Source organism: Aptenodytes patagonicus, chromosome 18 (genome assembly GCF_965638725.1).
Source record: "Aptenodytes patagonicus chromosome 18, bAptPat1.pri.cur, whole genome shotgun sequence".
Taxonomy (NCBI): domain Eukaryota; kingdom Metazoa; phylum Chordata; class Aves; order Sphenisciformes; family Spheniscidae; genus Aptenodytes; species Aptenodytes patagonicus.
In genome coordinates, this window is record NC_134966.1 from 9,826,695 (window position 1) to 9,893,015 (window position 66,321).

Sequence of the window (66,321 nt, forward strand, 5' to 3'; positions counted from 1 at the left end):
GTCTAGAACAGTTTTGAGCCTCCTGAAGCTTGGTGGAGCCACATGATATACGGACCTCAAATACTGAGTTCAAGGTTCAGACTGGTCTCCATCCACCTCCTTTCCCTGCTGCTTCTTCCACCAAAAACTCAATGGTCACAGCGGGATTTCACTTTTGTGGATTGGTTTTGCCCCAAAACCCAAAGACGTGCTCAGGGAATGCAAAACTGCCACCAGCAGAGGAGGAGGTTTGCAGAACCTGAGGCTATCAACTTCCCTCGTGTCCTAGACATGGCTGTGCCCTTGGATGGCATCGGGTATGACTCACATTCCCAACAAAACAGCCGCACGGCAGAAATGCCTGGTGTTTTAATACGGCTCCATGTGAGAACTGTAATTGGCCACGAAGCCACGGGTTACCTGACAACAGGAAGATCTGCGAGGTGAGTCCTTTTATTCTTCCTATTTTGTTTTTAATCTTGTCCTTTTTCTTGCTGGGGAAAAAAAAAAAAGCCGTCACCTGAGCTCCGGTTTCAGCCTGTGATAACCCACAGCAGCTTTTGCCTCTAATATGAGCCACCTATAATGAGCGCCTGTTCCTAGCCCTGCAATAAGCTGCAAATGGGATGAGCAGATCCTGAGGTCGAGGAAGATGTTTCATTTTGAAAACATGAATGTTTCCCTGCCATTCCGGCCATCCCAACAAGGGGTCCAATTAGTGCTCGTGACTTTGTCATCCGTCCAGCGGGGACACAGGGACAGGGACCACTGCTCTCATTTCCGCGAAGATCACGGATCAGGAAGACAAATCATCCCTAATGGGACCCCGGGGGGAGGCCCTGCTCTTCTTTCAAGTCAAAGGCTGCACATGGAGGCAACTTGCTCTGCAGAGCCATAAAATGCCACCTCCGCTGGTAACAGCAGAGCTCTCCAGCAGCAGCCAGCCTCCCCGTTCCAAGCAACTGCATGTGCACAAGAACATTTATCAGGCTTCTGGCCATAGCTTTGACTTTCATTTTATTTTTAAAGTGCATTCACATGTAAATTGACTTGGCCCGAGAGGATGCATGAATACAAGAGCCCTTTCTTTCCTCTGGAGTGGCATTAGGAGGAATATGGTGAAAGCAGCAAAGTTTCCTCACCTCCGGGCTGCAATCCTGCAGCTAAGGAAAAGCAAGTTCATTGTTTCCTTCTGCACACAGATGCTGGCTGTGCTGTTTTCAGCAGTCTTGTTCAAGCGAGCCATTTCAGAATATAAAAGCATATTACATATCCCAGGGACAAGAACACACAGGCAAATGTCTTATCGGCTCTGTTTTATCTATTGTAAGAGCAGGAGATAAATTAATATGAGTCTATAACTGTGTCTGACGGTTTGAGTCCTGTCCCACACCCCCAGGGTCAGACCTGGTTTGGTAGGTAGCACACTCCTGTGAAAAGAAAAAATTAGAACGTGAGGCTGGAGTCCAGGAAAGGGCACAATTCCTCAGGGCATGAAAATACACATGCTCTCCAAAACAAGCGTCTCTGGGGTGAAAGATGGAAATCCGTTCCACAGCACTCAGCATATGTCAGCCCCACATCTTGCAATGCATTGCCACAGAGCAAGCACAAAAACGTCTGAAGAGCCTTGCAGCTCAGAGCCGCAGCATCCAGCACCTACCCTGCGCCAAAGCCAGGGACGGGGCAGGTTCAGCCTAGCCGCATCGCCAGCCCCAGCAGCGCCTTCTCTTTCTGCAAAGAGAGAACGGATTCACCTTGGAGCCTGGCTATGGTGTTCAACGCTGCATCGGGAAACTGCCCTCTAACTCTGAGTTAAACTTCTTCCGAGCTGTGCTGCAGCGCTGAGACGTGCTGTCAAAGCTGCGACAGAAACGGCAGCATCAGTCAAGCAAAGTGTCTGGAGCTTTGAAAGAAGAGTGACACAGAAAATAATTAATCGTATGTGCTATACTTGTTAAGGGTAACGGGCCTGATTCTGACATCCACCACATTCTTGTGCACTGGGAATAATTCCCCCCATGGCAGAGGAGCCCAGTGGGGTGTAAGCACAGCGCCTCGCCTGCACTGCCACGAGCTGTCACCCCATTTTCAGCCTGGGACCCTTTGTACCTGCTCTTCCCCGCTGCTGTTCACTTGATGTTTCCTAGCCTGAGCATTTTCCCTGTGATTTTCGCAACACCCAGCCAAAAGACGCTGTTTTCCTCTGTAGCATCACAGGTGTTCAAGCACCATGGGAAAAAAAAATGCACTGGCAAAGTGAAAATAGGCAGCACTTTGGGTTAAGGCACCAGGTTTTCCTTTGCCAGAAACTAGGAAATGGAAATGCTTGTGAAGATTTACAAACCGAGTTATGACTCACTCTGTGTTTTTTAGTGAATGAGCAGGTTGAAGCGGGTGTCCCGAAAGGAAGGATTTTGCAGGTTGGATCTGCTCGGGGAGCACGGGGCCGGCAGGACACGGCTGGCAGCGCATCCTCTGGGAAAGCCTGCTTGCCATCGAAAGAGAGCACTAAAACTTTGCCGTTTCTTTACATGAAAGCAACAACGCCCTGGTAATTCCAGGAGCCAAAGCACCAACCGCTTCAGCTTCTGAAAAAAACAGTCCTCAGCTCTCTTAACCCCAGTCCCAGCTTTGCATCCCTGAACTTAGGGTTTGGGAGAGCCACTGGTGTGTTTTGCGGATCTTTTGAGTTTTCCTCACCTTTGGCAGCCCCCATCGCACCCCAAAGGCAGCGCGACGAATTACTCTCCTCCAGTGCGTTGTACTCGACTCTCATCTCAAAAGTAAATGGTGCAAACGCCCCGTACGTGTGTTTTCAAAGTCCCTGCCGGGACAGAGCTGGTCAGCATTTGCAGGATCGGGATTTGGGGCCCAAATCTTGCCCTGGATCTGCAAAAGGCCCCAGCTCCACAGGGCCGGCGGGGTGCTCGCCTTCCTGCCCGGCGGACCTTCCACTATCAATCGTTAAACGGGCTCCAGCCTCCCTCAGCTCCGCGCCGGGCCCCGGGGCGGCCGCGCCCGCCTTTGTGCCCCGGCGGCGGGGCCGCCCGGCCCGGCCCGGCCCCTCCCCGCCCCGCCGCTCCCGCGGGCAGAGCCGGCGGCCGCGGACGGCCGGGCGGTCGCCCCCGCCTCCCCGGCGGAGTCCTGCGGCGCATGCCTCCCGCTCCCCGGGGGCAGGGAAGGAAGCGCCGCCCGCCCCTGCACCAGCGCGGCGGGCAGCGGCGGAGCGGAGCCCGGCGGAACGGCGCGGAGCGGCGAGCCCGGGCCGGGCGCCGCCACCACCACCCCCTCTCGGCCTCCCCCCGCGGCGGCGGCGGCAGGTGAGCGCCGGGGGGCGGGCGGGGCGGCGCGGCGGGGCCCCGCCGAGGCCGAGGCCCAGGTCCGGGCCCGGGCCCGGCGCGGCCGGCCGAAGGCGGCGGAAGGCGGGAAGGGGGAGCCATGGCGGCGCGGGCAGGGTCCGGCTGGCTGCGGGCAGCGGGCGGGACGCCCCGTGGCGGTGGCCCCGCGTACGCCCCTTCCAGGCGTACCCCCCCCGGGTGGGTGTCCCCTCACACACGCTCTGTGGGTGCCCTCCGGCTGGGTGTTCCTTCGTGTCCCCTTACAGAGCTCCGGTTGGTGCTCCCCTGGGTGTGTGTCCTCTCGTTTCCCCTCACAGAGCTCCGGAGGGTACCCCCACCCCGGGGAGGGTGTCTCCTCATGTCCCCTCACACCCTCTGTGGGTGCTCTCCCCGGGAGAGTGTCCCCTCACGCAGCCCCTGTGCGTGCCCCCCGGTGAGTGTCCCTTCGCGTCCCCTCACACAGCCCCTGTGGGTCCCCCCTCACACTCTCTGTGGGTGCCCCCTCATATCCCCCCTCATGCAGCCTCCAGCTGCCCCTGGGTGTCCCCTCACACCCTCCGTGGGTGCCCTCAGGTGGGTGTCCCCTCAGAGCCCGCGCCCCTGGGTGGGTGCCCTGGCCCGAAGCATCGCGGGGGCGGGAAAGTTCATCCCAGTCCCGTGTAATTCTTGTAGCGCGACTGCAATCCCAGCGCAGGGTAACGAAGGCACCTGCCCCTTCCTGGAAACTGGAAAAATGTTAATAGGAAATAAGTTTGGTTTTGTTTGTTTTTTTTTTAATGAAGCTGGGAGCTTAAGTGTGTTAATTGCATTTCTTCAGGATAATTAGGTATTCTAATTTCTGTCTTCTTGTCCCTTAGCTGCTTATTACAAGGAAAAATGTTTTTAATTTATGTTTGCCCTAGTGAATGTGTTGGAGGCTACTTTAGAAGTTGCGTGCTCATTCACGTGTTTCTGAAAGTTGGCGTTCTGACCCGTGTCGCGTCGGACTGTTTCTGAGACACCTCCCCGGTTAGTTCATGGCCGAATACAGGAACGGTCGGGAGCACTGTGCTTTATTGGCACGCGCAGAGCAGAATTCAGTCTAAACTATCTTCATTTGACTAAAAGGTGGAAGTTAAAACAGCGTGTGTGGGGTTGCTCCAGGTTCCATCCCAGGAGGGACGTTCTTGATCGCTACGCTTAAAACTTGAGTTCTGTAGGAACGATGTTTTGAAAGTAATTACCACTGAGGAAAAGAAAATCGGATGTCCAGAGCTTGGGTTAAAATGTATTCTGCTAAGACGTTCTGTGGCAGAGAACTAGCAAAAGAAGTGGCAAAAGCATTATTAGTGGTGTGTTTGGAGCTAACCACTCTGCCGACGTCATGTAAGGCATGTTCAGGGTGATTCTGCCTTGGTCAATAAGATTTCAAGAATATTCTAGTCTACTAACAAGATGGCAATAAAACTGCTCCCTGAGCACAGGTCCCGGAATAATTTTGACAAAAGCATTTGTCATGTTAAATATAACGTTCTTCGTTGGAGCACTGTGCTCTTTTTAAAAGTGATAAAGAATTGTCTTCCCTGGTTGTCTGTCATCTTATTCTCAGTAGCAAATAAATATAAGTTTTAAAGAGTTTAGTATCATTAATTCTTTAGAATATTTATCGCCACTGACTAATTTGAAACCAGAACTAGAGAATAATTGACGAGGGCAAGGTCGGAGAGGATTCAGAGGCAGAAGTTCGTCTCTGTAGGTCGGTAGAGTCCAGTGCCATGCTGCAGTCGGGGCTCGCTGGGTTTGTGTGGGAGACTGAATTGGGCTTGAGGAACAGCTCTACGGCTGCAGCTTTTTGTTGGGGTTGCTATATGCCTTGTGGCAGCCAGATACTGTTTTGATCCCACGAAATGATGCTGCAGGTGAAACCTTCAGCTCTCATGGGACCACGTGAAAGTTGTGAACTCTTTGGGGTGTTATCTGGCATTTTCTGGATGGCTTTTTTCCCTTTTCAGTGAAATGGGGCTTCATTCTGTTTGGGGCTTCTACTATAATACAAAGAATAGTTCATAATATTCATCCTGCTTTTGCAAACTCCTAAAGGTTTGTGTTTACCAAGAGCTTTTACCCTGCGGTGAAGCCAGAATGATTGATGTCTCAGGGTTATTGCTGCATAGTATGTTTCAGGAAGAAATAAGCTCCTTTTCCTTCTCTTTGAGCTGCTGCCCCACGTCCCTCAGTTGTGTGTGCTTGATGCCAAGCCAGAATTAGTAAAAGCTGTCTCGGGCTAGTGTGTGAGTTCAGGCATCACGCTAAGGCAGTTACTCTGCTCTTTGAATAAGAGTTGGTTTGTGGTCCACCATCTCAGATCATGGGCAAGCTTGCTTCACGTCCACCCATTATATACCATGTGGACATAGCCAACATTGTTTTCATTGTAAAACTGAAAAGCTGAGCTATGCATGGCAGGAGTTCTTTAAAAAGGGCAATTATGCCAAAGGAAACACAGGGAGCAGAATATTTTGCAGGGTTCTCCACTCCCACCGATTCCACTTTTTTATGGAAGATTCCCTTAGAATTGTTCTTTCTCTCTGGCCACAAAGTTCATCGCAAAAATATTAAGCCAATGTTAGTGCAGGAGGGGATCACACACGCCTGTGCACTGAAGTATCTTCAGAGTGTTTCTTTGTGAGTCTTGACAATACATGGTTATTTAGGAGCGTGCTCAAAAGAGAGTGCGACCTTCAATGGAAAGTGCGGGAAGAGTTTTGGAAGTGAAGATAATTACCTGAATTGGATTACGGTTGTCCCAGAAAATACTGAAAACCGCAGATGATGAGTGCTCTGTCTTATCCTTAATGGCAGTAGTGACTGATTTACTTGTTAAAGTGATGTTGAGAAGTAACTCTTGTGATTATCTGGCACAGTAAGTCCGAGCGTTAATAATTTACAAGTTATGTTGCCAGTATTATTACATGGAACTTCTAGAGGGTAGATGCATAATAAATTTTTTTTTCTCTTTCTTTATTGTAGGATGGAAGAGAGACCAGTCTGAAAAACTGTTCCATTGTGGACTTTGCTGTTGTCTGCTAGAATGTTCCTTATGAATGCTTCTCCTTTGGTAGCTCTTCAGACAAAATGGGAGTCCTTTGGACCGGCAAGGAATTGTAGATATCCCGTTTGCTTCTCTGAATCTGAAGGGGACGTCACTAGAACCTCTGTAAGTGCAAAAGTTCAGATGATCATAAACAACCTGCAAAGTCAAGAGTCTCCCCTGGGTATGAACAATGAGTATGGTTGTATTATGCAGAAGAAACAAAAGGGAGAAAAGGGCACTAGTAACAGAGTCACATCTAGCACCGCATTGCTACGGAAGCATCCTCAATATACCAAGTGTGGTTGCCCTGCTGATTCAGATGACGCTGAAGTGGAAGAGAATGTGGGGTTTGGGACTCTCTTGCTCGATTCTGATAGTGATGATTCTGTTGACCGAGGTATAGAGGAAGCCATTCAAGAGTACTTGAAAGCAAAAAGCAAAAGCGACCAGTCATTGCAAAGGAATGCAGAGTGTTCTGAGAATATAAGCAGAGACAAAAGGTTTAAGAGAGAATTCTCCCAGAACAAAATGGCTAGTAACCTTCTTCCTATGAAATTTAAAGCTGAGATGCTCTCTGAAGAGTACCTGTCTGACCACCTGGGAATCGGTAAAAGGCTACAGCCTGCTTCCCCTCAGAGCATCAGTAGCGATGACTCTTTTGAACAGAGCATACAAGCTGAAATAGTACAGTTCTTGAATGAGAAGAAGCAGCAAGAAATTAGTAAGTGCGTGATCGGGGAGGGTAAAAAAGATTCCCATGTGAGATCTGTCCTAAAATGCAACAAAGAAACAGCTAACAAAAACTGTGGTGCTATAAAGCGAGGTTGTAATGCGCTCCTCTTGAGACACCATCCCAAGCTACAGAAAACCAGCACGCAGTCCAAGTGTTTGCAGTCTAAAATCCAAGAAGAGCCTAGTGATTTCAGCCAAGTGAACCAAGCATATCTAGAAATGGCCACTGCCAGCCAGCCCTGGTTAGTGGAGCAAAATGAAGAAAGTGGAGCTAATTACTGGGAGACGAGGGGAGCACTTATCAATGACAGCATGCACGCATCTGACTCAAGTAGCGATGATGGCATTGAAGAAGCCATTCAGCTTTATCAGCTGGAGAAAATCAGGAAGGAGGCAGGTCATGCAACAGACTGTGTCCCTTTGCAGAGGGAACAATTTGATACAAAGGGTATGGCGGACATTTCTGCAAGCCTAACGATTAGCTCAACAAAAAGTGCCTCACCAGAAATCCATAAAAGCCCTATAAGCAACAAGAGAAAAGAAATTAATTCAAAGTCAACAGAATTAGAAAGCACCAGCAATGAATTTAACAAGCTGTTTAAACCACTGAAAAAAGCCAGGCATTTTGCACCTCCGGAAAACAAGATTGCTGCTTGTGAGCTCACATTGCAGGCCTCTTGCAGAGCAGACACATCTGCAGAGCTCATGTGCGCGGAAGCTATCCTTGATATTTCCAAAACAATCATGCCATCCCAAATGGGAAGTGACAACAAATCACTCGCTGCAGACTCCTTCTTTTCTCCCCAGCTTCTCTCATCCTCCCGCTGTGAAAGTGACAGCAGCCTTGTGGACAGCGATGATAGTATAGAGCAAGAAATCAGGGCTTTTCTAGCTCTGAAAGCACAGTCAGAAAGCCTTGGAACAAAGCCTCCCAGCCTGTCACACTCCATCCAGATGCCTTTGCCTTCTGATCAAAACAGCCTCACCGGTACCCTTGAGCCTTCTCTTCCCAAAACGCTGAAGCTATCACTGAGTCGTAAAAGGAGACTTAAAAGGGAAGGCAGAATAGCGAAACAAAGTGCATCAAAAACACCTGAACAGCTGGAGACAGGACTTTTCCAGCCAGGTAACTATTCAAAATTTCCTGTGCTCCAAGAGGGGTGTGCCCTGAGCAGCCCTGCAGAACTCTGTGATGCTCAAAGGCTCAGTAGCAAAGAGACTGGGCAGCAGCAGCTGATGTCTTCCGAATTATCCGGATCTGTTGGCAGATGTGTGGCCTTGGACTCCGTAAACCCTTTTGTGCAGGTTCAGAGTAGCGCAAGAAAGTTTATGAAAAATACCATCCAAACTCAAGAGAGGGATGGTTCGGATGATGAGAGCAGTTCTCTTGATAGTGATGAGGACCTTGATAGTGCTATCAAGGACCTCTTACGGTCTAAAAGGAAATTAAAGAAGAAGTCCAAGGACCAGAAATCTCAGTGCAAGAAGAGAGTCAGATTTAGCGAGACAGAAACTCAGCTGCTGGATGAATTTAGTAGCCTCCAACAAAATGAGTGGAAATGTAAAAGTCCCGTGCTGCTGAAAAGCTGCCTCTCAAAACCTAGAAAGGCTGTGAAAGAGAATGCAATCAGAAATCCTCCGGACAATGCAAATGTCAAACTTAGCAATGAAAAACCAGAAACCGTGAAGAACTTAGAGTTTAACTTACAGCTTAAAAAAGGATATAAACCTAAACCAATTTCAAACCAGAATAACCTGCAGGTAGCTAAAAATAAAAAATGTACTTTCACAGCTGCGTCAGACGCTGATGACAGCAGTTCAGTGGACAGCGATGACAGCATCGAACAAGAAATAAGGAAGTTTTTGGCAGAAAAGGCTAAAGACTCCGCAAGCAATTCAGAGATACAAAAAGATGATGCAACTCTGGACCTATTGAGAGTCACCAAACAAACTGCTAATAAAGGAAAGGCAAAGCAACAGCTGGTTGAAAATGAGATTGACCTCATGCTGGGTCAGAGTAAAAAGACCGAGGTATCTCAGCAGACTGATGAGTTGAAGAACTCTCAGAGAACGGAAGGGAAAAGTGCAATGTTACATGGCAGTGGGAAATCTGCTTCCTCTGCAGAGAATGTTAATCTTCATACTACTGGTCAGTCAAAAGCTAAGCAAGGAGTGGTGGGGGTTAAAGGTGTTGCTGGTGGTGAGTCATCTGGAAACACAACAGCTAAAAGGGATGTCCCTAATACGGAGCCCGTGCAGAAAGTGCTTCCACCTAAAACCAGCAAAAATGAAGGTTGTAAAGTACAAAAAGTAATTAATGCAAAGTCTAGATCTAAAAGAAAGAATACCTTTCACCTAAAAATTTCGAGTAAATTTATTGCAGGTCTAAAATATGCTCGGGACAGGAAGAAATCCATGCTTTTGAACAAAAGGCAGAAAGCAGAGCGTTTGCTCGCCCAGAGCAGTGCGTTAGGAGCAGAGGTAGCTTCCCAGGATACAGACGTACTTAACCAGGGAAGAGGAGCCCCCTTGCCAAAAGGTGAATTTAGTGGGGAGTGTACAACAGGATTAAAAGAATCCAGTTCTTCTCAGAAGCTCGCTGTGGAAGTGTCGAGTCCCCATGTAGCAGAAACCTGTGAAAGACTGGAGGCTGCTCCTTTGTGTATCAAAGAGGAAGCAGAGGGTTGCAGAAAGGCTGATGCTTCAGGAGACCAGTCGGATTCGCACTCGAGTCTCCCCTTGCAGGAGCGGAGTGTGGCAGCAGCAAAAGTAGATAAGGTTTGCAGAGGAACATCCAACGCTGAGAACACACAGATGTGGACTGAGGAAGGAGGTATCCACAGAGGCAGCTGGGCCGATTCAAATTTAGATCCCCCACGCCCTGAACACAGTATGGCAGTGGTAAAAGCAGATAAAGTTAGCAGAGACACATCTCAGCAGAGTATACACGCGTGCAGTAAGGGAGAGAATAACCAGCAGGACAAGAGGCCAGATCCGAGTTCAGGTTGCCCACTGCAGGAACTAAATGTGACAGCAGTAGCAGTGGATAAAACTAGTGGAGGAGCATGTACAAATAACAGTATGCAGATGAGCGTTAAGAAAGAAAAAGTTACCTGCCAGGACGGTGACAGGCAGGAAGAAATTCAGGTATCCAGCTCCAATTTGGAAGGAAAAATACCTGTCCTGCAGAATAGGGAAGCTGCTTGTGAAGTGGACCCAGGGCAGGAAGTTTTAGACAAAACCTGTGCAAAATTTACTGACCTACCTGCAGGGGACTGCCCAGATTCCCTCTTGAAAAGAAAGGTTTCAAATATGTAAGTACACTTTTTTTTACAGTAACAGTCTTTTTAGAAAATAACTATCATTGTAATTACCTTGATAAAACTTGAGACATGAAAGGAGAGACGGTGGGAGATGCTGATATCTGTATATCATATACACACTAATGTGAAAAATGCTTCTATTTAACAGGGATATCGTGAATAAACATACATAGTTTTTGTAGAATTTTGTAAATTATTTAAAGTGCTCTAAGGAAATATTTTTTATAATGATTTTTAGGGCTTGCATTACTACAGGATGCTGTAGTTACTGTAGATAAGAAGATGCTGGCTAATCACGCTTTAAATTATGAGGCCTCTAATCATATATCAAAAGGAAACCTTTTTGCGCGCAGAATGTATTTGGCAATCTGTTACGAGATCCTAGGAAAACACAGCATTTGATAGCAACGCTATGCTTTTGAAGCAGATTATCTGACATCTGTTCGTATTCGAGCTGCCTTAGGACAATCCTATGTAGTGGTTTTATTCTGGGGTCTCAGTTCTCCCACCCCGAGGACTGTTGGGCGAGTTCACTAAGCAGAACTCCAGCGAAGCCAGCGCAGCGGTAGGTGTGGAGATCCATCCTTGAAGATACAAGTGCAAATTCAGGTAAATAAAGTGGATCAGTCTGTCTGCACGTCCTGTGTAAAGCAATCTCAGCAGCTGCTGAAAGTACCTTTTGAATACCGGAAACCTCCCGCTAGCAGATGATTCAAAGCACAATTGCAGTTGGAGAAAAGTGAAGGAGCGTGTCTGTTCGGACAACATGGTTTCTGTGGATTTCGCTAGGTTTGCGTACTGTTGGGCCTGCAAGGCTGAAACAATTCCTCGTTCTTCTCAAGTCTAATTTTGACGCCCTGCAGTGACCCAGCGATGGCTTTTGGTTTTCTAAAGGAACTTTCTTGAATTGAGTGCCCTTACTTTCCTTTTTCAAAAGTGGTTTCTAAAATGTTACATTTCTGTGAACTTTTATTTTCATTTACAATTTTTGTGCAATAGAACAAAGCTAGATTTGCTGTAGGAAGTCCCTAATGTAAACGCCAAGGATATTTTCAGCACTGTTCTTTCATACTGGTAGTGCTTTCTCTGCTTCCGTTTCCAGCAACAAGAATAAAGCAATTTTTCACTACTATCTTTTTTTTTTTTTTTGTACTAACTTTAAATGGGATTGAAGTAGCGTGTTCATGTCACAAAAAATTCCCCCTGCGGTGGTTTCACTGAAAAATCAAAAAAGTGTGAATTTAAGCTGTTGGCTGGTTCTCTCCTTTTCATTTGTGTGTAGTGAAGTCCTTTGAGTAGTTTGTTCTTACATCTTGTCCCTGTGAATTGATCCGATGTTCTCTTTATCTAGTCTTCTACAGAACTTCTCTCAGCCAAACTACCACTCAGTATCACTTTTTCTCAATCACTTCAGCAGTCTTCCTGGAGGCTGGCCTTAACGTTGCAAAACAGAGCAAAAGCAGTCAAGAATGGATCCAGTATTGCATGGTATCCCCGGTGTGATCGCATTTGCAGAGTATTGGCAAACTATGGCGTAGCTTAGAGTAGAACAAGTAACTGTGGCATGTAGAGAAATAAACAACATCCTTTGTGTGTTTATACTGTTGTGCAGTTACGTTTTAAACATGTTCATAGTGGTCACTTGACATTTCTTACCGTCCGGCCACCTTTTTATAGTCCTTGGGTTGGTTGGTTGGTTTGTTTAAAAGGTCAGTATGCTAGATCATCTCATTTTTGTGGTAGGATTCCTTGGAAAAGTGTTTTTTACTTAGCTCTCGTGCCTGCAGTCCGTCTACACAGGCATATATTTTTGTCTGCCTTGATTCAGTTGCAGGATATGGGCCTTTTGTTTGGAATAGCTAAATAGGCTGGTATTTTAAAATAGAAGTTTTCAGAGTACCTTGCTTTAAAAGGATTAAACTGTATACTTAATTTTAATAGAGATGATGGAAGCACTATGTACTGTTTGTATAATATAAGCTGAATGTTTCTCCTCAAAGTTTTCAGTAAATCGACATTAAGACTTAAAAGGTGTCTCGTGCCCCTGTCAATGTGTCTGTGTTCTCAATACTACTCGTGAACTGATTCACTTTCAGTTAAGATGCAATTCCGATTACCTTGTGCTTTAAATAAAACCTAATTTCGAACAGCACTTTTTTTAAATTGATAAACTTGTTTTGTATATAGGAAATGGTGTACATTGATAAGTTTATAATGTTTAATAAATGGGGTTCTGACCATGGACCGTGAAACCAGAGTGCTCCTATGAGTTGTGTCATCGTCTTTAGTGAGTAGTATTTTTGTGTTATCTTTTTTCCTCTCCTGGCTGTAGTCAGAACATGTAATTAGCTTGTGCCAGTAACGTTTGTGAGTAAAGGATGTCCCCCTCGAGGATGATCACAGCGTTTGTGTTAGCCGAACCTGGGAACAGGATCTCAGTCCATCTGCTGCTCTTGCTTCTTGCCTCTTACTGTCTTCAGCCACCCGCTGTCTGAGACTGTAGTCCCCTGTGTGACAATAGCGTGTGATTTCCTTGTGACTGTGAAACAGAGTCCAGACCTTTAAAGATGTGTCCGTTTAAGGGAACATTGTTCTTGATAACAAAAAATGAAGAAGGAGAATCTACAAAGTGCATAGGCAAAAGAAGCGGCGGGTATTCTGGGAGGTGAGAAGGGTTTTTGCAGTTTTAGCAAAACCCTAACAGCGGTTTTCTTTCCTGGCATTTGTGGCCAAGAGGTGGAGTCTTTCCTTGCGCTTGCCCCTCTCCGTTAGTAGCACAAGGGTTAGCAAAAGGGGTTCTTTGGTTTTGAGGCAGACCGTCGTTCAGTCGGAGAGCACGCGGTGTATCTCTAAACGGCATCCTCTGTAGCACAGCTTCTGCAGCATCCAGGATTAGCACGCGATCCTTTCTGCCCCGCTGTCGAAGGCTGGCGGCAGTGCGTCTAGGAGCCCTTGATGGTGTGGAGATGGGATGAACACGCTTTTTAAAAAAATGCACAATGATTGTTTTATTTTTTTTTTTCAGTCAGAGCACAAAACTTGCTAATTTGGATGTTATTAAACTACTGGATATATTTTATTACGGCTACTGGTCAGTTACAGCATCCTGACTGCAATACCAGAGTTCTCAGATGAATCTGTGCTCGCTCAGGACTTTGAAAATAGGTATATTGTTTTATTTTTATCACAGTGACTATTTTTCTGTGCTTCAGGAAGGACAATCTTCAAGCATCCTCAGGAAACCACAAGGACTACCTTAATTTTTTATAAACAGTTCTTTGCTATTTTAGGAACATGTGTTTTGACATGTAGCTGCTTTTTATACAAGGAAGGAACACACCATCTCTGCTGCCGTTTCCTTTATTAATGTATGTGCTTTCAATTTTTCAAACCTTTAAGAACTGCAATTTGTCTTGGTTTGATAGTGCAGCCTTACAGAATTTTATCTGCAAATGTGAAAATCTTGCTTTCAAAATACGGAGTAGAAAGAGACTGTTTCGGGTAGATTCTCTGCAGTAAAATGTGTCATCTTTAGGATGATATTTTGAATTTGTACAGGTATTTCTTAAAAATTAAGTGTATTGGGTCTCTAACACCTGAAGAAAGAGGTCAGTATTTCTTAAGCCCACTAAAATAGGGAAATGTAGGAAAGTAAACGCAAGGAAAATATGTCTTTGACCTAAGTAAGGTAAACAACCTGACAGGAGGACACAGGACGCTTCAGAGAAATAGAGTATGCAGAAGAGATGAGGAGGAACTGCAAAGCTCTGTAGTCTTGAGCAGATCGATGTGTAGAGGCACGTCTCCTGGGGCTGGCTGCAACCGAAGCTTGCGTGTCGCTCCCTTCTCAGCGGACCCCAGTGGAAGCAAATTGGATAACCTTACCCCAAGGTATCTCAGGATACAGTCTGTATGAGGGTGACATAAGGTACGCTGCATGCAAAACTGTTCAGAGGAACTGGTTTTGGTTCAAGAATAAAACAAAAAGGGAAGAAATTGAAGCAAGGAAGAAAAGAGCTGGGTGTTTTTAGATGAAGTATGAAAACAGGTGGAAAGTATGTGACAAAAGCCACTAAATTTATATTTTTCAGAGGCAGTCTTATCCCTAAATTATTCCACCGGCAGAATAATCCGTGGATAAAAATATATGTAAAATTGTCACAACTGTTTGTATTAATTCAGCGCTTTATGTTATTTTTCATTTCAGGAGAAGAAAGGGAAGTTATGAGAAGCTCAAGGTATTGTCTAGAGTCTAATAGAAGAATAGCAGGGAATGGCAGAGGGTTGCTTATTTATTTTCATACGTTAAATATTTGAACAGTTAACTTTTCAGACCCGTTTCTGCTTAGTATATTTACTTCTTCCAGCGCATTGGTGTGTCTTCAGCAAAGATGAATTTAGCCGGCTGTTCTTCTGTTTGAGATAACCAAAAGCACTGGAGTGAAAACTGGAATTGTTTGGTAGGCGTGATTGAAATCTTGCTGGTGGGTCCAGGAACGTGTAGCTACACTCGGGTTTGAGTGTTTAAAAAAAAAAAAACCCCACAAGTACAGGCCTGACACACTGTTTACTTTGGGACTTCAGATTTTTGCTTAGTGATATTATTAATGAAACAGAATACCTCTTCCTTGCTAGTATGTTTAAATACATCGTCGGCATGCTTCCTGTGCGGTTTATGAGACTATATAAAAATGACACAAATAGGGAATATTTCTAACGTGAAGAATATCATTTGCAGTGGTACTTGGACATACGATTACACTCATTTATTTTTATTTTTTTAGCAAACAGCTAGAACAGCATTATGCTCATTTTTAATATATACTATCAGTATGTTATACCTGTAAGGTAGGACCGTTTCTCATCCGTAAACAGGCAGACTAGTTTCTCTTCAAGACTAGTTTTTAAGCCAAACGTGCTAAGGTGTTCCTTTTTAGTGCAGTTACTGTCTAAATGGTGCAGTTTCACTGGCTGTGTAACTACAGTTGTTACAATAAAACTCAAGAAAACATTTTCTTTTTGATTAGTTGTCTTTATTTGAATAATTTCTTAAAACATTGTAGTTTTGAGAGGTAAGAAAGATGAACATGCTTTCTACGAGAAATCCAAAGGCTTAATGAATACCCCTGGAAAACATGCAGTTTGGTTATTCATTAAATAGTACAGAAACAGTTTAAAAATCTTAATTTTTAATGATATGTGGTACATGAGCCAAGAGTTTAAAGGATCATTAGTGACAGAGAAAAGGTTAAGGGAATATATATATTTGTAATATATATTGTTCTAGTATTATAACTATATGCTGCCTATAAATTAAGTAAAATGGTTCCTATGAGCTATTTAACTGACATTTAATCCCATTAAATCTTTATAAATTAAGATATTATTCCTAATAGCATTCATTCTGTAAATTAGTTATTTTCATCTAGTACCGAAGTGGCTGTATGTGTTTTTCCCAACAAATTACTGACCTTGGTTTTGATAACACAGATTTAAACCGCTTCTCCCCCAAAGCTAAATTTGTGACCTTAACTAGGTAGGAGTCCTGTTAAAAAAAAAAATAAAAAATAAAAAAAAATAAAAATACATACAACAGTTTGGGTCGGGGGGGTTGTTTTTAGAAATGTACTGCTACCTTTAACCTGCTAATTTTGTAGCTATTCATCACATTGCAATAGCAAGTCTCACATTACCAGGCTGAAAGATTTTTTTTCCCCCCCCCCCTGCGTTCAGGAGAAAAATTCTCATTAAATCCTGACTTAGGTGGTTAATAGCGTGAAGCACGCGTGTTAAGCTGCTGCTGCTTAGTGCACCGTATGAATTATTTTCCTGACGGTCTCTGCAGTTTTACTCTCCTCAGTGATAACAACTGTGACATCCCAAGTCTGCGCTCAGGAGAGGTAACCTGAAGGCGAGGGCTCTGACAAGGGTGCCTCGTCCCAGCCTGAGGGCACAGGGCGCGACTGTAAGAGAAACCTGCCTTACTCTTGATGAAATAGCCTGTCGCCTCGTTTAGCAGCTACAGTGCGATGGTGTAGTGCCTCCTGTCATGCTTTCAGATGAGGCTTAGCAACGTATTTAGGATAAGGTCAGTGCTGTTGTTTGCTTGCTTGTGGGTTTTTTTTTTTTGTTTTGGGTTTTTTTTTTTTATCTAGGCAGCCAGCAGTAAACTGAAGTGGCTTCACATTGTCGTCGTTATTGCCGCAGATCTAACAGTGCGACGGGCCGCTTGGGTTGTAGCTGGGATGGAAGTTGAGGTGGTCGTAGGCGGTGATGAAGTTGTCTGGGCCGGTGACGTGGCTCTTCTCCAGGGAGGTGTTGAGCCCGTTATCTCTGTACATGCCACACTGTGCCAGAGTATTCGAAAACGCGTGCGAGGTGACGTGGAAGGAGGTCTGCGAGAGCGAGAAAAGGGCGGGCAGGAAGGAGAGGTCTTAAATGCACCGTCAATAGCACCTGCAACATGCAGAAGCTTGGATGCAACGATAAGGGCTCTTTATCGTCACGCGCTTCAGGGAGTTTGTTGCCAGGGGATGTTGCAGAGGCCAAAACTTTGAGACGCTGTCTCCAAAACCCCCGGCCGAAGCTCGGGGGGTGCCTCCACCCCCCCGCGCCCCTACCTACCGGCACCTCGTGCACCGTGGGGGCTTTGCTGCCGTAGGCCTGGTTGGCGGTCCGGTACCGGGGGTGAGGCTCCGGCTTCCTGCGGGGGGGAGAGCACAGGTGGGAGAGGGGGTGCCGGGGGGGCTCCGCGGGGCGGGGGCCGCGCTCGGCCGCAGCCCGGGGCCGGGGGCCGCGCTCACCCGTAGCCGCGGAAGCAGGCGGGCTGCTGGAAACGGCCGGGCAGGCCGGGGCTGATGCGGTACCAGTCGCTGGTGCGGGGCCCGGGGCCGCCCGCGGCCGCCGGGTGGGACATGGGGGACGGGACCGGGCCGCGGGGCCGCGCGTTGCCCGGCGACGCGACGCGGAGATGCGGGCGGGCAGCGATCGCTCCGCGCACCGGGCCCGGCAGCCGCCCCGCCCCGGGGGAGGGCGCAGGGGCCCTGCGCGGCCCCCGCCCCGCCGCGCAGGAAGCGGAAGGCGCCGCCTGACCTTCCTCCTCCTCCTCCTCCTCCTCCTCCTCCTCCTCCTCCTCCTCCTCCTCGCCCTGCGGCCGCCGGGCACGGAGCATGGCGGTGCCGCGGCTCCTGCGGGCAGGTGAGCGGGTCGTGCCCAGCCCAGCCCCACCGTGCCCGGCCCGGCCGTGTGACCTCCGTGTTTCTCTTCCCTGCAGCAGCCCCGCGGCTCTACAGCAGCGTACCGGCCCCGGCGGCGGCGGCGGCCCGGCCCCGCGGTGAGTGCTGCCGCGTACCGGCCCCTTCTCCGAGGAAAGGGGAGTCCCCCGAGCCGGGCCCCGGCACTGTCGGCACCTGGGGCCAGGCGATGAGCAATGTCCTTGCTGGCATCGCCAGGCCCTTGTTGCACTTCAGTGGCCATGGGCGCATCAGGGCCCTTTCTCCCGTTCCGGCTCATCCCCGGCACACACGGCCAAGAGGGAGTAGTGACGGGGTTTTTTCCCTTCTCCCAGCCGAGGATGATAAGCTGCTGTCCGAGCCTCTCAGCCACCCCGACTTCTTCAACGTGAAGGAGCTCTTCTCCCTGAAAGACCTCTTTGATGCCCGGGTGCACTTGGGGCACAAAAAGGGATGTCGGCATAGGTGAGTGACCCCATTTTGTCATCCAACATTTGTTGACATTAGGAGTCTTTCCCTTGACCACATCAGCTTTTGGGGGCTGCACTAGATTGATCTGGGTCTGGAACTGCCCACACAGACCCACGTTTCCACCTGGGCACAGTCACTGCCCTGCAAAACTGCAGAGACCCCCAGTCAGCGCGGGCACCGAGTGGGGTGTCAGACCTGCACCCCCCTGAGCCCGGCTGGAACAGGCGCTGCGCACAAGGGTTCTCTGCAGAGAGCACCTCTGGTACCATCTGGGAGCTGGGGTGTGAGAAGGTTTCTGTGGGGCCACACCGCGTTCAGAAACACTGCTCGATGCCTGTAGCGCCCTGTCCCCGCGTCCCCTTGTGTCGCCCCCCCCTCTGTCCCTGCAGGTTCATGGAGCCTTACATCTTTGGCTGCCGCCTGGATCAGGACATCATCGACTTGGATCAGACGATGCAGCACCTCCAGCTGGCCCTCAACTTCACCGCCCACATCGCCTACCGCAAGGGCATCATCCTCTTCATCAGCCGCAAACGCCAGTTCTGCCACCTGGTTGAGAGCACGGCACGGGAGTGTGGGGAGTACGCCCACACCCGCTACTGGCAGGGCGGCCTGCTCACCAACGCCCACGTCCAGTTCGGGTCCGGCGTCCGCCTGCCCGACCTCATCATCTTCCTCAGCAGCCTCAACAACGTCTTTGAGCCCCACGTGGCCATCCGGGATGCTGCCAAGATGAACATCCCCACCGTGGGGGTGGTGGACACGAACTGCAACCCCTGCTTGATCACCTACCCCATCCCTGGCAACGACGACAGCCCCACCGCCATGGAGCTCTACTGCAAGCTCTTCAGGATGACCATTATCCGCGCCAAGGACAAGAGGCAGCAGAGTGAGGTCTTCAACGAGCTGCGGAGCAAAGCAGAGGGCAATTAGAGCCCTAGGGACAGGCTCGGCCGTGCCCAGCGGCTTGGTGATGGGCATCCTGCTCCGCTCCCGCGGGCGCTGCAGGACTGACCCTGCACCCAGAGCACCAGCTTTCGGCAGAGCTGGGCTGGTTGCGGAAGGGAACCCCCAGCTCTGCTGCTGCGCAGAGATCCCGCGGTGGCCGCAGCTGCGGTGGGTCTCTAGCTCAAAAAAAAAAAAAAATTGTCCGGAGCGATGCAAGGGGAGACGGAGCCGGGCCAGACCCAGCTCCCGTCCTTGTGTTTGTCCCTGTTGCAAGGAGGTGCCTCTGTCCTGTGGCCTTGCTGTTCCTGAGCTTGTGATCTCACCTGAAACCACTTGTGTCTCGCTCCTTTTCCTGACACGACAAATAAAGGGCCCTGTGATCCTTTTTCTTTCTTTCCATGTGAAATGGGAAGGTAGGGGGGAGTCTCCGGCAAACATTCATGGTCATGGGATGGGGGTGAAGGGTGTTCCCAGCCTGGGGACCCACAGGGTGTTGCAGGCTGGGAGCAGGAGGGGTGCGAGTCTGGCCGGTGCATCACAGGGTTGGAGGGTCCCCGCTTTGTCCCAGGGTCCAACCTCTGCCACCGCCACGGGGAGGGGGGGACTGCAGGATGCAGCCGAGAAAAGGGAAATCCAGCTCCTAACATGCCTTGTGTCTCCGTGGGAGGGCTTAGGGCAGTCCTGTAGCGTTGGGGGTCAGGCCCAGCGTCGGGAAGAGGTCTGGGCCGGGGGTCCCTGTCCCCGTCCCGCGTCCTGGCCCCGTGTCCCCGGCTCTCGCCCCGGCCGCTCCCTGCCCTGCGTCCTCCCGCCCAGCAGGGGGAGCCCGCGGGAGCGAACGCGCTGCGCGGATTGTCCCCGCGGCGCTTCCGTCCGCCCGCCCTATATAAGCGGAAGGCGGGAGCTCCGCCGCCTTTTCGACGGGGTGAGCAGCGCTGGGCGGCGGGCGGGTCCCTCTGCGGGGAGCGGGGCCGGCCTCTCCCTCGGCCCCGCTCCGTCCCGGCGGGGTGAAGGGAAGGTCTCTGGTCCCCTCGGGCAAGGGAGGCCCGCGTTGGCCGGGACGGGGGGCACTGTGCCTGCGGGCGGACGAGGTCGCGACCGCCCGGGGGTGTGTGGTGGGGGGGGGGATGCCTTTGCCCCCTCGGGCGGGGAGGCGTGTGCTGACGGCGGGGTCTCTGGCGCGGGAAGCCGGTGCCGGCCGAGGAGGGGCCCGCTGTGCTCTGGGGCAGGGCCCGTGCCGCGCTGACCGCCGGCTGCTCTCCCCAGGTGCCCCTTCCCGCGCCATGTTGCAGCGAAGCTTCTTCAGGGCGGGTCCTGACGGCGGCTGTTGGGGGGCGGCGGCGGCGGCCGATTCCGCTTCTCCTCCCCCGTCGCTGAACAAGGGAAGGCTGCGGCGTGAGGACATGGCTGCGGACCGGCAGACCCCCCTGTGCGGGAGGAGGAGGAAGGTGTGACTGGAGGTACGGGTGGTTCCTGTGTCCAGCTAGGTGGGCCGCCTGCGTGTGAGGTGCTGGTCTTGCTGATCTGGGTGACACCCCACACCCCCCCCCCCCCCAGGAAAATCAGGCTCTAGTCCCCAGTCTCGCCTGCTCGCCCTCTCCAGGTTTCTGGGCCTCAGACGGGGGACAAAACGTGCCCCGCTCAGCCACGTGGCCGGGCACAGCCAGGAGGAGACCCCCTGGGCCCCGTCCCGCGCCCTGTTTGCTCCAGGCGCTGCTGTGTTCATAGAATCATTTGGGTTGGAAAAGACCTTTAAGATCATCGAGCCCAACCGCGGTGGATGGGGTAGAGGATCGGTTCGGTGTAGATCGGGTATATTATAAACTAATGTATAGGAATGTACTAGGATTAAGGTGAATAAGGCAAAGGGCTGTGCTTCCAGTGAAGGAGGGAAGAAAATTGAGGGCTGCCACCTTTTCAGGTTTTGAGGGAAATGTTTTTTAAAGATTTGAGTAACTAAAGTGAGTCTATTCAACAATTTTTTAATTTTTTTAGTGTTTTAATCTGATTTTCTGTTAATAAGTGGTGCAGTTCACAAAGGCGGCTGTTATGCAGTCAGCTAAACACTTGTTTGTTATTAACTGCATTCTTCTCCCTTTATTTGTCTGTCTTCAGCCTGGCAGAAGACAAAGGGTGAAGTGAAAAAGGTTGCGCCTTGAAAAATCAAGGGTAAGTGGTGCTTAACACAAAGGCTGTCCAAGTAAGTTTCAGGCATCTTATCAACTCTCTAAGTGGTGTGTTACATTTAGTATCTCCAGGTGCACCAGATACCTTTGTAATGCTACTTTCTGTGTAGGTGATGTAATCTTGTTCTTATAAATACCTGTAAATACCACGTTTTTCAGTCTTTGTGGGTTTTCTTTTTCAGCCTGCCACAGGCGTTGCAAAGGTGGCTGCTGTGGCATCTTTGTGTCATTAGGTGGCAGAGAGAGACAGGCTATGTTCTACGCTCGTTTGTTCTGAAACCCGTGAGCACTCAGAGTGATTGATAGCCTGACATTATTTATAAATAGGTTGGTTAATAGGAGACTCTTGAGAAACTAAGCCTTCCTTTTTTTTTTTTTTTACTTGCCTTAAATGTGAGATTGTATGTAATAGAATAGGAAGGTGTTCTGTTTGACCTGTGGTGGATGTGCAGCAGAAAGGCTGTGCGTGGCTTTCTGATGGTTTAGCCTTGAAAACGGTAGGATCCTGTTGGTACGTAGACTTGTGTTACAGAAGAATGAGCTGAAGTGATCTGTCTAAAGCCACGCGGCAAGTTGGTCACATCACTGGGAGCGCGTCCTGGGAGTCGCACGCTGGCAGCCCCGACCCTGTTCCTATCTGAAAATAAAAACATGCCTGTGCTACGCATTTATTTCTTTAGTTACTGGGCCTTTCAAATTTCTGTCGTCAGTGAAACAATAACCATATAACCAGGCTTTGAAGCACGTCTAAATATATAACATAAATGCTGTATATATTTTCCACTTCTTTTCCAGAGAAAGCCGTGTGACGTGGCAGACCCGGGAGCTCTTCTCAAAGACCTGAGGTGAGCAGTAGCGGATGCGAGTTCCCCTGTTGATTAGCTCCATGCCCCAGCTCGTGTTGCAGATGTGGCTGTAGTGCCGCGTTTGTGTCATTAGGTGGCAGAGAGGAAAAGGCTGTGTCTTCACTAGTGCTCTGAGACCTGTGAGCACTCAGGAATGATGAGCAACCTGACAATTATTTCTTACTTTCACTTTTTTTTTCTTTAATATTAAATCGTGAAGGATGAACAGCTGTGGAGGGACAGGGTAGAGAAGCTAGCCCTGTCCTTCAGTGTGGCAGACAGTTATTCTCTTAATGAATACCTTGTTTATGTGACAGGTAAGAGATACAACTGATTTTTCTGCCATCGCGTTCTATGTTTTAGAAGTGAAGCTCCTATGTTTTACTAACACGCTAACTATGTTAAAAGCTAATTCAGGTTTCTTGTATATCATACCTTTTATTGTTGTGGAGGAATGGCAAACTCCAGTATTCTTTACTCTTAATAGTCCTGAGTCCTTGGAGATTTGCTCTCCTGACATGTTAACATCATTAAGGGGCAGAGATGAAGTGGCTTCCTGTGCCTGAAACTTGCAACTGCTGAGAGATTAGTAGCTTGGCATTGTTTCCACGTGTACCTCTTTCTCCAGAGAACCAGCAGAAGATGGAGCAAATTTCCTTTGAAAAGCAGTTAAAATGATGCCAATTTTAACTGCATCAGGGGAAGGTCCTTTCCGTTTGGTTTCTTTTTTTTTTCTTTTGCAAGGACAAAGAGAAGTGACAGCTCTATTGAATTCTGTTCTTGCCTTCAACAATCCTTTATGGCCTGGAAGACATCCTTGCTTGCTGCCTGTTCTGTCTGAAAGGGCATCTCTTGAGTTTTGCAGGGTTTAGATATCAAGAATTGCACCTGGGAGTGGAGGAGATGGTGGAAACAGGCACTTAAGTTTGTTGTTTCCAAAGTATTGGCATGATCTAGAAATAGTTGGGTGTGGATTTAGCATATGGAGAAAATTGCACCCTGTTCCCAACGTTAATAAAACACTCAGCCAACAACATCTTGCCCGAAGAGTTGTGGTGAGTGGAGTTCAGTCCACTTGGCGGCCGGTCACAAGTGTTTGCCAGGGCTCAGTATTGGGGCCAGTTCTGTTCAATATCTTTATCAATGATCTGGGCGAGGGGATCGAGTGCACCCTCAGTCAGTTTGCAGACACCAAGTTGGGCGGGAGTGTTGCTCTGCTCGAGGGTAGGAAGGCTCTGCAGAGGGACCTGGATGGGCTGGATCGATGGGCCCAGGCCAACTGTATGAGGTTCAACAACGGTCAGTGCCGGGTCCTGCACTTCAGCCACAACAACCCCATGCAGCGCTACAGGCTTGGGGAAGAGTGGCTGGAAAGCTGCCCAGCAGAGAAGGACCTGGGGGTGTTGGTCGACAGCTGAACATGAGCCGGCAGTGTGCCCAGGCGGCCAAGAAGGCCAATGGCATCCTGGCCTGTATCAGAAATAGTGTGGCCAGCAGGAGCAGGGAAGTGATCGTGCCCCTGTACTCAGCCCTGGTGAGGCCGCACCTTGAATACTGTGTTCAGTATTAGGAAAAGGTTTAGATTGGATATTAGGAAAAGTGTCTTCACCGAAAGGGTTGTCAAGGACTGGAACAGGCTGCCCAGGGAAGTGGTTGAGTCACCATCCCTGGAGGTATTTAAAAGACGTCTAGATGTTGTGCTTAGGGACATGGTTTAGTGGTGGACTTGGCAGTGCTGGGTTAACGGTTGGACTTGATGATTTTAAAGGTCTTTTCCAACCTAAATGATTCTATGATCTGACTTCCAAGGGTGCTGAGTAAGTTTGACCAGGAGGTGCAATCAGCAGTCTTCTGAAACGCAGCTTTATAATCATGCTGGTGGGGGGAAGGAGGGAGAAAAACAACCAAACAAACCACCCCCTCCCCCAAAAAACCCAAACTGATGATCTTTTTCCTTCTTACAGTTACTTTGGAGAACAGAACTGAGTTCTGGAACTTGCTGCAAATGTTGAAGGTAGGTATTATGTCCTTTCTTGGAAACATACTAAACCTCAATGTGTTACCAAAACAGTCAGCGTCTGGGTAGAAGTCCTTGGGTTGGTACATCTTGTCCTTCTCTTGTGGGCCATGGACAAATAAAAAAAAAAAATTAAAATGCTACTAGTGCATACTTGCAGAAAGAACTTAAAATTCAGTATTTTTTCATCTTTTTTGCTGACAGACCTTTATTTTAGGTGGAGTGCTTTCAGGTTCCTCTATTCTGCTAGTGCAGCAATTTTTGTAAGCAACCTTAAGCAATCTTCTGATTAACTTTTTTATTTCACTTCCTAAACTGCCTTTCTCAGCTCCCAAAGTGCATCTTTTTAAGGGCAGCTGTCAGTCAGAACAAGACACTTTTATTGAGAGCTTACACTTACGTATATTAGGGTGCCTGAGATAATCAAAACAGGCTCTCGTACTACTGCAGTCTGGCACAAAACGCTACTGAAAAAATGAGTCACCGATGTGCAAGGTAATGGGATTTTGTCTTAGGCATAATGAATAAAGAAATAAAAAGATTGATTTCAGTAATCCAAGCAAAAAATTAATGCTGAAACCCGAAGTCTTTTTAAAAAGTCCTTCTAAACTAACTTTCAGGAAGCGCAGCAGTGGAATGCTTTGCCCTGTTTCCCAAGACAAGATCTAACTTCCTTGAGCACCGTGTTCCAGCTGGTAACATAGCAGACAAAAAGGAAAAACACAATTGAGCACGATGTGACTTTTTAGTTGGTTTCTGCTGTGTTTATGTGCTAGCATGATGGCAAAGGAACTTGACCTCCAAGGCAGTGAGCTGCTAGGGAGCACGGGTATCGATATATCCTAGTAGCTCTGTGCATCACTGTCCTTTCTTGGGTGATGTGGTGCACATGAGCCTCTGCTGTGCCGGTGGTGTTAAAACAAGTGGTAAGAGAAGCTATGGCTCCACGTAGATAGTATTGTGAAACTGAGAGGCTTTGCAGTGACTAATAGCTTGACAAAATCTGGCAGTGCTAAATGGTGGAAAATGTCCTCATTAAATGGGCATTATGAGGGCCAAAGGTGCCATTAACCAAGCGGGTAGCTGCTGGCTGCAAAATGAGCCATTTAATTGGGAAAAGTCACTGCCTACCAGCAGGCTTTGGAAAAGAATGCTAACAAGGTTGTTGGGGATACGGTTATGCAAAGAGGCATGCCTTAAGATGTGACTCTTCTATTTAAGTTTCCTGACTTCTTTTAACCCTGAAATACATATTTGAGTTTTTTCATCAGACTTCACTCACATCAAGGGTCCTGTAGGGGTAGTGAGTGCCTAATGAGCCTCTCTTTAGAACTTCACTGTGTGAGGCATAGGATAGCTATTAAAATTTTCCAAACAGCATTTGCTGCTAGCCGTCTTCCCAAGACTGAGCAGCCACCCCAGGCTGTGAATATTGCTTTACTGAAAGAATTCCCTGGCTTTCAGCTGTGGAAAAGATTAACATTTTGTATTAAAGTGGTTTTGAGAGAAATTAAAAATCTTTCTGCACATTAACTTAGCCTTTCACCATTTAGAACCGGTTTATGTCATGGCTTTGAACGCTGGAATAAGCCCAGCTTTTCTTTCTCTGCACTATTAATAGCTTGCCTCTGCGCTGAGGTTGGAAAACTCACCTTTGATTTTTAGGGAGCCTAGGAGTGAAAGAGTAACCAAGAGCAGGCTCCAGCTATCGTGCTGTTAAATTATCCCTTTCCTAAACTCGCCGGAGTGCACTGTGCCTAGCCAGAAGATTTTCTTCAAAACCTTTCTGATCTAGTGGCAAAGAACCTCTCCTAAATTAGTCTTAATTTATTAGTTACATCTGCCTTCTGTCACTGCTTTAGCTCCTGATCCACGCAAGTTTGCAGGCACTCGGCTTCCTCTGGCTGCAGTGAATACAGCCAGTGCGAGTTAAGGTGTTCCCGTGGTTCCGGACTGAAGTAAATTGCTTTCTGAAGCTTCCCTGTGAATCATCATAACCGAGCCCAGCTAATGACTTCCCTAAAATTCGGTTTCATTTTATGAAGCTTTTTTATTTCTTTGGGGATGTGAAAAATCTTTGGACGGTCCCAAGACAAACCTGATGTAATTCATCAATTAGCTGAAAATGTTGCCTCTGAAACTAAAAGCAATTCTCTGTCCCGACTAGCCGCAGTGCCTTAGCTCAGACACTGTACCATAGCGAACAGCAGGAGTCTGGATGGTATGGATTAATTAGCTTCTTAGTATTGCCATTTATTGCTAACTTGTGCTGGCTCTATTTGAAGTTGTCTAACATCCTGGGCCTTTTTTTATTTGCAGATCATGCCTTGAGTTTTAGAATTTCTAGCAAACCTGGCTACAGCAAAAGAAATGGTTGGCAGTGGCTGCATTTGAAGATTCCTAAAAGTTCATCTTTTCTCACACGTGGGTTCAAGCACACCACAGCCAGTGAAAGTGCATGTGATGCTGCTTGCGGTTCTGAATATTTGCTGCAATATGTGCTGCAACCTGTGCACTCAAATGTCAGTTTAGAAAAAAAAAATGAGTTGTTGGGCTCCAAGTGTCCTTTCTGCTTTTGCTGTACTGTTGAATAGCCGTAAGAGTTGTAATCTTGCCCTTCTCCTGCTCGGCTCGGCTCGCACGCTGTTTTCACAGCCGTATGTTAAAGCACTGCTGTTTCAACCCATGTTTTCGCTACATGGTTAAGGAGGACTTTAAAAAAACCAAAACCTAAATAAAGATGCCACCTACAGTAAGTCTGAAATGATTATGCTTGTGTATTTGTAGCGCCCCAAGTAATATTAACTTTTAACCATTCTAGGATTTAAGACTTTTATTCGTGGATATGGGAACTGGGATGGGTTTTGACTTTAAACACTGAAAGGTAGAAGTCTTGCTGCTTACCTCCATCCCCTTGTAGCACAATTCTACTACGCTGCTAAAGCAGCAGCATCTGGTGAGATCAGACTGTCAGTCTTGCAGTGTTCTGGCTCTTCCTCTTTTTCCAGCTAATGTGGGAAATCTGGAGAAGGCATTATGAGCATAAAATAGCTTTGCCTTTAGTCATTTTTCTCCCATATTGTAGTGTAGCTTGTAAACCGTAAGCACGTGTCTGAAAACACTTGTGCTTTTTGTTAGTGACGAGCAAAACTCGGTGCTCTTGGGGGGTGTGAGTCATAAATGATTCCTGGAGTGTCCACCGCTGTTACTGGGCTGTGCAGATCAGTAACGTGGTAATGTGACAGCTCTTGTCAGAAGTGTCTTTATTTGAGTAAAGCTGTCTTGGCTAGTTCTTTAAAGTACAGGGGCTGTCTTTCTCCTTGAACTTCATCTTCCATCATAAATGCTTAAAGAGATTCTGATATTTAAGAAGATGCGGATAAGGAAGGAACGTGGTGGTTTTCCTCTGCTTTTCTAGGTGCTTACCTGCTGCTTTGTCTAATACTGCTTTTGGGGAAGGGAGCAGCGGGGATGAGATGCAGCGGGAATGCCACTTTCTGGGCAAAAGTTACTAGTAGATCTTAAAACACAGAGAGGAGGGTGAAAAATGACTTTCCTGAAAATCTGAGGAGAGGATTTGGCAGGGTTGTTAGGTTCCTTTTTCTAATAGCAGAAGAAAATTAATTAGTCAGTGGAGCTGGTTGCCATGGGAATGCAGGACAACAGATGAGGAGCTGGGGTGGCTGCATGGAGCCTCATTACCGAATTCCAGTCCTCGCCTTCGCCCTCCACCAGACGCTCCCCTGCAGGTGAACCTGCACCACCCCGGTGCGGTGCCTGGAGGTGGGGCCTTGACCATCTTCGCGGGGTCCGTACTGAATGAAGGGGGACTCCAGCGGGCTGAGGAACTTGCCACACTTCGAACGCGGAAACCTGACAAATGCTCGACCTTACCCACGGATGAATTGTGTTGGGAAGCCAACTCCTCTGCGGGAAGCGAGCTACGCTGGCTCCGTGCTAGATTTAGAGCACTGTTGACACTGAAACGTTTCCTCCATAAATAACAGTGAGAGGTAATGATGATCCTATAGAACTAATAGAAGGAAATACTGATATCTCTCCTCCAAAGGACTCATAAATTTGCAGCCGTGACACTACCGATTGCCTTCACAGGCCATATATACTGACAGATGTATTTTTTTTCTTGGTGATTGTGTTTCAGATATACGCTCCACTTCACTAAGCAATTGTTGGCAAGAGCCCTGGCATATGGTCCATCAGCAGGAATAGGGCTGTGCTGGGAACAGACCAAGCTCGGGGTAGTTTACATAAACTCTTCCTCTCTACCCGTAGTTTTAAAAGGTTGCTATAATTGAGCTTTTAAAGGAAACAGACTGGTTAGAGACCCGGTAGTATTTACACAGCCAAACAAATGTCTTGAAACGTGCTGAAAGCTTGCCTGGAAATTCATTTTAATAATGGGAGAAGCACTGGATTATTCTGGTATTAATCTTTAACCTCTGCAGTGCAAGCCCAGCTTAGTTTTAGGAGAATTAAACCGAGAGGTTGGCTTATCCCTGCACTGAGTAATGTGGGAAGTAACACACGGAGCGCATACGTTAACCGGTCAGGATTGTTCATGTTGTAGCCCTTTTCCTTTAAGCTATTCTTGGCCCTAGATGCTTCCAAAGCCGACACATGAGAGGGAATGGCCTGTGCTGCCAATTTCAGGCTGCCGGCAGGAGCAGCCGGGTGGGAGCCTCGCACGAGCCGTCACATCTCTGTCTGGGGTCAGGCACTTAAAAAAAGGAATGAAAGAATTGCCAGGATTCTCCACTGTGGAAAAGACAGCTTATCTGCTTCCTAAGTTACAGCTGGATCTGGTGACAGATGACTCAGATACTTAAGGAGAGACTTTTGAATAGGGAAATCTACCACCTTCTCCTTTTTAGATCACGAGCAAGCTGGTACTTAAAAGGCTGCCGTTTCGCTATTGATGTACTGGTGTGATTCACGTAAAAGCTATTTATTTACATCAGAGATGTTCATCAAAAGAAGATGTGACAAGTACAGCATGAATGATTCATTCTCGTCTCTCTGCACTGCTTTCCTGTTAATCAAGAAACAGTTAGATGCGTCCAGCTGGGCTCCGCTTCCTTATCGCTTTCCATGTCATCTTCTTCCCCCAAGCCCGTTCAGCCCGGCTCCCGGTGTCCCAGCTCCACAGCATGCTCTTGTCGACTGTATCGATGATCCTGCTGGGCGGTGGAAGTCTTGATGCTTGGTTTTCCATGAAGGAGAAGGGGCTACAGCTGTGCTGAACTCCCTGCGTAGGGTGTATTTTTCCTGTGCGGGAGAGGATGGAGAAACAGGCCTTCAATCCTCGGACTTTACTCCAAGATTGCAGATTCTAAACTCCAGGGCCGTGCTTCCCCCGTTAGGAATATTTGGTGTTTGAAATCTTCTTCCAGAGCAAGGTCTTGAGGTTGTTCAGCACGAGGGAGTGGTGCACTTCCATCTGGCTGGCCAGGCCACTGAGGGTCATGCAAGTTCGGAGCTGTTTCTGCAGCTCTTCTTTCAGCTCCAGTGGTGCTCCGTACAGCAAGTAGTCCTGCAGCAACCCACAGACCTTCGCCAGGTTGGGCTGCACCATGTCGCTTTTGCACTGCTTCAGGAGTTTGTCGCAGGTCGCCATACAGTCCTTCCCGTAGGTGCAGTCCACGTTCTGCTCACAGTGACGTCCCTTGAGGAAACCTCTGATTGTCATCTCCGTTGCCACCTTCCTCAGGTTGACCATTTTGAAGTCGTATTTGTCATTGTAGCCCACGTTCTTAAAGCTGGTCTCGCAGATGTAGAAGTTCCCGTAGGTCCCGTGGAATATCTCCTCCACGAACTCCAGAAGGCCGATGGCGATCTTTGCCCGCCGGGGCCACGCTGGTGCAAACCACTGGTGGATGATTTGGTGGACGACTGAAGGCAGCAGCGACTGGAGGAAGGGGGGGACATCCACTCCGTAGAGGGAGGTGTGGGGGATCTTCTCAGTGACGTAGAGGTCCCCGCAGTGCCCCAGCAGCTTGGAAGTGTGCTCTTTCTCGTGCAAGGAGAGCATGAGAAGAAACTCATTGAGCTGCAGTAGTGCCCAGATGGATTTGGCCTCTGCTAAAGACACCTTCCCATCCCGGTTCACATCTGCCATGGCGATGATCCGGCTCACCAAGGCTGCAAGAGAAGGCTGGTCTCCCAGGTTGGACTGCGAACAGAACAAGAAGTGGCATCAGCCCCTCGCAGCTCTCTCTGTTCGGGCTTCACATCGCAAAACTGAACTGGGGAAGCAAAGAACTGAGCTTGGGGGAGGAGGAAACAGCCACCGTGCTCAAGCAAATTCAGTGCCATGCCATAGCGGTACGGTTGGACGGATTCAGCTCCAGCAGAATTTTACCAGCCTCAGGGCTGCTCTAGACCCGGGCGGGAGCAAGCTTTTGAGAGCAAAGGCCGGGCAGCGCTGCCGTCCCACCGCTGCAGCAGAAGCCCTGCGCAGGGGTAACTGCTGCCGCGGTGCCAGCACTGCCAGGGCCGCCCGCGCGTCTGTGAGTAAGCTCTGCCCAGCACAGATGCCACCCGCAGCCGCAGTACAGCGGCCTCCAGGGTTGCTGCTATTAAAATCTTGCAAATGAGAATTCCTGTGCGAGAATGGAGGTTTTTCTTGGCTAATCCAGTACTTGCTCTGCAGTATATGGTAAGGAGCCCTGCCCGGCGCCCAGCAGCTGACGGGGGAGCATGGGCCAGAGGAGCTCTCATTTAAGAGGAAGGAAAAACATGTTTAGTCTTTCTGAATCACAAGTGGCAGCCCAGGCCCGCAAGATCCCGGAGGGACCCTCCGCACTGACCTTTAGGAAGTTCAGGAGCATTTCTTTGAACTCATCCATCGATGTCCCTCGTGTCGGTTTGTCAAAGAGGACCATGTCCCTTCTGGGCACAGAGTCTGGGTGGCTGTCTGCCTTCAAGGCTTCTTCGATGCCGCATTTGATGATCACCTCCCTCTCCCTCCAGAGCCCACTGTAAACCTACAGCAAAGGAGAGGGGACACGGTGGAGGCAGGAGGAAAACAACAGCAAGTGCAGAGAACCGGTTTCTGGTTTGGTTCAGGATGGGCACCGGGGATGGGGTGAGGAGCAGAGATGCGGGTGGGTGGAGGAGGACGTTTCCCGGGTTTGATGCTTGCACCCATCCCCTGCCGTGCGGTGGTTTCCCCGGTGGGGCAGAGACCTACCTGCTGGGTGGGAGAGGAGGAGAGGCAGTGCTGGAAGAGGAGGCTGCGCTCCTCACACAGGTCTTTGCACGTGGAGCCAGAAATTATTCCTTTCTTGTACTGGTCACACTGGGGAGGGGAAGGCAGAGAGAGGAGCTCAGCAGGGGCAGCCCCCCATTCACCCGAAGAAGTCCGACAGATCCAGGCGCGGTCCTACAGCTTGTGATCTGGGGCACCCCAAGCACACGAGCTGGGGGCGTGCGAGCCCCCCCGGCCTCCTGTGCCACCGCCAGCCCTGCTCCCGTCACCTGCCATGCCCAAACTCCTCACCCCCCGTTCCTGCAGCAGGGCTGGGGGCTGGCTCTTCGGTTTTTCAATTTACCGTGTATAACTGAAAGCATCATCAATGCCATCGCGTCCCCGGTGAGCCCGTTTCCTCTGAGTTCTTGCGAGTCTCTTATACAAGAGAAAAACACCCCTTAAAAGAGACACAGCTGATTGCAAAGCCACGCAGGCTGCTTGGAGGCAAGAACAGTATCTCCAATTGCCGACAATTTATTTCTTTCCTGGGATTCTGAGGTTCTCGAGCAGAGAGGGGCTGCTCAGGGTCACCACCCCAATAACACTTTGGCCTTAGGTTTGGCAGCCCACGAGGTGCCGCCTGCCACGGGGGACCCCGGCCGTGCCGGCATGGCATGCAAGTGGCTTCGGGCGATGTCTGCATCATGGCAGCCATTTCGGCCAGTTCAGGGTTTCTGGGAGGGAGGCGAACGCCTTGCACTCAGACTTTCATCAGGGAGATGTAGTGCCAGTTGCTCAGAGTCCAGCCCCTTCCAGCACCCCCAAACTCCCCATTCTCTTGTCTTCCAAAGAAATCCCAGCCCAAAATCTCTGCTCGAAGATTTCTACTGGCCCCAGAGCAAGGACTTTAATGGGGGAGACAGGGGGAGAGGAGTGTGTGGGCACACCTGGGGCTGAGCCCCGGCCAAACGGGCAGCAGCCGTGGGCAGAGCTCCTGGCTGCAGGCAGGGCCCTTTGGGGCGGCTTGGTGCCTTGGGCTGGGCTGGCAGGGACGCTCCCATGCTGCTGGCAGGGACCCCCGGTGCTGCTGGCAGGGACCGCAGGGGATTTGCTCCTGGGTGCTCCTGCTGCAAGTCCAGGGGGTTAGGGGAGCTTCCAGGGCTGGAGGAGAGGGCAGCGTGGAGCTGGGCGAGGATGAGGGTGCACGGGCTGAGGCTGCTCAGCAGAGCAGTAGCCCCTGCTGTGAAATGGGCTGGCCCCGGTCCAGGCGGTGGCGGGGACAGGGACAGACGGTGGCTCTGATCTGCAAGCGGGGCAGCTGGGCTGGGAGCCGGAGGCATCCCTGGGCAGGAGAGGCTGCAGCTCTGCAGCTTCTCGGCAAGGGCACAACAGCCTCAGGGCTGGAAACAGGAGCTGCAGAAATTCACTGCATCTTTTCCCTCTTTTTTTTCCCCCTACGTGGATGGGGATTAACCCTCAGACCTGCTCACAGGGGACACGGCCAGACATGGCGTCTTAAACCCCCAGCTCAGAGCAGGAATTAGTGCCTGAGACCCCGTGGTCAGAGTCATGCAGAAAATCAAATTAAACGATCGTCGCTGTTGTTATGGCAATTCCTGCCTCCCTTCTCTGCTGAAGGATTGATGAACGAGGCATTTTCAGACAGAGCCTGGCATCCCCATCCTCGCCTGGGCTGGGTGGGTGACCTGCTCCCCTGCCATGGGGCACACACAGCAGTCCCGGGGGGGCCCGCTTGGCTGCCGGCCCCGGGGATGCTGTGGGGAGCAGGCTGTACCCCACTGCAAACCCAGGCAGGGGCAAAACGCATCGAGCCAAGCTCTCGCGAGGGGTCTGCTCTTCATGCAGGCTGGTGCTTTCTTTAGGGCACGTCAGCAGTCACAGAGGTACCCAGGGACTGGCTGCTCCCCTTTTTTCTCTGGCTCTGCGGAGCTCAGGGGGGGCTGGTGCGATGATCTCCCTGCCCGCAGATCCTGCTCTGACATTGCAACTTCATCTCCACAGACATTAATCTGCTCACGTCTGCCTGGCCTGCCCTGGCCTGCTTCCCTCCGACATCTCATTAAATTGTTTCGCCACCGCCCTGGCAGGATAAGGTCACCTCTCCTGCCCCGAGCTCCGCGTGACGCTGGGGACGGTGCCGGGGAAGCAGCTGCCAGGAGGGCTCCTCGGCCCAGCTCTTGTGCAGGATGCTGCCCCGGTGCTCCCTGCCCGGCTGCAAAGCACCGCATAGGGCTTGGGGGGCTGGAAATGGGGCTCCCGCAGCCCCGCTCACCCCGGTACCCCAAACAGGGACCAGCGTGGCCACAGGGGCTGCTGGCCGCCACTCACGATTATCATCCTGCAGACGTGGCCGCGGCAGAGCTCGGAGTAGGACGAGTAATGCATGTACGCCACCCAGCTGCCCACGAAGATGCCCAGCCACACCACCAGCAGGTATTTCACCTTGATGCCCGGGAGGCGACTCTGGAAGAAAAAGAAAACGCTGGTGAAGGCCGGGGCTCTGCACGGGTCAGCAGTGGCTGGACAAGGACAACTTCTTCTATACAAACCAACCTGAGCATCGGTGAAACCTTCAGCCTTTTTTATATATATTCACCAGACTATTATGCAACTCCTGCTGCAAGTAGGTCACTTAAAATTCCCTAAAAGCAGGGAGATTACAGCGCTGGGCTGTGAGGAGCTGGCTGCCAGGCATCCCCGTGCCCACGAGCCGCAGCCACATACGCCCGCTCTCCTGCCAGTGCGAAGGCAGAGCCCGCTGTCCTCTGCAACCCTGGGGTTCACCGTCAGGGCTGCGAGAGGCTCTGCTCCTGCCTGGGGCGACCCTTCTCAGCAGACCCCCCCCCCTTGCAAAGCCCCACGGGCACAGGAGGCTGCCGCCATCAGCTTCCGCGTGGGAGCGGGCGAGTAATGAACCTGGAAGCGCACGGATAATACTCCGTGCAAATGTCTCGGAGGCTCGCAGCATGATTTTCTTTTCCTGGCTTCATTTCTTCCCCTCTGCCCCTGTAACAGCAGCGCTGCTGCCATCTGGCCTCCCCGCAATATAGGTTGTTTATATGCCTGTATGTATACCTGACCCGTGTAACGCAGCGCAGATCCCCAGTGGTTCCTAAGGGCAGGGAATTAATCCTTGCGTCAAACACCCCATTCCCTCTGGTTTCTATAGATAATTCCTGCTTCACGCCAGGCCAAGAGAGCCCCTGGCCAGTGGCCACCTCCAAACCCTCCTCTCTCCTTGCACCGCATCAGCTGGTGAGACGACGACCTGCTGCTGGAATAGGGCTAGATCCGAGTGGATACGGCACCGTTACAACCTGCCAGGGATCCTCACGTGGGTCTTGTAGCCCAAACCAGCTCCCGCCTCCAAAATGCCTCCTCCCTGGCCCCTTGCCGAGTGCTGTAAGGGCTCTGCCCCACGGCAGTAACCGGAGGCGGTGGAGCCTCCTGCCCTCCTGCCGCACTGGCTGCAGCCAGTGGCTCGGCTGGCCCCAGCCCCAACAAACGGGCTTCACAGGAATCGGCAGGCAAGGGTGAAAGCAGGCAGGTCTGCCTCGAGGTCATGACATCTTGCGTGTTAATCGGAAATGCCGAAGTGTGAAGCGGGCCACGATACCCGGTTTGCCTGTCGAGCAATGGCACCGCTCATTAACGCCTGTTAAAGAGAACCCGACCACGGCGAGGACTTGGCAAAGACAAAGGATGCATGGCTGCTCCTGTGAGCTGAAAACCAGCTCGAGTCCCTGAAGTCAGATACACACCACCACGACCCCTGAGATCCTCCCCAGCGCAGCAGCCCCTCGAAAACTGCCCAGCGGTGGGTATGTGACCCACCAGGCCCCCTGCCCTCAGCAAAGGGGCCCTTTCCGTAGGCTTCCCACGAGAGACAGGTCTTGGGGCGGCAAAGCCCTGGAATGGCCAAAATGTCCCTTTTTGCTTATTCAGACCTAGAATCCATCATGCTCCCAGGGCAGAAAGGGGGTCAGGAGACTGCGACCTGAGCACAGCGCGGGGAACGCTGGCTTCATCGTCCCCTAAATGGTGGAAAGAAACGTGGAGGTGGGGGATGCATTGCAACGAGAGGTTCCACTGGGAATATTTTGGATTCATAGCTGGTGCTAAGGTTTCCTCCAGGGGCTCAATCTCAGGGCACAGGGGCTTCCCTGCCCGCTGCCTTCCTTGCCCGCTCTCCTGGCTGGCAGCCTGCGCCAAAGGGTGTTACCCTTTGCTTGTGTTATTTTAGGGCTACTGTGGCGGACCTGGAAGTGACTTTGTGCTGGAGCTGACTTCAAAGGCAAAATGGACGCAGCGTCACAAAATCCTGCCCCGTCCCCACTGCTCCCCTGCAGCGCCCTGGGAACATGGGGGTTGTTTCGCGGTGCGTCCCGGTGGTGGGGACCATGCCAGGGCTGGCGTGCTCCCAGGGCCAGCTTGGCGTGGCTGTCACACACACACACCCCCCATGGGGTATCCGCGCAGGCGATCCCGGCGCAAGGGCTACCCCCAGCTCCCACCCACCCTCACTCTGCACCCAGCTTCGCCCTCCCTGCCAGACCCAGTCCCCAGCCCCTGCCCACCGCCGCGGCCCCACGCAACTGCTCCCCAGGCCTTTTGTCTTGGAAGAAGATAGCCTGCAGGCCCATCTCCCCTGGGAGCAGAGCCACAGCACCCATCCAGCTCTCAGCTGTCCTGGGGACCCACAGAGCCACCCCTCTAAACATCCCCCTTGGCTGTGCCGCCCTTCCCACGCCCCGTGAGCCCAGGGCTTTGCCCCAGCTCTGCACCCACCTCCTGCCAGCATCCTCTGCCCACCAGACACTCCTTCCCGTGTCCCCCCCCCTTCTCCCCTCCAGCAGGATAACCTCTCTGGTCCAGGACCTTCGCCAGAGTCAGGGTTTCTCATCCCATGGCTGCAGAGAAAACACCCAGGCCAGCATCCCCAGCCCTGTCACCGCCGGATCCCCAGAGCGCTGAGACAGGTCCCCAGCCCCCCCCCCCCCCCCCCCCGGCAGCTCAGGGATGGGAAGAGTGGGGGGGAAAAAAGAAAAGGAAGAAAGAATGAAAGAAATAGAGGGAAGGAGTCATCCCTGCCCCGCACTGCTGCATCGGCTTCTTCATTCACCGATGCGGGCTGACGGATGGGCTGCCCTGGTGCTTCACGGCCGGTGCGGCTCCTCCAGCACGGCGGAGCGCAGCGCGGCGCGGGTTATGCAACCGCCTGCGGCTCCCGGTGCCGGTCCGGGTCCCCCCGGTGCCGGTCCGGGTCCCCCCCGTGCCGGTCCGGGTCCCCCAGCCCCTTGCACCGGCCGGCGGGGGGACGGCGGCGGAGCGTCCCTTTGTGCACGGCCGGTGCCGGGATGCGGAGACGGGCATCACCGAGCCCCCCCCCCAGGCCCGGTGCATCCCCCCCCCCCCCCCCCCCGGTACCTGCAGGCCCTTGGAGAGGGGGCAGAACAGCACCAGATGCACCAGCCGCCGGATCCTCCGCATGCTGCGGGCGCCCCGCGGCCGCGGGCCTCAGGCTCCGGGGGGCATGGCCAGGGCGGCCGCGGCCCCCCGCCTCGCCGCCGGGGTCCGAGGAGGGTCCGGGGGCGGGGGGGGGGGAGAGGAGGGGGACGGGCCGAGCCGCGCCGCCCGCTCGCACCGCCGCAGCGCGCCCGGCCCGGCCCGGCGGGGCTCAGCGCGGCTCCGCCCGGCTCGGCGCGGGGCGGCGCACGCAGCTCCGCCGCAGCTCGGGGAGGAGGGGGGCTGCCGCCCGGCACGGCACGGCTCGGCTCGGCTCGGCACGGCCCCGCGGCATCAGCCCCTACCCCACCGGCCCCGGGGTGCCGATGAGGTCCCACCCACCCCGGGTCAACCCAACCCCAGGGCTCCCCGTATTGGGGATTCCACCCGGGGGTCCCACCCCACAGACCGGGGGTCCCACCCAACCGGGGATCCCACCCCCAGGCTCACCCCGCCGTCCGGGGGTCCCACGCAGGGTCCCCCAGCCCCAGTGTCGGTTGATGACCCTGGAGGAGGGGGGTTCATGGAGATGCTGATCCCCCTGGACCCCAGCGCTCACATGCGCAGCTCAGGTTTTATTTGAAGCTATTTTGGGTGGCAGGCTGGAAGAACCCCCCCCCCGGTCTGCAGCGGGTAACCTGCGAGCCCGGCCCGGGGGCTGCATCCCCCTTCGAGGGCTGAGACCGGCCATCGCCTCTGCTCGTTCGCCTCCTCGCTGTCTCCCATCCAAATCTTAAAGCCGAGCAGCGGCAGCAGTGCCCGTCCTCCCTGTTTGCATTGCGTCTGGGCAGGGAAACCTCAAGGCAAGACAGGGGCTGCTTTGTGTCAGGCGGTGAGCAGACAGGCCAGGGACAGCCTCTCATCCGGGGGGCTGCAGTATACATAGGCAAGCTAGAGCGAGGGGGAAAGAGAGGCAAAAATATGATGGAAAAATTGTCTGGGAGGGTCAGTCATGAGGCCATTGTTAAGATAATCCCTCGCTCACTATTAGTAACTCTTCAGATTATCCATTTGTTCCCTTTTCATGGTTCAAATGGCTTCCTTCCATTTGAATTTGGCTCAAAATGACCTTAGAAAACAGGCTGGTCGCTTTGCACCCGGTGGTTCCCACTCGGTGTCAAGCACCGGGTGCCCGGGGACTAACTAGCAAAAGCCTGGCCTGGCCTGATCTGATCAGCGGTGATAAATAATGAGCATCACAACAAAACCAAACCAACACACCCCAAATCCTGCGGCTTGTTTGCTGCCTTCTTTTAACATCGAGGAGATCCCTGCTGCTCTCACGCTGCGCAAAGCCAGCGCAGCGCCGTGACCTCCGCGCTCGCCTCCAACGAGCAGACGTTGCCCGCAGCAGTTGCTTCAGTAACGGGGCCGGGTTAACGTCGCCTCGTCTGCCTGCAGCTCTTGTTCCTGCAGGGTTTTATGTCCTGCTGAAGCCAGGATGGTTCTCTGGAGCTTACGCAGCTTATTTTTAGTTTTAATTAGCCCAGTAAAAGAAAGAGCCTCTATGATTATTTTTTTTTTTTTTGCGGTGGGGTTGGTAATTTGGAAAACAGTGGGGACAGGAAGATGCATTGCTGGGTGCCTGGTAGCTGAGCCAGCTGCGAGGATGAGGAGGGTCCTGGGGGTCCTGGTGCTGCGACATGCTGCTTTCCTTCACAGCTACAGGGAAATAGCTCTTTTACTCAAGCACCCATAAATTCCTCATTTCCCTCCCAGCCTGAAGATGGTTATTTTCACACTCCCCGGTGCCGGCTCAGGATGGTGAGCAGCGGCAGGCAGCTTTCCTGCCCTGCCCGCCCCGGGCCCATCACCTCCGCCCCCGACTTCTGTCCGCTGAGACTCAACAGGATTAAGCACAGAGATGTCTTTTGGTATTTGTCCTGCCAGGGTGGCTGCCTGCCTGTGCCCGTGGCACGAAGTCGCTCCGGCTGCCTGGGCTCAGCAGCATCCCACGCTGCCCAAGCGTGCTCCCCGGCTCATCCTTCTGCTGCAGCTCCCTGCGCCTTGAGCCCTGATTTTGGGGGCCGAGCACAGTGCACACGGGCAGAATGAAACCCTCGTCGGAGATGGGAAACGGCACGGCTGCGCCAAAGCTGAGAGAGGCTTGAAATGCCACGGATCTCTGCTGCGGGGCTCTGCAACATTCAGGGGTGGATTGTCCAGAGAATCTAATTAGGAATGAGCAGACCTTCCCGAGCTGTAATATGCCAAGTAATTAAGTGATTAGTATTGATCGTTGGAATGCCTAATGAGCAGTTATCACTGAATGATTAATTAATCCAATCAAAAGAGTAATAAAAATTCTGCAGGTGTGATTATATCTCATATTCAATGCACAAGGGCAGCGGGATCTCTCCCCGTGGTGCGTGTCTCCCATTTATATCCCAGGCACGTGGAGGACCTGGCACCGGGGATGCCCGTTTTGCCGCCCCGCTCCCAGAGCCTAGGCTGCCCCTGCGCAAGGGGTCTCTCCCCTCCTCAAAAATCCCCCAGCACTGCCAGGCTGGGCCCCCGGCAGCAGGCAGGCATCCAGAGCTGCTCCGTGTGGCATGGAGGTTGGGAAGGTGGTCCCCCAGGAGCTGTCAGCATCCAGAAGATGCCGAAAGCAGTCGATGCTGATCTCCTCCCTGGGAATCTTTCCCTCGCTCCTGTGATTAAGCCGCTTCAGCTTCTCCCGAGTCACTCGGCCCACGAAAGCCCTGCTAATCTCCACTAAACCCGCAGTGTGCGGCACGCTCTCCTCTGATGACTTCCCAGCCATGCGGTGGCTCTGCGGGCATGTCCCCGAGAGCGCTGCGCCCTCGGGACACAGGAGCTCTCAGGGCACCCACAGCACCGTAACAGTCATTTGCTGGCCCATAATATTTACCCTATTACATGTTAATGTTATTCAATACTGAATAAATTATCTTGCCAGCTAGTGCTAACAGCAAGTACAGAACTGCCCTGACTCGTGAGCAGGGACGTCCACCCACCCGTCCCTGCGTCCACTCCAGAGCACCCTCTGCCGCCCGGCTTCCTCTGGGTGACATGTCAGCGGCGGGTGACAGCCGGGGACAGCGCAGCCGGATGCCATTGCCCGCGGTGCCCAGAGCCGCTGCTTGGCAGGGGTGTGCAGGACCCAGAACCAAAAGAGGGGCACATGCTCACCCCCTGTCCACGCGCTCCCCTCTCCAAGCAGTGCCGTCAGGATCAGCCCCGTGGCCACGAACCAGAAGGATTTCTGCCCCGAGGGCTGCGATGGCACCCGGCATTCCCAGGCGCTGCCGCAGCTCAGGAGATGACGAATCTGGGCTCTAATGCTCCTTTCTGTGCATCCTTTAAGGATTTGAGGCTGATCGCCCTCGCTTCCTGCATGGCTTCCACAGCTGGCTCCGCACAGCGCCGTCAGCTGCCTCTGCCTGCCTGACGGGCCCTGATGGGGCTGAGTGCAGCGGTTATAATTAGAAATGCTAATCAGCTCTTGTGTTTCTGTCTTGACAGCCCTGCCACCCCCAGCACAATCTTCCCTCCAATCTGTCCTATGCTCGCCCCCTCTGCTTCCTCTACCAAATCCCTGCTACTCGTAATTAAGCACAAGGTGGGGTTGAAAGCTGGGGTTGCTGGGGTTGCACGCTTTGGGCCGGGCATGCAGAGCTCCTGGCTTGCTGGGGATGGTTTGGGGGTCTCGCCCTCCATTCACCATCAGCACCCTGGGCTGGGAACACCCCAGGGACGCCCCCGCCCCTCGCCAAAAGCCCCGGCACTGAACCATGGGGTAGAAGCAGGGCAGCCCAAGAGCTCTGCTGCAGGCAGCGCCAGGGTTAAAGGCAAAGGGTGGTGGCTGTGGCTGGAGCCTCTGCCAGCCCAGCGGCTCTGGAAGGGGAGCTGCTCTCATTAGGATTTCTGTCATGTGCCAATCCCGGGCTCTTCCCAGCCCAGGAGGAAAAGGAGCTTGCGAAGGAGCATGGACAAGGAGGCTGAGCAAGCAGATTCCTGCACAGGCTTAGCTGGTTACGGAGTTATTCATCATCACAGCTTGCGCTAGGAGACACAACCCAGGGGATTCCTCCCTCACTGGTGCCCGCAGACAGCCCCTGCCAGCCCCCAGGCCCTCCACACGGCTCCCCACCCTGAGCCAGAGCGCTCCTGTTGCTGCGAGAGCCAGGACACGGCTTTCTCCCTGGGCATTTGGCTCCCAAAGTCAGGCTTGGCTGGGGGGCTTGTTCCTTGGAAGCAGGCATGGGGCTCAGCTGGCCATGGAGGAGACAGAGGTGTGCGGGCAGGACGAGCACCCTGGCCACAGTGTGCGGGGACACACACAGCCCGCTGTGCTCACAGAGGGACGGCGTCCAAACACACGCTGGCACCTCTCCCCGGCAAACAAGAGCCAACGCGGCACAGGCCAGGCAAAGGCTGGCGGTCCCTCACCCCACAAGTGCCGTTCAGATGCTGACATACACCCCTGCAGCCTCCTGGGGTCGTGCCCAGTGTGCTGATGTGTTAACAAGGGGTCAGGGTGTCCCAGCCGATGTCAACCGCATCGAGTAACCCACGGCATTGGTACAACACAGCTGCACCAACATGGAGCAGGAAACAAATTTTATCTGGAGCCGCAGCCCGGACTTGCCCACCTGAGCCATGAAATACCACAGCATCTCTAAGTGATGCTGTGCTAGGAGAAAACACACACTGCTCTTGGGTTTTTAAGTCAGCCTTTATCTTCCAGGTGCTCCCTGTTTATTAACCTCAGGTGGCTGCAGGAGAGTCTCCAGTCTGGAGGCCCTATGTGCAAAAGGGCAAGGGTTTTCAAGAAGGCAGCGGCTGCCCGAGCAAAGGAGACCCCCCCCCACCTCCTCTGCCCAGGACCCCCCACACATGGCCACACTTCACATGGCACACACGCCTGCTCGCCATGGCATCTTACGGCACGGGCTGGTGGTGGGCATGCGGGAAGCAGCAAAGGGCTTCCCCCTCCTCCCCACTCACCGAGCACCACGATTTCTGGAGAAAGGGAAATAGGAGAAACAAGGAGGTATCACAAAAAGGGTGCCGGGAGGGACAGGGCTCTGATGGTGATGGACTCATGAAAAGGCCCCAGCAGCACGGGAGGCTGACTGGGAAACCTCCGAGGACAAGCTGGATTGGATTTGTCATGACTAATTGACTCCCTCCAGTGCTGCGGTACAGGTTTCACGCGTCGCGTGAGCGGGATCCCAAGCATCCAGGAATTAATGAGGGTCTGACCCTGTCTGCGCAGCCACTTGAGTTTTTCCAGTGCAGACAGCTGGCTTAAGAGGCCCCTTTATTCTTTACATATCAGATCAATCAGGATAGTTATAATCTAGTCCTTGTGAAAGCTTGGAGCAGCCTTTGCTGCCCAGCTAGCTCAAGGGGAAAAAAAGCAAGCAAGAGGGAGAGGTCATGATGAACTATTGATTGAGCAGACAGCGGTGCTGCTCCCAGAGATGGCTTTTGCAGAGAACTCGTCCGGGACAGTTTGCCTCTGTTATCTCTCGCTAATGCTGCTCCATTGATCTTCCATGACAGGTGGCAACTACGAGATTTTTTTTAGCTGGAGTCATTAAGAGGCATTAATCAATAACAGGGGAAACAGAGAGAGAGAAACTGTTTGTTTCATGGAGACGTATTCTCCGCGTGGGTTTTAGCCCGCTGAGGTGCGCATGTTTTATTTCCAGCAGCCAGGGAGGCCTGCCAGGAAAAGAATTCACCTTGTGCTGGACTCTGGCACTTGGAGGAGATCCTGAGCCAGTTGCACCACGCTGGCAGCTCCAGCCCGGCTGTGCAATGAGAGGGGACCAGCTGGGGAGTTCATGGCATCCGATTCCAGGTACCCTAGCATCCTACCCGGCACCCCAAATCGCCCAGACCCTCTGTTCCCACGCAAGTACCCCAGGAAGAGCTGGGTACTGATTTCATATGCCCAAAGTGCTGGGTACTAATTTCACATGTCCAAAGTGCTGGGTACTGGTTTCACATCGTGCTTCTGCTAAATCCAGCTGATGCCTGGCAGCGGTGCAATGGGTCCCGGCAGCTTGCTCAGCGATCCAGCCCCGCGTTTGAGCTCAGCTCCTGCCCGCTGGCTCAGCCCATGGTGCTGCTGCTGTAGGCAAGATGGGAGTTCATTCCTGTGGCAAGACTGGAGTTGTTTGCAAGAGAAAGTGTCTTTGTGCTGAAAGCGCCCCAGGCTGCACCACTCCCTCCCGCCCTGCCCCAACCGTGTCAGTACATTTCCATTGCTCTGTGGTGACAAACACCCACTTTTCTTCTCCAAGCAGCTCCTGTGCTCAGCCCCAGCAAGTGTCTGTGCAGGTGCTGGAGCCTGCTTTCCCTTGGAGAGCCGGAGAAAGGGGCTGGAGACGTGCTCGGGAGCAGGAGGACGGGATCGCCTTCAAAGGTGACTGCAAAGAGAGGCGGTGGTACCAGCCGCCCGCTGCGAGCGCTGTGTGCTGTTGCAGGCAGAGCAACCAGCGGCCCCGGGGCAAGCTCGAGCTGTGGAGGTGCCATGGGCTCCCACATGGGCTGAGCTCAGCGTGCTGCTAGCTGCCTGCGTACTGGAGCACGGGGAGAGAGCATGGCTCCTGCTAACAGGGCCTGCACCGAGCAGGTACCAAGTGATGCTTCAGTGTAAGGGAAATACCCTTTTGGAGGCAGGGATGGAGATCCCGACGGAGATCAGCTTCCCTTTCCTCTCTGGTGCACATCTCACCTCGACTCCCAAAGCCTCAGTCCCGCTGCTCCAGCTCTCGTGGGCCACTGCGCAGTGGTAATTACTGCAGGTCTCTGGGGAAATGGAATCTTCATGTTTGCTGTAATTACAGCTACACATCCACAGCAAAGGGATCAAAGGGAGCAGGAGAGGAGGGGATGAGGAGCTTGCTGTCTCAGAAGCGGGTTGCGTGCAGCAGGCACACTCAGGCACACGCTGGCCATAAGCACCTGACAGAGCGACAGCACTGACAAAACACAGACACACACAGAGCTCAGCACCATCACTTGACTCTAGCCCAGATGGGGCAAGTTATACTGCTGCTGGCTGGTGGCTCCCTGAGATGAGAGCCTGTGGTGTGGGAGATACAGCAAACCCCTCTTCAGTCCCAGGTTGCCCATCAGGAGAAGCCCTTGGCTAACGGCTTTACCTTCCCTGTTCAGTCCATCAGTCTCCAGGTCAACCACCCAGCCCCTTCCACTAGCACAAAATCCATTAGCAACAATTTGATTTCCTTTATTTACACATGACATTTGGGAAAAAGCCTAATCCTATTGCAACTGGGGGAAAAAAAAAGTAATTCCAATTTTACAGCCCTGGGCCTGGAGGAGCTCAAGTGCTGCAGCCAGACGAGATGCTGTTTCCAAGGCTGTCCCCCGTGCTTGGTACACTCTCATTTCACGCAGGGGCTCGCCTGGGGTGGATGGTGCGATGTCTTGCAGAGACCATCAGGTGCAGGGGGATTTCCAGCCTGGGTGTACAAATGCCAATGCCACAGTAAGATCTTGCAGCCTCACATTTTTGCTGTCTCCCGTTTCTGGCACAGTCTGCCAGGAGAAAAAAATAAAAACCAGTGTTGGGGGGCATGGTAGGGTGTAAGCCCTAGCAGTAATCCTTGACTGGTGGTGCATTGACTCTGCAAACACCGATCTCCAGACTCACTAACAGCCAGAGGAGCAGTGCCCTGGCAGTCAATGGGGCTGCTTGTGTGGCGTTCCTCATGCGGATAAGCATCGTGCCAAATCAGCCTTGTATCTTACGTGGATTTAAATAACTGGTTGAGTTTTACAAGGCAGAGGTTAAGACAAGCTCAGAGAAAGCAGATCTTTAAAAAGCACAGCTGAGGAAAGGGCTTAGGCGTGTTAGGAGTGGCAGGGCTGGGCGTCCCGAGGCACCCGCAGAGCACACCCTGCGGGGCTGGCAGGGGCTGCGTGGGGCGTGGGGCCTGAAACCTGCAAAGCGCTCGGGTCCCTGAATAATGGGACCATAAAACCACAACTGGCTGGAGCGAACATCCGAGCAGATAACGCAGTTACTTTCTCAACAGAGTTACTTGTAGGTGAGTAAAGGTTACAGGAAGGGAGGCTCTGATTATCTAATACATTTTGCAATACGTTTCTCTCTTAACTGGGTGTTCCCAGTCAAACTCCCTCAGGCTCTTTCTCTTTCCAGTGACCAGTGAGGCTGTGCCTGCAGAACCCCAGCATCAGGGCAGTTTAGCAATCTCATGCTTCTGGTTTTTGTGCAACCCTGTTGCTATGTAGTCCTGCGGGTAACTGCAGCGCTCGCATTCAAACCACACTGAGTCAACAGCCCAGTTCCTCCCTGAGTGTTGACTCTGTTGTCACGAGGGCGCTGACGTGTTATTAGTTACAAGCACAGCAACTTAAAGGGAGTGTGACCACGGGGCAGCAGGAGCCAACGCAGCAGCCGGGGGTCAGTCTGAAGCTCTGCCCGTGCAAGTGTGGGCTCAGCTGTGGGCTTCCATGCCACCCACACAAGGAGCGGCGGGAGGGCTTCACTTCCCATGCACTGGTGGCCTTTTAGGCTGAAACAAGCGAGATGGAAACGGAATTCACCCACATCCTTTGCACAAACTGCTCTTAGCCACCATCCTTGCCTTGCCAAGCAGCCTGCAGCGGGCCCTGGTGTGCACAGCAGTAGATACAGCACAGCCCAGGCCTGACCTCTTCACCGTCCTTGCCAGAGCACCACTTTCAGGAGAAGATTTCAGTGATGCCATCCTACTGGTGTCAGCCCTCAGGACAGCCTTGCTTACTGATGCAAAGATGGTCCAGGTTACCCGCCTATACCTCTGCCTATGTGGGAGAAAGCTACAGCAGCGTAACTACATCTGTACTGTGATGCTGTGCTGTTTTATGTGCCCTGAGCTGCACAGAGGTGAGACTCAGTGACACCAGGCTCTGAGACATCTCACAAAGCCAGCTGCTAGTTGAGACAGGTAAAGAGGGAAGAGGATGGATCAGTGGGTGGGTGGGTGGATGGATGGATGGACGGACGGACAGACTGACAGAGGTCTGGAAGAAGTTAGATCAGATGCATGGATCACCTTACCGTCCCCAAGTCCCTGACACTCGAGGCTGCTTTGCACCACCCAGCAGCAGGGGTTGCTGTCTGGGAGCTTGAGCAACCCGGGGCTTCATGCTGCCCGTACTGTCAGCCCTCCCTGGGACGGCTCACAAGCCACGCACATGCGTGCCTTGACATGGCCAAGAACGAAGCTGGGCTGGTCGCTTTCTCCTCCCCCTGCTTTTAATGTCACCAAACCCAGCTGCTGCTTTCAACACATGTCCCTTGGCAGGAGGCGAAGAGAAGCAGGCCGCCGGGTAGAGCTGCCAAAGACGCCGTGGGAAGTCAAGGGCAGCAGGGAGCGAGACGTCGCTCTGCAGACAGACCCAGCCCTCCTTTGGCACAGCCTGCGCCTCCCGGGGGGTCCTCGCCGAGCACCCGCCTACCCGGCCTCGAGCCTCCTGCTGCTCTACAACCTGCTCAGGCCTGCATGGCGATGCCAGGCGATGGACACGTCTCTCCTCCCTTCCTACCCTGCTGAGTGCTTTCCCTCTCTTCCCTTCTCCACTCACCTTCTCCCCGCTCGGGTGAGAGACCTTCTCCCTGGCTCCATTTCTTTTACAGTCAGAAGCAAGTCATCAAAAGTGAGGTCACATGTTGTTTCCAAGGGAAGCAATAAATTAAGACAAATAAAAGATATAAAACACAGCCAGGTTATTTTAAGACATCGGAAAACTAAGGCCAAGGGTAGTGCTCCCGGCTTTATGGCTTTTCACGGACCCAGCCACAGAAATGCCACCATCAGCGATGCCGCATGGACCCTTCTGCTCACCATGCTTTGCTGCTAGCACTCTTTTACCTTTTTGAGGTAGTTTTTCAAGGCAGCTTTTCAAGGTCCCCATTGAGGGTGCTGGAAGGCACTGGGTGCCACATGCACCCTCAACAGGCAGCGCCTGCCATGGAGAATTTACTGCCTGCTCGGTGCTGGCTGGGTGCTTGTTCCTGCCAGTGTTTCTGGACCCCGCTCAGCTAGACTACCTGCAGGGCACACTTGCAATGCGTCTAAATAATTTAATCAATAGTTTACATATGCAAAACACGCAGCGCAATCTAGTAAGCTGGGTTTTTTTAAAAGAATTTGGAAGTGCTTCATTCTGGCTGCTGAAGCTTGGGAGGGCAGGGAGGGGACTGCCTTTGCCTCTGCCCAAAAATGGCCACGTTTCAGGGGTGATGACGTGATCCCTGTTGCGTTACGCAGCACGCTGAGGCTCACGGGCCCCCTTCCATCAGGCAGTTTGTTATGATAATGTTAATGCACAGGCTGTCGTCATCTGGCAGCATAACTGCTTGCCTTATGAAATAACTCAGCATGACAGCTCTGCTTGCTAGCAGGCAGGCCCATGTCTGGCTTCTAATCTGGCATCAGAAATCACTCCCCTTCCTTGAGCTACAGACTAATATTAAACGCTTCATTTGCATTACTCCAGATAATCTGTTGGAGAGCGTGGGGAGAAGGGAATTACAGCCGAGCTCCTTTAGGAGCCCACACGTGAAGCAAACTCGCAACTGCCATCCCCACCACGCCGTATCTGCTAACGCCGTTTGCCGTCGGCGTCATGGCCGTGCTCCAATTCGCATTTCAGTTTCCCAACGTCAGCCAGCGTTTGCGAGTTGAGCGGATCGGCTCGCACGATGCCCCAGTGACAGATCACCAGTGACTTTCCTCCCATGTCAACAAAAGCGAAAGTCACGAGGATAATGCAGAATTGCTCCGGGCCAGCGTATGTTCAGCTGAAAAGGTCTCGGTGACTTCCAAGGGATATGCTGGCTGGCATGGCGCTGGAGCAAGGCTCTCTGAACAGCCTGTACGACGCAGGCTGGAGGGATTAATCTAATGCTGCGTCGAGATGCTAATACAATAAGGGTTCTTTGTGGCATTAGCAGGAATCATGAGACCAGCTCTGAGATGTCATTGCCTGGCAGCTGTAGGGAGTGCCGGCCTTGAGCTCTCCAGCAGAGAGAAGGAGCTTGTCTCCCGCTTCAAGCATTAAAGCTGCTTGAAAATGCAGTGAAAATGCAGTGAGCCGCCCTCCGTTTTGGTGACAGTTCATTTGGGAACAGCCCACTACCCCTGTTGTTGAGTCTAGGGAGAGCCGAGGGAACAAGGGTTATTTGGAGAGGGACAATCGCTTTTCCTTGAGTTTTCCAGGAGCTGCAAAGCTGCAGATACCAAGAGGATGCCCGGGACCGCAGCGCCAGCGTTACATCTCACCCTGGTGACGTCACCACCACCCGCGGGACTGGGGCTTTGCTATAAAAAGTGTTGCAAAACCTGCTGAGGCCAGTGAAACAGTTTGTGTCAGTTCCAGCAGACATGCTTTCATCTCCCTTGCCAGCTTCACACCCACAAAGCCGTTGGGCCTGATCCTGACCTAACCCCAGCACCAGCAAGGAAAGCTCCATCCCGCTCAGCATGTTTGTGCCAGTGGAAAACCAGCATCAAGCGCCAGCGGAGAACATGGGAGAGACAAGGGGCAGGGAGATGTGGCAAGCGGGAACCTGTCACGAAAATTCGCAGCTGACCCATGCAGACCTCAGACAGTTGTGAACTTTCGTGACAGACCCGAAGACCCCACACCATGCCAGGAGGGACCCAAAGGCCCCACGTGGCGCCATGAGGGGACCCGAAACCCCCACATGATGCCAAGAAGGCACCCAAAACCCCCACATCATGCCATGAGGGGACCCAAAGACCCCACGTGGCACCATGAGGGACCCCCAAAGACCCCATATGGCACTATGAGGGTCCCAAAGCCCCCACATGGCGCCATGAGGGGACCAAAAGCCCTCCTCACCACGCCACGAGGGGACCCAGACCCACATAGCACCATGAGGGGACGCCAAGCCCTCACGGTCCCCAGGAGGGACCTCACGGTCCTCTCGCCGCGCCCTGAGGGGACCGTCCCGCCCCGGCTGAGGGGAGCGGCGGGGCGGCGGCGGGCGGGGCGGGTCGGGCCGGGCCGGGCCATCCGCACCGCCCACATAAGGCGGGGGCAGCCCACGCCGCTCGGCGCGGCGGCGGAGGCGGCAGTGGCAGCGGCGTTGTCGTCGTCTCCTTCTCCTCCTCCTCCTCGGCCGGGCTGCGCGGTGAGGCGGCGGCATGGAGCTGGGGTGGTTGCTGTGGGGCGCGGCGGTGCTGTTGCTGCTCCACGTCCTGATGGAGCTCAGCCCCGCCGTCAACTTCGTGCTGCGCGTCGGCTTCTACTACCTGCTGTGCGTCGTCGGCTCGGCGCTGACGGTCCCCGTCTGCCTCCTCGTCAACGGCGGCCGCACCGTCAAGAACATGAGGCGAGTGGCGGGGGGGTGCCCGAGGCGAAGTGGGGGTGAGCCAGCCCCGCGGGCGCAGAGGGACGGGCGTAATGGCCGGGCCAGGGTGTGGGCGGGTGAAACGCAAACGGGAGATCGGTTTCAGGCCCGGCCTCTGCGTGGGGGCCTCCGGCGGGGGGGGGGGGGGAATGATGGTGGCCTCCGTTACCTCAGGTCTGTGACAGCGGACCCTCGGGTGGCTGCCCTGGTGGCAGCGGGGTTGCCTCTTGGCCCATGGAGGGTGCTGGGGGCTGTGGTGAGGGGCTGCTCTGGCCCATAGCTGTGCCCTTGCCTTTGGAGAGCCCCACGTGGGGGTGAGTGCCCTTTGGAGGGCCTGGAAGGTGTGAGGATGGTGGTAAGCGGCCATGCTCCAGGGGCCACGCAGGTTTTGGGGAAAGCTATGTGACAGCAGTGTTTGGGGGTTTCCCCCCCCCTCCAGAAGTGGAGCCTGTGCCAGGAGGGCTGCCTGCTGGCAGACGGTGTTTAATATGCTGCCCTCAGCCTGGTGCAAGGAGCATGGTGGCCATGCGGCTGCCTGGGGCACGCTTGTTGCTGTCAGGCCTCGCTGCCTATGTCCTCTGACAGGGCACCTGGGGCAGTGGCTGTTGCTGCCGGAGAAGAGCAGCTCCTCTGCATGCGAAGGCACATTTTAGGGGGCAGAGCTGGCACTTCTGCTGGCAGTACGGGAGAACCTGGGCTTCTCACCTTGCTCTCTAGGCAGCTTTTTACCTACTCCAACCATCTGTGTCCAGGCCAAGTTATACGGGTGTGGGGGAAAGGGGAGCCCTCTTGCCTTAATACATCCTTTTGGATTAAAGGTTGGGCAGTGTCTCAGCTGGTGGAGCTGGACTTTGCTTTGCGGTGCGGCTCTCGTAGGCAGGACTCAGGGTGGAGCGAGCAGGCGCAGGGCACCGACATGCTGCCTTGTGGGCTCTGCCCTGTCCACCCAAGCTGATGGTCTGCAATCCACTCTGGTGCTGTGGCCCCAGGCACTGGAAACAGCAGTCTGCTCTGGGATCTCCAGCCTAGCTCTGTCTCCAGCTTTGGTTGTCTTGGCTCACTCAGGAGCAGCTTTCCAATGTGCAACCAGCTTTGCAGCTGGGAGAATTTATGATGTTAGTTACAGAGACACTCCCTCTTTTTCCCTACCCCTAAAACTTCTTGTAAATCTCCTGTAAACTTAAAGGAACTCTTTGGAAACAAGAACTCCTTGCACTGGATGACTTCTCATGTTGAAACTCAGAGCTGAATTTTGGCCAGAACTGCCCTTTTCCTGTAACTTAAGCCCCTCGTTTCCATGTGCTGGCACTGGCTGATGATCCTGGTCATGTATTCCAGCCCCTGGGAGGTCTGTGGCTGAGGTGATCTGGCAAGGTCCTTATTTCTGCCACATCCCAGTCTGCTTATTCCGGCTCGGGGAAGGGGGTTGGAGCAGAGCACGTGCTGGCAGACAGACAGTGATAACGGTGTTACGGCCCGGCGCAGAACACCCCGTCCTTGCTGTGCTCCTGGCTCCAGTGCCAAGCTGGTGTGACTTGGAAGAGGTTGCTCTCTGTGTCTGATAGAGATAGAGCTGTTTATCTAGTGGCAAAACCTCTTGCAAGAGCTTCCAATCTGGTAAGCATACTTCATTAATCCTTGAAAATCAGAGGATCCTAAAAAGGCCTCTGTCACAGGCTGCGGAGCAGAGCATGTGAAGCCGGGGCTGCTGGATTTCAGACTCAGGCTGTTACAGAAGCACTAAAAAAGCATATTCCCTCTCACTTTTCTATTCTCTCCTTGCATCTGGCAATAAGTGCATCAGATTTACAGCTCTCTGCAGCTGTGACTGCACCAAGTCAGGATCATTCATACCAGCAGAGAAGCTGCTTGCGGGGTTGGAGGGGAGTAGGACCCATCTGCTTAACCCCGTGGATGATGTGGCCAGCTCAGCAGGGCCGCCGGTCACCTGGTGGTTCTTTAATTGCTCTGAGCTCTGCCCCTTTGCCTCTTTCAGTGGCTCAGGCCACATCTTGTGCAAGGAAATGCTGGTTCCTTACTGGCAGGAGGAAGTTGGATGGTTGCTCTTGAGTAATGTGTAACCAGCCTCTGCCAGCAGCTACCGAGTAGTGTGACTTCCAGAGCAGTGACCTCTTTTTTGGTTGGCAGTCAGAAGGGAGGAGAAGTGGGATTTAGGTCAGTCTGGTGGCATGGCATCCACCATGACCTCACCAATTCATGTCACCCTGCCTTTCCTCACCTGCCCCCTTGTCTCTACCTGGACTGCACTCCTGTAACCTCGGTGCAAGCCCGTGGTGCTCGGGAGCTCTGCAGCCTGGGCACCTCCCCATGTCCTTTTGTCCTTTTGTCCTTTCCCTGGGTGCAGCTCTAACCTTTGCAGCAAGTTTGAATGCCGGGAGACTGATAGCACTGGTGTCACTCAGCTCTGTCACCTGCGGGCGTTGGCCTGGTCTGAACTCTAGTGTCCAAGTCAGTGCCTGGGTGGTCTGTGTGGTGGGGCACCCCACAGAGAAACGAACCCCACTGTGGGTAGGAGCAAGCCAGGGAAAGTCACCTTGACGAAGGTGTGTGGTTGAAGAGCTGGTGGCAGGGGTGGGGATACTTTTGGAGAGCAGATGCTGGGAGCTGCTGCGAAGCCAGGATGAGATGCCAGCCAGGTGCTCGCCTCCCACCCTGGGTGACAGGGGTGCTTCCCAGGCTGGTGGTGCTGTGCCAGCCCTCTGTCTGGACCCTGTGGTGGGGGAGAAGCTGACACTGTCCCTCAGCCTTCTCCTGCAGGGAGGAAAGCTCTGTCCCCTGTCTGCCAGGGAGAGGGTGGGCCCTGAGGCAGGTGCCTGCTGGAGGGCAGGTCAGCTTCTGAATCGGCTCCTCTGCCTCCTGTCCTGGTGAATGGCTGCTCCCCTGACCAAAATAGCCCCTGTGTGCTGCCAGCTTCTGGCAGCCAAAGGCTGCGTCCTTTGGCCCAGTTGGAGGGTCCCCAGCTCCCACCTGTTTGGGGGCGGTGTAGATGGGCTCTGTTCACATGGGCTGGCAGGGTCTCAGCCGGCGAGCCTGGGCTGGGTGGGCTCAGCAAGGGCATGGCAGCCTGCTCTATGTGTTGGCAGGGCTGAGTGGAGCTGCTGGTGTCTCCTGCCAGCTGGGCCCCCAGCCCTTGGGCACAGGGGAAGAAAGCTGGGAGCTTTGTGGACAGACCTGTAGATCCACCGGGGAAGTGAACTGACAGGCAAAAGCTCTTTGCTTGAAGTTGGGTTTGCCGGGGGGCCCCTAGCCTCTGCCAGGCTGCTTGGGGAGCATCCCGTTTGCTGCTTGCATTCTTGCATCGTACAGGGAAGTGTTTCTCACCTTCATTCTCCTCCTTTCTTGGACTCCCCTGGGGTAATGACACCCTGTGTTTGTTGTATCGTTAAGCAGCATCTTCCAGCACTGCAAGAGGGAGAATTGGCGGAGCTTTCCTTGGGCGATGGATGTGCAGGCTGATACCCGCATGCTGGCGAGCGGCAGCTCCTAGTAGAACCATTTGAACAACTTGTGGGGCTCTGCTGATTGCAGAAGGAAAACCTTGGTAGCATCGGAGCAGACTACAGCCATGGCACAGGGGGAAACAAACAGCACTAAATGAGCAGGACTGGCAGCAGGAGGAGTGGTCCTTATTCCAGCGTTGAAACCAGCATCTCTCCCTGCTGGGCTTTGGAGGGCTTCCAGGTTTGCCCTCTGTTTGCAGGGCTCTTGCAGCTGCACTAGGCTGGACTTGCCTCTTCTGAAGAGCCCATAGTGAGCCTGGTTGTGAGCAGATGCTGTCAACTTGAAGGAAGCATTGACCATCAAGTCTAGCTGTACCGGCCTCAAAGTTATGATCAGCTTCCCCTAGGCTTCCAGTAAAATTCCCACACTGGGAGTGGACAGGGCTTAGCATGCAACTGAAGCACTTTGAGCACATGAGACCATACAGGACAGGCACCTGGGTGGACCACAGGGCAAATGAGACTGGAGGCTCTCTGTCACAGAGCTCTTCTTATCTCCTTCCACCCACCCTGGGTATAGCAGACCCTGTCGCCCCCCTGCCCTGCTGCTGACTGCTCTTCTCTTCTGCAGAATCATCAAAACTGTGGTCAAGACCTTCAAGTATTTCTTTGGCCTGAGGTTTGAGGTGAAGGGACTGGAGAACTTTGAGGTGGAGGGCCCTGCTATCATTGTGTCCAACCACCAGAGCATGCTCGACATGATGGGTGAGGAGCTGGTGGGCGGGCGGGAGGGAGCAGTTGTCTTGCTCACTGTCAGAGAAATCCTGCTTGCATCTCCTGGCCAAGCAGCCCCCTGCGCTGGCTGGTCTGTGCTACCGAGCCAGCTGATCCAGCCTTCTCTATCAGTGCTGGTTGCAGGAAGGGTCTCCCCTCACTCTGAGCAATCACACCCCTGTGCAGCACCCCAGGTACTGCTCAGCTTCAGGTGATTCTCAGCTCCCTTTTATATCCCTGCCTTCCTGATGGCCTGGCTGGCCTAGCACCCGTGTCGGTGTACCAGGCAGCCAGGCATGAGGGGTGGCCCCGCTGGGCACTGCGGGGCTGAGGAGTAAGCTGCCTCCTGAGGGGTCTTGCTATGACCTGCAGCCACCCTGCCCCTGTAATTCTGCTGTGTGCTGAGTCTCCATCTGCTCTATTGATGGCAGCAGAAGCCAGCAGAGAAACAAGGCATTGGCCTGTCCCTGGTACTCCCCTCCCCACCTCAGATTGTGTCTTTTGTCCCATCTGAGTGCAGGATGGGGGGGGGCGGCTGCTGGTTCTCACCCTCTGCCATCACATTAGGGCTGATGGAGGTCCTGCCCGACGACTGTGTCCAGGTGGGCAAGAAAGAGCTGATGTACGCCGGCACTGTGGGGCTCGTCATCTACCTCGGTGGTGTCATCTTCATCAACAGGAAGAGCACCACCAGCGCCAAGATGGTGATGGCAGAGGTGGCCAAGACTATGGCAACTGACAATGTGAGTGTGACTGGCGCCTGGTGGGATGGCATGTGTCTGGGTATCCTGGGGTGGCATGGGGGGATGTGGCACTCCTGACTCTGGCTTGCCTGAAGTTACAGCCACCTGCAGCTCTTGGCAAGGCTGCCAAGGGAGGGGGGGGAAGGGAGCACTGCAAGTGGATTGCTGGAGCAGAGCCTTATCTCACCATGTGCAGGTGAAGGTGTGGGTGTACCCAGAGGGCACAAGGAACTGCACGGGAGATTTGCTGCCGTTCAAGAAAGGAGCATTTCACGTTGCTGTCCAGGCACAGGTAACAGAACTTTGCTCCTGCGTGGGGACTCTGAATGCTTTTGCAGTGGCACTGCAGACTGGTCATGCAGTGGTATGGTTTATTAGCTCTCAGGTGAGCTGTGTTCCCTGGTCACAGCTGAGCTCCTCAGCTAAACCACCATTAGGTGTCATAAGGGCTGCCCAGCAGGAGCTGGGAGACTTTTCCATCCCCTGCAGGAGCGACTTGATCCCTGTGGACGGGGGGGCTGCAGGCAGCGGAGAAGCTGCCTTGTCCTCTCTCCTGACTGCCCCGGCACTGCAGTCCCAGTGTCCCATCTGGAGGGCAGAGCATGGGGGACAGGCACACTTGACCCCCTAGCTCTAAGCTTTGCAGGCAGCTGCCTGGCAGCGTGGCGGTGCAGTGTCTGTGCCCTGCTCCTGGGAGCACGGCTGCAGCACAGAGCTTGCTTCTGGCAGGGAGCCCAGCAGGTGCTGCACTTTGTGAGCTTGCCTGGGGAATCCCAAAGCTGTTGATGGATTTCTCAATCCCCCAGGGTTGCAACAGTGTAGTGTTGATCCAGGATTGTTAATACTAGTGCTTTAGAGCAACATCCGGGCTTGCTCTGTGTGGGAATAACTGCTCCCTCCCAGACAGCCATGTGGCACTTCTTGGTATGTCTTAAATGCCTTCTCTCTCCAAAATGACAAGATCCATGAGCAGCTAGTGGGGGAGCAGACAAACAGCTCCTTGGCTTTGGACAGCTAGAGAGGTCAGTGCTCCTGAAGGAGCAGTGGTGCTTGCCTGGACAGAGCTCTGGGGCAGTGTGCTGGGGACATGAAGATCTGGCTGTGCTGCCTGTGCCCAGGCGGTTGCTGGAAGCTGAGCCACCCTGCTCAGCTCCCCGGTGCTGGGGACTAGGTGCCAAAGAGGCAGCTGGAAGGAGATGGGTGCCTTGCCTTCCCATGCATGCTCCGCCTTGCCTCTCGCTACTGGGATGACTCGAGGCCTGAGGGGAAACTGCTTTCCCTAAAAGAGGTGTTATAGCAGGGATCCTGGAGAAGGGAGTAGGTGCCAGATCTCTTGCTGGGTTGGATTGGCCAATGCAGGTGCATCACCTGCTGGAGTGATGCAACCAAGGCAGGGGCTGGTGGCTGCCAGAAGGAAAGGACGACAGTGGAAATGGTACCCACCTCTGCTAACACTCCCCCTGAGTCACCGACTGTAGATTGTCTGTGTTACCAGCACTGAAATAATGACTCTGTGCCTACCCTCCTGGCTGTGTCTCTGCCTGTCTGAAGCTTCCCTGGGAGCAATTGATTGCAACTGGTGACTGCTTTTCTTAGAAGCTGAAGGCACACCAGCTGGCCTGCCCCAAACACGTGCTTGTACAGCATGGCAAGGCCTGTCAAAACAGGCGTCCTCCAACATTTGCAGGTCAGAAAATACCTGACTTTTGAAGCCTGGCTTGAGCTGAGGAGCCCTGAGCCAGTGCTGACCTGAAGCTGAAGTGTAACTTGGCCCTAGTGCCTTGAATGTCCCTGTGCCTGGAGTTGTTGGGGAGTGGTTTTGATCCCATTTGACTCCTGACTGTCCCAGCCTTTGGAAGTGGGTCTTGCTTCTGGGGCTGGGTGTGCCCTGTATGGCTGAGAGCCAGGTCAGCTCTGCTGCGTGGGGTTTGCTGCTTCTCTGGCCTGCCCTGAGTTGCTGCAGTGCAAGTAACTCCTCTTTTTCCTCCTCTTCCCCAAGGTCCCAGTGATCCCTGTGGTGTATTCCTCCTTCACCACCTTCTATAACCCAAAGAAGAATCTATTTACATCAGGTATCAAAGAGCCTGAGGGCCTTTACAGTCACTTGGAGACAGGGTTGATGCCATACCCATGTGGAGATCTGGTTCACAAGGGTGTGGGAGGGAAGCGGAGCTGGGGTGAACAGGAGTTGTCCCTCTGGGATATGTGTGGAGTCAGTTCAAAGCACTTGGCAGCAGAGCCTGGGCTGGGTTAACTCAGGAAAGAACGTAATTAAATACAAGAGGGATGTTTTCGTTAAAAACTGGACACCACCTCTTCCTCTCGTAAGTGGCACAGCCCAAGTCATTTGGTGAGGGCTTGGGGAAAGAAGCAAGCATGCTCTGCCTCCTGACCTCTCAAAGCAGGGACTCCTCTGCAAGCAAACCAAGGAAGCTGGTGGTATCAAAGCTCTGAAGTCTGTCAGTACAAGTGCTAGGCAGAAAGTTGGCTTTCGGTCAACTTGGAGCAGTACCTCTCATTTTTGGGAGGAAGCCACACTTGCCATGCTCGCTGCGTGGATGGCTGGAGCCAGCCAAAGGTAGGAGGGTTGGGCAGAAGCAGACGGAGGGAGCACCTGGTGCAGGCTGTGCCCGGCATGGCCCTGGAGCTGAGTGGGTCCATGGCCCTGGGCTCCCCCTACTCTCTTGGCCAGCAGGTGGGGGCAGAGCAGCAACACCAGTCTTAGAAAGGGGCAAGCTCTGGCTGGGGTGTCAGCTTGAGGCACAAGGGAAATATTCTGCTTGGCGCAGCTGTTAGAGGGCAGGGTCTAATCCCCAGAGCAATCTCTTACCCCTGAGACCAGTGCAGCCAGTGCTCTGGGGATGGATGCCTGAAGCCCTGTGAGGGGATGAGGGCTGTCTGGGGCGGGGGGAGCAGGGGTCCTGGGAGGGCAGAGAACTGTGTTCCTGTGGTGTGTGGGTTTCTCATAGGCTCTTCTCTTGTTCCCAGGCAAAATCAAGGTTGAGGTTCTGCCTCCAATAGAGACCAAAGGCCTGACATCAGACGATGTCTCCGACCTCACTGACAGATGCTTCCGCATCATGAGGGAGACCCTCTTCAGGCTGTCGGGCCGTCCAAGTGAGGCGAAGGACTCGTCCTAGATGCTTCTCCAGTGGCATCACCATGTGGTGGTGGCTGAAGGGACCTGTCTGTTGCCAAATATCCAAGGAACTTTTCTCCCTTTGCAGTGACTTCTAACTCTGGGAACACCATGGACTGGCACACACGGGGTGTCGAGCCAGCGCTGAGGTTTCACGTTGAGTGGATTTCTCTTATGGGTTCATTATCTTGCAACGAAATGTCTCCTTTTTCTGAATTTCTCAGGCATCAAACTTGTGCTACCAAAGGGCTCAATGACCAGAGAGGTGAGTTCCCCCAGCTCAGGCAGGTGGTGTGGGATGACAACGAAAACCTGGCTGGAGGCTGGGCTCTGCCTCATGTGAGCATCCCTGCACCTGTGTTCCTGCAGGCTCAGCTAGTGCTGGCCTGGCCCTGTGCTGTCCCAGATGGAAACCACCAGGTAGCAGTTTGTATCTGCACAACCTTGATGCTGCTCAAACAGGGCTGAGAATCGGGTGAAAATCCAGACTCTGGCTCTTCGGCAGCACTGGGAGTGCAGCATCCTCCCTGGGCAGCCTGGAGCACTGCCGTCCGGCATGGTGGAGCTCACGGGCGGTCTCTGGGGCAGGGCCTGTCTCCCTGAGAGACGCCCTTGGGTCACAGCAGCATCTTGTGCTGGGGCTTTGTGTTGCCCAGGCTCTCCTGACCCAAGTCTTTCACTTCTGAAGAGAGCACCTAGAGCAAATAACCTCAGCTGCTCTGCAAAGGGGAATGTGTGGGGCCAGTCAGCCTTATAGTGTCTCTTTGGGCTTAATTGCCTTGTCTGAACAAGTGCCCTTGCTCATTGAGGGGTGCAGCAGTGGAGAGGGAAGCTGCAGCCTGACCAAGCCAATATATATGGTCTGGGCAGAGTTTAGCTGAATGCTGTCCAGCCTTGCGAGTTTAGTCATCTTCTGAATGAAACCCCACGCTTGTTTCTACCATTCAGAGCCACCAGCTTGATTTTAAAAACTGCACAGATCTGTCGGAGTCCTGGGCAAACCTGTCCTCACGTGTGACTTGTTTGTGGCACACTTCTGGATGCCATGTGTGACATGCACCTGCGTTGGCTCAGAGCTTCCTTGGTGTTGGGGAAACTGTGCTGCCAACTCCCTGCCATGGCTCAACCTTGTCACAGTAGTGCCTGCAGTACTTGTTGCAGATGCAAAGGGCTCTGTCATGCTTGTTTTGCCACTTGTCATGGTCAGCAGTGGCCGAAAGATGGTGCCTGTCCCTTGTGTCTTTGTGCAGATCTCAGCGGAGCTGCTGCTCTGCAAGGCTTGTAAAAACTCCTGCAGAGCCGCAGGGTGGGTGAGCTGCAACTGTAATGGAGCTTGGAAGGCTTCGGCTCTCCCTTTGGGGGGAAATGGGCTCCTTCTCCCGTTCAGAGAAAGGGGTTTCCCCTGTGCTTTGGGGTGATGGACCAGCAGGGGTCCTGGATCCTTCGCTGGGAGCTGCGGAAGTGTTGATGACCTCTGCGAAGAGCAAGACTGGGTCAGGTCCATGGTTCCAGGGGGTTGCCTTCACCTCCAAGTCAGGTTCAGGGAGGCTTTTAGCTCTCCTGTTTGTGGTGCAGGGTGTATAACCTTGAGATAAGCCACCTGGGGCTACCTGGGTAACAGACACAGCCGGCTTTTGCAGCCTGTCTGGCGCTGCGTTGGTGGAATTGCAGTTATGTGGCATCTTGGGGTTAAAGCCTCAACTGGGAAAGGCAGGGAGTTCCTGTAGAGCCAGCGGTCCCCAAGGGAGGGAGCCCGTGGGCTGAGCTGGTGCTAGCGGGTGCCGGGGGCTTTATCAGAGGGGCCTTACAGTACAGACTCAGGGGTCAGACCCGCCTTGGGACAGGTCGGGGTGGGAGGATGGGAACCGAACCAGCACTTTGTAAGAGCAGCAGATAAAGGGCTGTCATGGAGGTTAAACCCAGGAGGGTCCCGGGAGGGCTCTTGCGGGGGATAACCACATCCACGGAGTGACTCCTGCAGCATCCTTCCCTGGGAGGAGAGAGCGGTGCCTCTGTGTGCAGTTATCTGCTGTTCACTTTTAATTGGGTTAAGAATAATGTTATGTGCTTTAAAAAAAAAAAAAAATACACCTTTGGTTATTTAAATAAAGGAGACTCCTGGTCTTGTGTGGGAGCTGAGGGAGGAGGCTTGCTGTGGGAGAAAGAAGGGTGCTGACCCTTCAGCTCTTGCAGGGGGTGGGTTGGTGATTGAGGGAGAATGGCAGGTCCTTGTCCCCACCCTGCGTCCCACAGGCAGAAGGGCTGTGCTTCTGCACCCCAGCCTCACCCAGGCTAGTTCAGCCCCAGCCTGGCCTGAACTAGGAGGACAAATGCCTGCGGGGACCTGTCCCAGGGGAAGAGGAAGATGGGATGTGTGGATGGGAGCCCATGTCAAAGCAGGGCCCTGGAACAAGCGCCTTCCCAGCCAGTAATGATCCCACGGCCTCGGTATGTGCAGCAGGAGGCTTTATTTTGGTACAACCCCTGCAGCACCCCGTTGCCCACAGGGCTCCTCCTGCAGCTCCACTCTAGGGAAGTGTTGTACCAGGTCGGTCACGTCTGCTCTGCTGTACCGGTGTCCTTGGGCTTGAGCAAACGGTGCTGGGGGGGAGGTAGGTGCATGCGCAGCGGCTGTTGGATCTGGGAGAGACCAGCTACACCGACAGCCGGTCCTCGTGCCAGTGTAAACACACGGGTGCGCCAGGCCTCGGTCCCCATCCAGGCATGCAGAGGACTGTCCCTCCCTCCTTGGCCTCACCCTGTTGGCACTACTGAGTGGCACAGGTTTGTCCCTGTCTGCTCTGTGCTATTGATTGGGAGCGTCAGAGGGAAAGGTTTTCTGTTAAAGCAAGTAAGAACAGATTCTCTGCACCTTCAGGCCCGTGTAAAAGCTTCAACCTTGTTACTGCTCTGTAGGGCCCAGGGATGGTGCAGAGGGGCTGTGAGCAGGAGCAGGTAATTTCAGAGCAAGCTGCTGCAGCTGCCACGCCAAGGAGCAGCGAGGCACCAGCCCACCTCCAGTGCTCGTGCAGGGAGGCTGGTCCCAGAGAGCAGAACAGAAGCTGCAGGGATGGGCACCCGCTCCCTGCACCCAGCCAGCGCAGTACCTTTGCGGGGACTAGTTGCACCCATCCACTGCCATGATGCCTGGTTTGGGGCTGCCCCCTCTGCCACAAGGCATTTTTGGCCATAGTCCTCCAAACGCAGGACTTGCCCCCGCCTTCTTTGGGTGGGAGCAGGTAGGGGGAGCATGGGGGACAGATGTCCTGCCTGGGCCAGGTCTGTGTTCCCCTGGGAGAAAATGTCATAGAATCATTGAGGTTGGAAAAGACCTCTAAGATCGTCGAGCCCAACCGTCGACCCAACACCCCCATGCCCACTAAACCATGTCCCTAAGCGCCTCATCTACACGTCTTTTAAATACTTCCATGGACTCAACCCGGGACCCAGGTAATGTGTCCCAGGTCAATGTCCCAGGGTAATGCTAAGTAAAAGCCAGGCAAAGCTAAACACCACACAGCTTCACGTCCAGCCAGTCTCTCTGGCACAGCCAGACAGGCACTAACTGCACGAGGCAAGGCATTTATTTTCTGCCGCTCCAGCAGGAAGGGGGTGAGATGCTGAGGGCTTGGAGTCCAGTTTGGAAGTAACTGCGTGACCTTTGATAAGGTGAGTTGGAAGAGAAAATGATGGAGATGCTGATGGGAAACCAGCCGCCTTCTGCTACCCTGTGCCTTCCTCTAGATGATGTGGCTTTGTCCCCAGCCTCGGGCTGGAGAATGGGATAAGAGCTGCGGATGCACTCAGCTTGCTCCAATTCCTCGGGCGCCCGGCTAGAGTTCATTCTTGCAGGAACCTGGGAAGATGAGAAAAAAACAAAAAGCAATTCAGCAACGTTGTTAGCCTGGGTTTGGTTTCTCTTTCCCCAAGAAGAATGAGGTTGACCTCAACCTCTGTGAATGTCACCCACACTTGCTGCTTTCCCTTTGCCAAACACCCCCAGGCTGGTTCTGTCCTGCCACATTTGGGAGCGTCGGTCTCGCCTCTCTGGAATGCCGCAGTCCTTGCCAGCCTCGCCCGGGCCTGGGAAGTTCTGTGCAAAGTGTCCCAAGGTGGGGGACGTGGAAAGCCAGTGACAATAATTCTGGCTGCCCCAGGACGGGAGGCTGGGACCAGCCTGTCCCCACCGCAGACACAGCTGGTGGCTCTGTGTGACAGTAATTGGAAGCAGGTGTTGCTGGTCACCAAAGGGCCCAGGGAGCTCTGTGGGCTGGGGAAGGGACCGCACGAGGTGGCTGCTGCCCAGCCACGTGCAGTTGCGAGTCTGTCGTGCTGCTAACTGGCTGCGTCCCAGCCACGCGTTGATAGTCTGTGCTGAATTGGGGGTAATTCAGACTTAGAGGTGCTAAAATGGTTATGGCTTAAAGAGATCTGACCTTGTGGTGGTTTAAAGAAGAGAAAAATGTTTTTTAGTCCTTACGCACATTCCCACTGAGCAGATAATTGGAGAGTGCAGTTGTATCTTAGCATTCAGTTGTGAAATGCTTCGCAAGGCACAGAAAATGGATGGCTACTTAACTCTTCATGGGATGCCCTGCAAGCCCCGGTACTTGCTGGAGTACAAAAGGACAGTCTTGTGTCCTCCAGGGACTTTCAAGGCCATGAGAGGGACAAAAACAAGTTTTGCTTGCTAGAACAGGCTTGATAGAAGTTAATTTCAGGACTTTGGAGTCATCCCTTGGAATAAATCCATGTTACCTTGTGATACTGCTCACATTCCTCTGTGCTGTCACTAATAATATGTACAGAGCAATACTAGGAAGCTTGGTCTGCTGGAACACTCAGTGGTTCTGATGATTACCCCTTTCTGAGATTTTTTTTAAGTGCCTATTTGCAGCTACTTAGTCTTCAAACAAGCTCTTTGAAGTCTTTCGTATCTGAGCCATTACTGCATGCAGTGAACTGGGACTGGATATGCCCTGAACAGTTTCCCCTTAAGCCTTTCCAAGCACCCTCACCCCTCTGCCATGAGCACCAGGCTGCAGCTGTACACCAGCTCCTGAGCTGGCCCAGCCATGCCTAGTTTCTGGACGTGTTTGACTGGCGTTATTTAACGGGAAAACGAGCTGCAAAGAGCTGCCTATCAAAAATAGTGTTCATATGGTTTGTGCTCTACTCTTGAGTCAAGCTGCAGTGCTCCAGGGAGAGCGTCCCACACACCTCAGGGACCCGAGGGGATGCTGCCCCACTCTGCAGTGCCGCGGGGGAGCACGCCAGGCAGGACCCCCCGCCTTCAGCCATTTCACACATGACAGCTCTCACCAGTGTCTCTTCTTCAGAGTTTGCTACTTAGGAGACCCTCTCTGGTCCACTGCTTGGCAAAGGACTGGTCTGCAGACTTCAAAAAGAAATGCCTAAAACTTCCCAGGCTCGTAAATCTGCCAGCTTCTGCACGCTCCCTAAACTCTCCTGATTGACTTTTTGGACTGTTAATTTCCTAAGAGCTGGGGTTTCTTTTCTAAGGCCTAAGTTATAACAGTACAGGAAGGGAACACATCTGTCGAGGGTGCTGATTGTGAGACATGACCCACTGCTCATAGTGGGCTCCCTCTGCTTCTGCCCCAGAGCCACCTTTCCGTGTGCTGATCTTATGATTTTTGGCTGCTACAAGGCCAGTCAGATGGTGCAGCCATAGAAACAGCTTTGAAATGAAGCTAATGGGCTGTTTGTGTTCATCTTTTATTAATTACAGACTGCTGAGCTTGAGGGAGATATAGATTAATAGTGGCATATGTGTTACTGATCTCGCTGGCCTGCATCTGCTCACCGTGGCCAGTATGGGTGGAGGGAAATACTTCAGCCCTGCTTTTTCCAGGCACTTACACGTCTCTAGCCGCTCCTCGAGGAAGGAGATCTGCTCGCTCAGGGAGTCGATTCTGTCCAGTTGCTGGAGGGAGTGGGACAGCCGGCTGATGGGGTCTGCGCCAACATCCTCCGGCGCAGATGGCATGAGGTTGTGGAAGGGGGCCAGCACCAACTGGAGTTTCTGCAGGGAGAAGGGGGGCCATGAGCATGTCCTCCCCAGCCACGAGGACCACCCGGCGGGATGTAGCACGTCGCCTGCTGGGGTGCAACCCCACCGGGGCGGCACGCCGGCCGGCTCACGGGGCTTCAGTTGCAAAGGGCCGCCGGGCTGGAAGAGCTGCTGCGTGGGCGCTGCCGGCAGTGTGGAGCACAGCTGGGATCGCTGCGGCACGAGGCCAGCATGACGTTAAGAATAGAGCCAGGGCAGAGGGAAACCCTGGCTGTGCACAACCTGGGGTGGGAGCTGGCTGAGGGCGGCCTCAAGCTGCAACAGGGCAGTGAGGGCAGGGCGGAGGTGTGTGCTGGAAGCTCACCTGCTCCAGCGCTTCCACTCTGCTCTTCAGGTCTTTCATCTCTTCCTTCATTTCACTGGGGGGACCTGAAAAAGTGACCAAGAAAAGGTCATTGCCCAAGGTGAAGTGGAAGGTGCTGGGGAGAGACATTGCTGCAGGGCTCAGGCCAAGCTCTGCTGCTTTCCACTCCCCTCCTAGTGAGCCCCCGGGGTCTGCCCCGCTGGGACCAGCCCCTGGAGCATCAGTCGGATCCAACACCTGCTGCAGGCACTGGCAACCTGTCCCGCTGCTAATGCGCACGAGCGTCTCCTTGCTGCTGGAGGACCTGCAACAAAGCGGGGAATTTTTCAGGCAGTGGGGTGATACTTAAAGGATAAGATGTCTGGCAGAGCCTGGCCTTTCGTGCCTGTTTTATCAGATTAGTTGCCACCCGGGTCTGCCCTGTCCCACAGTGGGCACAAAGGATCGTCCCTGCTGAGGGCCCTGGACACAGGATAAGGGCAGGTGGCTTGCGGGGCACATGCAGACGGTGCCCTGCTCTCCCAGGCGTTTCCCACGTGATGCCCGTGCTGGCCACAGCGCATTATTACTCACGGTACGAGTTTGAAGTGTCACAGCGCGTACCAAAAGTAATAATGGACCGTCACCAGCGGTGCCTGCCACTCCTCGTGGCTCCGGACTTGCCTTGTGGGAAGGACGATGATGATGATGGAGAGAACAGCTGCATCCCGGCCACCGCACACCACGGATGGGCTCTGTCACCCTTGCAGATGGAGCAGTGGCTGGATTTGTGCACAGGGGAGGTTGGTTGGGTCGTAGAGGGACTCCCGGGTCACTGGGAATAAAGCTGAGGGGTTCTGGCTGTCCCCTCTCCTGCCTTTTGCCAGTCCTGCTCCAGCCACCCTGTGATGCTGAGTGTTAATCCCAGCTTTCACTGAAGGCCCCGAGCAGCCGGGGCTGTCCTGCAACAGGGGACAGGTTACCTGCTTGGCTGAAGGTTTCTGGCTCGGGGGCTGGCACCAGGGGCTGGCACGCCTTGTCATCAGCAGCGAGGCTGAAGCCGTCCCGGCAGGCGCAGCGGTAGCTCCCGGCCGTGTTGATGCAGAGCTGACCGCACCCGTGGCTCTGGCCGGCACACTCGTCCACGTCTGAAACCACAGGTACGGCTCAGTGAGGACAGGGGTGGTGAGGAGGTGCTTACCGGGGGCGAGGGGCGTGGACGGCTCAGCCCCGCTAGCAGGGGTCCTGCTCCCCTCGCTAGAGCCGCATGGGCTCACACAGGGTGAGGGTGAGATGGGACCCCAGACCGAGCTGGTGTTTGTGCTGGGCAAAGCTCTAGGTGCTCTCAGCACTGCAGGGTGTGAGCACAAGACCCGCCAGCACCTGGGACCGCCTTTCCTCTTGCACCAGGCTGGAGTAAACCTGAGCTAACCCTGAGGGGGATCTGGCCTCCTCCCCTCTGCCCGTTCCCCCCACAAAAGAGCCAGAAACAAAAGCTGTGGTCAGAAATGTCCCAGCTCTGGCCAGGCGGGCGCAGGCTCTCATCCTGGATTTATGGCCGGGGTTTTGGTTCCAGCCAGCCGTGGCGAGAAGCTATCAGCCTTTCAAGTATGTACAAAACCCAGTAACCTCTCCTCACACGGGGGAGTTATTAAAGCTGTTCCCACAAAGCAAAATGAGCTGAACTGCTTCCCACGCCCGGGCGAATCTGTTTTAGGCAGTGGGAAAATCCTTTCCCCTCTGCGCTGGAGCTGTCAGCGATGTGCTCAGCCCTGCCTGGCCCAGCATGGGTCAATGCCACATGCTCCTCCTCTGTCTTATGGGAGGGTAGAAAGCCGGGAAATGCTGTGGCAGGGATTTGTACCACGCTGCTGTGCTGGGATCTGCAGAGCACTGCTGCCCTCCATGCTGCCCGATTTCTCTGCACTCTGGTGAGGAGCATCGGGCTGCTGTCATGCTGGAGAGGAGCTCAGTGCCTGGAGATCGCCAGGCTTTCCCTCCACCCCCAGATATTTTTGGTTTACAGATTTAATCTCTACAGTAAATGGGCATCTTACTTTACAGCAAGAGTTTACAAAGCTTGGGAGATACACAATCTCTGGCTGACACCACAAGTGTAACAGTTGCTCTGCAGAAAGCCTCTTGCTGGCTGTACAGTCATGGCAGAGTATAGCCTCTGCTCATGCTGATCCAGCGTGGAGCAGCAGCGGAGAGAAAATGTGGATGCCAGGGCTGCACTCAAGGGCTGAGAGCACCGACGCAGCCAAAGGGAGGTCAGAGCTCCCCTGGGAGCCAAGCTTCCCGTCCTTTCCTGGCCAGACCATCAGGCATCACTGCCCTGGAGCAACACGTGTAAGGGTGGTGGGTGGGTGTGTGGAGGGGTAACACCCTGGTTCCCCTCTGTGGGCTGAGTAGCGCCAGGCATGTGCCAAGGCTTGGTGAGGAGCCATGGTGCTGCTGCCCGTCTGCCACCAAGGGGTCGGTCTGTGGGCAGAGGACCGCCAGAGCCCCAGGGCAGCCCCACTGCTCCCCGGAGAAGCTCTCCCGGCAGCGGCGGGG

The 66,321-nt window shown here is 53.4% G+C and overlaps 6 protein-coding genes, 1 long non-coding RNA gene and 2 other non-coding genes across 13 annotated transcripts in view; 6 read left to right on the forward strand and 3 right to left on the reverse strand.

Annotated features, from left to right (window-relative positions):
- Positions 1-3,257: 3,257 nt before the first annotated feature.
- Positions 3,258-12,700, forward strand: PPP1R26 (protein phosphatase 1 regulatory subunit 26). Its single transcript, XM_076355182.1, has 2 exons — positions 3,258-3,302; positions 6,330-12,700. The coding sequence occupies exon 2, from the start codon at positions 6,391-6,393 to the stop codon at positions 10,441-10,443; it is 4,053 nt and encodes a 1,350-aa protein (XP_076211297.1). The 5' UTR covers positions 3,258-3,302; positions 6,330-6,390; the 3' UTR covers positions 10,444-12,700.
- A 2,759-nt stretch (positions 12,701-15,459) lies between these two features.
- On the reverse strand, positions 15,460-17,379 carry PIERCE1 (piercer of microtubule wall 1). Of its 2 annotated transcripts, none has more exons than XM_076355124.1 (3): positions 17,315-17,379; positions 17,073-17,151; positions 15,460-16,843 (listed from the first exon to the last, which is right to left on the reverse strand). In XM_076355124.1, exons 1-3 carry the CDS (start codon positions 17,362-17,364, stop codon positions 16,658-16,660), a joined length of 315 nt encoding a protein of 104 aa, XP_076211239.1. In that variant the 5' UTR covers positions 17,365-17,379; the 3' UTR covers positions 15,460-16,657. The 2 variants fall into 2 exon arrangements, with proteins under 2 accessions (XP_076211239.1, XP_076211238.1); XM_076355123.1 differs by having other exon boundaries at positions 17,252-17,379.
- Positions 17,380-17,579: 200 nt separating this feature from the next.
- MRPS2 (mitochondrial ribosomal protein S2) lies at positions 17,580-19,484 on the forward strand. The gene is made up of 4 exons (XM_076355121.1): positions 17,580-17,645; positions 17,722-17,781; positions 18,016-18,145; positions 18,541-19,484. Exons 1-4 carry the CDS (start codon positions 17,618-17,620, stop codon positions 19,082-19,084), a joined length of 762 nt encoding a protein of 253 aa, XP_076211236.1. The 5' UTR covers positions 17,580-17,617; the 3' UTR covers positions 19,085-19,484.
- A 505-nt stretch (positions 19,485-19,989) lies between these two features.
- LOC143168850 (uncharacterized) lies at positions 19,990-26,908 on the forward strand. Of its 2 annotated transcripts, none has more exons than XR_012996788.1 (6): positions 19,990-20,021; positions 20,363-20,556; positions 21,212-21,265; positions 22,078-22,127; positions 24,092-24,141; positions 26,464-26,908. It is a non-coding gene; the product is annotated as an uncharacterized LOC143168850 (long non-coding RNA). The 2 variants fall into 2 exon arrangements; XR_012996789.1 differs by lacking the exon at positions 19,990-20,021 and adding an exon at positions 20,100-20,114.
- On the forward strand, positions 21,465-21,597 carry LOC143168877 (small nucleolar RNA SNORA17). Its single transcript, XR_012996794.1, has one exon. It is a non-coding gene; the product is annotated as a small nucleolar RNA SNORA17 (small nucleolar RNA).
- Positions 22,168-22,301, forward strand: LOC143168878 (small nucleolar RNA SNORA17). Its single transcript, XR_012996795.1, has one exon. It is a non-coding gene; the product is annotated as a small nucleolar RNA SNORA17 (small nucleolar RNA).
- Positions 26,909-26,959: 51 nt separating the features above from the next.
- On the reverse strand, positions 26,960-36,940 carry DIPK1B (divergent protein kinase domain 1B). Its single transcript, XM_076355782.1, has 5 exons — positions 36,803-36,940; positions 33,704-33,838; positions 31,355-31,462; positions 30,972-31,148; positions 26,960-30,334 (listed from the first exon to the last, which is right to left on the reverse strand). The coding sequence occupies exons 1-5, from the start codon at positions 36,863-36,865 to the stop codon at positions 29,522-29,524; spliced, it is 1,296 nt and encodes a 431-aa protein (XP_076211897.1). The 5' UTR covers positions 36,866-36,940; the 3' UTR covers positions 26,960-29,521.
- Positions 36,941-49,016: 12,076 nt separating this feature from the next.
- AGPAT2 (1-acylglycerol-3-phosphate O-acyltransferase 2) lies at positions 49,017-59,495 on the forward strand. The gene is made up of 6 exons (XM_076355359.1): positions 49,017-49,250; positions 53,361-53,494; positions 54,071-54,246; positions 54,443-54,538; positions 56,246-56,318; positions 57,235-59,495. Exons 1-6 carry the CDS (start codon positions 49,063-49,065, stop codon positions 57,384-57,386), a joined length of 819 nt encoding a protein of 272 aa, XP_076211474.1. The 5' UTR covers positions 49,017-49,062; the 3' UTR covers positions 57,387-59,495.
- Positions 59,496-60,891: 1,396 nt separating this feature from the next.
- The window catches only part of EGFL7 (EGF like domain multiple 7), a 19,266-nt gene continuing 13,836 nt past the window's right edge, over positions 60,892-66,321 (reverse strand). For all 3 annotated transcript variants that reach the window (XM_076355430.1, XM_076355431.1, XM_076355432.1), the window contains 4 exons: positions 64,746-64,910; positions 63,784-63,848; positions 63,269-63,431; positions 60,892-61,241 (listed from right to left, as the gene is read on the reverse strand). In XM_076355430.1, coding sequence (XP_076211545.1) covers positions 61,219-61,241; positions 63,269-63,431; positions 63,784-63,848; positions 64,746-64,910 — 416 coding nt within the window. In that variant the 3' untranslated portion in view covers positions 60,892-61,218. The remainder of the gene's footprint in view (positions 61,242-63,268; positions 63,432-63,783; positions 63,849-64,745; positions 64,911-66,321) is intronic.

What these genes read in the sequence shown, in the direction of transcription:
- AGPAT2 (XM_076355359.1), top strand. Translation starts at nt 49,063, where the DNA reads ATGGAGCTGGGGTGGTTGCTGTGGGGCGCGGCGGTGCTGTTGCTGCTC. An exon ending in CGCACCGTCAAGAACATGAG is followed by an intron (nt 49,251 to 53,360) that starts GCGAGTGGCGGG and finishes TCTCTTCTGCAG; the next exon opens with AATCATCAAAACTGTGGTCA. An exon ending in AGACTATGGCAACTGACAAT is followed by an intron (nt 54,247 to 54,442) that starts GTGAGTGTGACT and finishes CACCATGTGCAG; the next exon opens with GTGAAGGTGTGGGTGTACCC.
- PPP1R26 (XM_076355182.1), top strand. Translation starts at nt 6,391, where the DNA reads ATGTTCCTTATGAATGCTTCTCCTTTGGTAGCTCTTCAGACAAAATGG.
- PIERCE1 (XM_076355123.1), bottom strand. Translation starts at nt 17,364, where the DNA reads ATGTCCCACCCGGCGGCCGCGGGCGGCCCCGGGCCCCGCACCAGCGAC. An exon ending in GCCTGCTTCCGCGGCTACGG is followed by an intron (nt 17,152 to 17,251) that starts GTGAGCGCGGCC and finishes TCCCCCCCGCAG; the next exon opens with GAAGCCGGAGCCTCACCCCC. An exon ending in CCACGGTGCACGAGGTGCCG is followed by an intron (nt 16,844 to 17,072) that starts GTAGGTAGGGGC and finishes TCGCTCTCGCAG; the next exon opens with ACCTCCTTCCACGTCACCTC.
- MRPS2 (XM_076355121.1), top strand. Translation starts at nt 17,618, where the DNA reads ATGGCGGTGCCGCGGCTCCTGCGGGCAG. An exon ending in GCCGCGGCTCCTGCGGGCAG is followed by an intron (nt 17,646 to 17,721) that starts GTGAGCGGGTCG and finishes TCTTCCCTGCAG; the next exon opens with CAGCCCCGCGGCTCTACAGC. An exon ending in AAAAAGGGATGTCGGCATAG is followed by an intron (nt 18,146 to 18,540) that starts GTGAGTGACCCC and finishes CTGTCCCTGCAG; the next exon opens with GTTCATGGAGCCTTACATCT.
- DIPK1B (XM_076355782.1), bottom strand. Translation starts at nt 36,865, where the DNA reads ATGCGGAGGATCCGGCGGCTGGTGCATCTGGTGCTGTTCTGCCCCCTC. An exon ending in ACGTCTGCAGGATGATAATC is followed by an intron (nt 31,463 to 33,703) that starts GTGAGTGGCGGC and finishes TCCCCTCCCCAG; the next exon opens with TGTGACCAGTACAAGAAAGG. An exon ending in TGCTCCTGAACTTCCTAAAG is followed by an intron (nt 30,335 to 30,971) that starts GTCAGTGCGGAG and finishes TTCTGTTCGCAG; the next exon opens with TCCAACCTGGGAGACCAGCC.